This window comes from Ipomoea nil, unplaced genomic scaffold, assembly GCF_001879475.1.
Source record: "Ipomoea nil cultivar Tokyo-kokei standard unplaced genomic scaffold, Asagao_1.1 scaffold0579, whole genome shotgun sequence".
NCBI classification, from domain to species: domain Eukaryota; kingdom Viridiplantae; phylum Streptophyta; class Magnoliopsida; order Solanales; family Convolvulaceae; genus Ipomoea; species Ipomoea nil.
Window position 1 is genome coordinate 714,025 of NW_017617007.1, and position 72,089 is coordinate 786,113.

The 72,089-nt window shown below is 37.9% G+C and overlaps 4 protein-coding genes and 1 long non-coding RNA gene across 5 annotated transcripts in view; 2 read left to right on the plus strand and 3 right to left on the minus strand.

Annotated features, from left to right (window-relative positions):
* LOC109174259 overlaps positions 1-2,251 on the minus strand; it is a 4,025-nt gene extending 1,774 nt beyond the window's left edge. Inside the window, exons 1-3 of the mRNA XM_019323502.1 lie at positions 2,196-2,251; positions 1,383-1,524; positions 1-220 (exon numbers count right to left, since the gene is read on the minus strand). The exon at positions 1-220 is cut by the window's left edge and continues 311 nt beyond it. Coding sequence (XP_019179047.1) covers positions 1-220; positions 1,383-1,524; positions 2,196-2,251 — 418 coding nt within the window. The remainder of the gene's footprint in view (positions 221-1,382; positions 1,525-2,195) is intronic.
* A 21,459-nt stretch (positions 2,252-23,710) lies between these two features.
* Positions 23,711-24,334, plus strand: LOC109174260. The gene has a single exon (XM_019323503.1). It carries the CDS (start codon positions 23,711-23,713, stop codon positions 24,332-24,334), a length of 624 nt encoding a protein of 207 aa, XP_019179048.1.
* Positions 24,335-36,795: 12,461 nt separating this feature from the next.
* Positions 36,796-39,168, plus strand: LOC109174231. Its single transcript, XR_002053036.1, has 5 exons — positions 36,796-37,198; positions 37,281-37,427; positions 38,360-38,411; positions 38,496-38,691; positions 38,871-39,168. It is a non-coding gene; the product is annotated as an uncharacterized LOC109174231 (long non-coding RNA).
* A 3,898-nt stretch (positions 39,169-43,066) lies between these two features.
* On the minus strand, positions 43,067-43,768 carry LOC109174261 (miraculin-like). Its single transcript, XM_019323504.1, has one exon. It carries the CDS (start codon positions 43,766-43,768, stop codon positions 43,067-43,069), a length of 702 nt encoding a protein of 233 aa, XP_019179049.1.
* A 2,489-nt stretch (positions 43,769-46,257) lies between these two features.
* On the minus strand, positions 46,258-55,950 carry LOC109174230. Its single transcript, XM_019323479.1, has 2 exons — positions 55,905-55,950; positions 46,258-47,007 (listed from the first exon to the last, which is right to left on the minus strand). Exons 1-2 carry the CDS (start codon positions 55,926-55,928, stop codon positions 46,693-46,695), a joined length of 339 nt encoding a protein of 112 aa, XP_019179024.1. The 5' UTR covers positions 55,929-55,950; the 3' UTR covers positions 46,258-46,692.
* Positions 55,951-72,089: the final 16,139 nt, after the last annotated feature.

Consider the following 72,089-nt stretch of genomic DNA (forward strand, 5'->3'; position numbering starts at 1 on the left):
GTTCAGGCTTCGTAGAGGGGATGCAGGGGGAATCATCAGACACAGAGGATTTCATAGATATTAACGCATTCACATTATCAGAAATAGTAGGCACAGCAGACGGAATAGCATCAGAGACTAAATCATTAGGCTTATCAGGAGAGATTTCAATAGGGGAATCAAAAGTATTTGACCTGTTACGGAGAATCTCAAGCCGATGTCTGGTTTCATCCTCGGCAACCTGTAGGTATAGGGGTTGGCAGCTGCTCAACAACGGGAGATCTCTTCTGACTCAAGAGCCCTTTGTGTTTTTATAAGTAGTTGAGTTGTTTTGCCAAATAATAGCCAAAGGGGGAGTTTGTTAGTGTTTTATTTGCTCAAAAACCCCCCAACATATAATTGGCAATATTATTATGGCAAACTAAGATAGGGTTAGCTTGGTGTCGGTTTGTTCTACAGAAGACTGGTTGATCAGATTCAACAACAGAAGGACTGACACTGAAGATCCGTTTTACGAAGATGTTTAAAACATCTGAATATGTCATGTCTCCTCCTTGAGGTTAGGGGAGGGGCGGGGAGGGGAGGAGGGGGGGGGGGGGGGGGGAGACACTTTAGAATGGGAAAGCCAGACCGACAAGACCCTTAAAATTAAAGTAATTATTAGGTCGAGTAAAGGTACTTTGCCAATAGAAAATGAAGTTGGATGGATCGAGGGAATGTGTGAGATCCTTTGCATGTGATTTTGCACGGGAGGCTCTCAAATTCGTAGAAGGGTAAGCGTGAATTTGGTCCCCCACTACGTTATATTTATAGATGGCGAGGGGGAAAATTTTCAAAATTCAGAATGGATCCCTAAACGAGCAGTGATATGTTGACACGTGTCTGGCGACAGGGACACGAACAATGATCCACGCCTCGTCCAGTGAACCTGCACTGCACTCATCAATTCTAGCCCAGCAAAAGGGGCTTTGAGAGTTATTTTGGTCGGGAGTTTTAGTTTGAACCCTTCCTTGCCAGGTCGACGTTAGGGCATGAACTAGGGGACTACTTTATGGAAAATATTTCCCCAGTATTCCTACCTACGTGTATCGTATACTTGCTCTGTATTAGGTCAGACCACTAAGAGGTATTGCTCCGGACCATGACCAACTTAACGACTAACCAACCCGATTTAAGTGTGAAGCCCGAGTAAACACCTCTTCATTATTAGACTCCGTTCCACCTCGGGGGATCCCGACCTTCTTAGGTCGGGAAGTTCGCCTTGGGCTAGGCTACTTGAGAATTGATACTCTGGTTCCCGACTTTGCGCCAGTCACATCACTTAGTGGTTGGTTAGGAATATCGTAATACATAGACATCATAACGCTGCTCCCGTGCTAGTCGGCTGCATGTGCGACACGTACCAAGCATGCCGAGATCCGGCATGTGTCTCCTTCCTCCCATATAAATACCACATTTAATGCAAGGAGGGTGGACTTTTTGGACATCTTCACCCACCCTACCTTAGCTCGGAACTCTCTGATCTCAGATTGCGCTGCTATATGCCTATATATTTAAACCAACAAGCATACGGTAAAAGGACCTGAATACGGTCAAACCCATCGAGTTGTACATATTTGGGACATTGCAGCGTATTTATACTATCAATCACTAGGATTATGTGGTCTAATGGTACCCGGGTTAGACTTCCATTTGGAAGGTTGTGAGTTCAAGCCTTAGTGAAGGTGTTATTGGCTCTTTGTATTAAAAATTAAAAAAAAAAACACTATCGATCATTAATATAAGTAATTTTATAAATAATTATAGTCATATTTCGTAAATAAAAAGAAATTTTATTTATTATATATCTATATTACACGTAATTATGGGATACATCATACATGTGCTGTAGGCTTTCCATAACGGGGTGGCAAAGCCATTATTTAAACGTTAATTATTTTTTTTTTTTTTTCAAGCCATGAAATCTCTGTAATAGACTCTAACTATAAGAGACATCTTTAAGTACGTATTATATTTAAATTAATTCTCATTCACACTTAACTAATCTAATTAGGGATAAAGTGTTGACCAAATTAATTTTTCCATATGAGAAGGGATCCGAACTTGGGATAGCAAAGTCATTATTTAAACGTTCATTAATTAATAATGCATATTGCATGCAATGCGAAATTTTTGATAGATGGTTCAACATACGGCTTTGATCACTCAGCCTTTACCAATTCAAAAGCATATAGCGATTCGTCGTTGTAGTTGATTCCCAGCTGATATCCATCGCCAACCGTGCCAATTCGAAAGTAACCAATCTGCAGCCAAGGCAAAGGATTGGCCACCAGTTTATCCTTTTATATATTTTTTATATATTTTTAACTTATCAGGTAATTCAACAATTAAGTTTATCAAACACTTTAATTTTAATTAGTTATTAGCTTATTAAGTACTAACTTTTCAACTTTTATCGTTCAGCTAGGCGTGCCAAACAGGGTCACCCGTCCAATGACTGTTGTAAATGAAGCACGATTAACCACAAAGTTTTTTTAGCTATCTAGTTGTCATGCTGTACTTAAAATCAATTGGAGATAAATAAGTAGACATTAACCATTCAACAATATTCCTCAATGGTAAGCCACAGTGTCATGTCTCGAATCGAGAGGGCTGAACTCGACCGACCCGCCTGACACCAAACAAGCTTGTAGCTACTAACCCATCTAAAAGTACGCTATGGGTAAATTCTATCATGTGATCTTAGCCGGCAAACAATAAATCAAATGACTCAAACCAAGAAGGTCAATAAATAGCTCACACAAAAAGTCAAATTTGAAAATTGTGATTAGAAAGCCAATGGTTACAAAAAGAGAAATTTTTGATAGATGTAAACAAAAGGCTATAGAGTAAAAAGTGTTAATACCCAATTTAGTCATCGATTATAGTGTTTTTACTCAATTTAGTCCGAAACTACTTTCTATGCTTAATTAGGTCATCGACTTTGATAGTTTTGCACAATTGTAATTGAGTCCTCAGCTCGACTGTTAGAATCAAGGACTAAATCGAGAAAAATCACTATAGTCGATGACTAAATTATGTAAAATCACTATAGTCGAAGACTAATTAAGCTGAGTAAAACTATTATAGTCAATGACTAAATTGGATATATAGTAATAGATGTGAAATTACCAAGTTATTTTAACAAAAGACTTAATTGAATATATAAAATCATCAAATTCGATAACCTAATTAAATACAAAAAGTCATTTAGGACTAAATTGAAAAAAATCTACTATAATCAATAATCTAAATTGGGTATTAATTCGGAGTAAAAATGTCGGAATACTCTCATCATCATGTTGTTTATTGATTTGATAAAAAGAAAGTAAAATAAAAATAAAGAAGTAATCTGCCATCTGTCGCGTCGTCGCTAACTAAATTATTAAACTTTCTTTCTCTAAAGCAAATTCATAATTCTAATTTCAAAACATTTACCAAAACTCAACTTATTTTTAAAATTTTAAATTTGGAGTGTCATAGTGAAATTAAATGTAATTATATTTAGTCAAACTCAATTATATATTATTGATTGGCAGTTTGGCCAACTTTGGATATTCATTTTGGCATTTTTGGGAGACACAAATTCAATATAGTCCGCTGAATCAGGTGCACATAAATAATTTTAAGCAAATTCTTAAGATTTCGGCAACACACAAATTCAAATTATTCTTTAAAAAGGTTTTCAAAACTGTTTAAAAATTTATTCAAACTCCTCTCATTTTGTAAACTTTTACTTTACCTAGGGATAGACACTCGAAAGAGAAATGACAATTTTCGTCCATTCCAACTCACATCTAGAGATGGCAATGGGTCGAGTGTAGGTCGGGAGGGCTACATCCATCACCCGACCCACCTTATATTTTCTCCACCCACCCCACCTCTAACTCGCATAGGGTGAACTTTTTCAAAACCCACCCCCACAGGGTGCGGGTGCCCACTACGGGTACCGACCACTTATCATCTTATTATTTTTTTCAAAAAATAATATTTAAATTACTTACACATAATAAAATAATAAAATTCATTAGTGATAATAAAACATAAAATAATAGAAATGTTTAAATATAATAATTAAATTGTTAATTTTTAAAAATAAACTTAGTAGTTTAGATATAAAAGTAGTAAAAGATACACGAAGTTATATAAACTTTTATAAATAACTACAATTTTTTTCTTCAATTTACCTACTTCAAAATTATTATATTTATCAATTTATGTATTTATTTTTATTATAATAAGTTACCCGTTAAAGATAATTTATTTACAATTTTAATATAATAATTATTAATATTTATAACTGATTGCAGCAAAAATGAGTGATGGTGAGTGTACGGGTGTCAAATGTCGTCCTTAGGGAATTGGGATTTATGGCACGTAATACGCAATCACAAGCAACTAGGGACTAGTATAAGGAAATCAACACGAAACTAAGGAAATAACAACAACTTTCAAGGTTACAGTAACTAAAGAAAGTAACACAAACACATATGAACAAAAGGTAAACACAAAATAAAGAAATAGGACTCAAGCTAGGGAACATTAACATCTAGATGCTTCAACAACCTATGGGATTAGGGGAAAACAAAGAACCAAGAGTCAACCGCGAATGCACGTAGGTATCCTAGTCTATTAATTAACCACTCTCGTAATCAATAAACAAGAATTAGAACAAGGAATTGTCCCACTCTCATGGTGAATCAATTCCAAGTCTATCAAGCACATAAAGCATCTAAAACCCCCAATTTCTCCCATTTTCATAGGAAAAATTGGGTTTATGCAAGGGTGGCTAAAATCCTTAACCCCAATTCTCATTGTAGCCAAGAATTCTCCAAAAACATGCTAATGAATGTGTACATCAAACATTAACAACATACAAACACAAATCCTTCAAAAACTGAAGAACCCTAGGTTAGAGTTTTTCCCCTTTCTGCAATAATCACAATCTAAGCATCAAGATAGGTAATACAACCCTAACTCAAGTCCATAAACTAACTATTCAGGATTAAATAGCATAAAGAACACAAAAGCACAAGTAATAAACATAAATCTAGCAAAATAAAGAGATAAGGGAAAGGAAACTTCCCTAAAGAAATTGGATGGTAGAATATTGAAATGTCGGAATCCAAGCTTCAAATTCAAGATTACAAGCTTCAAAACTCAAAAGTGTAAAGAAACCTAAATCTAAGCCTAATCTAACACTAAAATATGGAAGGAAGTGAAAGAAAATGTCTAGGGTTGGAACAAGGTCCAAAACCGTGTAGAAATGAGGAAAATCGCCCTTAAATAGTGAACAGAGCACAATGGTACTGCCTCAGGGATATGATGGCCGTACGCCAGGGGATACATGCCAGGGGGTACGATTTTTTGTGACAATCCAGTGAGGACTGGATTAGGGAGAAGAGGTGCGTACTGGCCATGGGAAGGGGGTACACAAGGCAGTACGAGAGTATTGGAAATTCCTAAAATGCATTCCAAACTCTTTGATTGATCTCTTTGGTCTAAAAATTGCTAGGATCTTTCCAAAAAATCATTGAATTCCACACTTGTTGTGAATGATTGCACCTTGAAATAAAACCAACATAAATTAGTCACAATTCACACAAGTTTTTAGACAATTCACAATTAAAATGGATTCAAAATGGGTAAACATATAAACAAAAATGCACTTATCAATAACAATTTGGAATTTTAAATAAATTTAATATAAACAATAATATTTATTATTATTATTATTATTATTATTATTATTATTATCATTAAAATATTAATATTTTACAAGAAATAACTTTGTAATAGATTTTATGTAAAGAAAATGACCAATTTTTTTTTTTTTTTTTTTTTTTTTTACTTTAAGCAAAAAAAAAAAAAAAAAAAAAAAAAAATAATTTCTAACTTTTATCCAAACACTAGAAAATTTAAAATATAATATATTTTCTATAAAATATTTTTCATGTTTCCAAACCGAGCATAATTCTAATTGCTTTCCATTTTTTTAATGCTACGACTCTATTACATTGTACTAGAGCATAGATCTACAGGATAAAGAATCAACAACGCCTCGACTAAAGTTCGATCTCATGACCTCTCATATGGGAAAAATCAGTACATGCCATCTGAGCACAAATTGCTTAACCAATTGCTTTCCATTAATTTAACCCAATTTCTTTACCGAATTTTGCTACATAAATAATCATATCAATTGACATATCACATACATGTCAAAGATTAATAAACCTAAACAAGTGAAGAAAAATAAACATTACAAGAAGCAACTGATGACCAGATAAAGTTTTTACCACATATGCATACAAAATTGAACAAAATTTGGAGATACTAACATTTACAAATATAGGTAATTTTATAAATAATCATTTACTCATATTTAGGGATATCAATGGTCGGTGTGGATCAGGAAGGGCTACATCCATCACTCGACCGACCTTATATTTTCTCCACCCACCCCTATCCCGACCTGCATTATATTGGGTGGACATTTTCAAAATTCACCCCCGCTCCACAGCTCCACCGAGTGAGGATGCAACTACCGTACCTACCACTTATTATCTCATTAAAAAAATTTAAAACAATCTTTCAATTACTTAAATATAATAAAGTAATAAAATTTACTAATTATATTAAAGCATAAAATAATAGAAATATTCAAATAAAATAACTAAATTGTTAATTTTTTTTTTAAATACACTTATTAGTTTAGAGCAAAAAATGGTAAAAAGTTAGTAAAACTTCAATAAATTTTTATATTCCGTAATTAATTAACTACATATTATTACTAATTTCACACACACGCGCGCACATGCATACGCACGCATACACACACGGTGGGTCCTACTGGTGGGTTCTAGGCGGGATTTTAACATAAAATTTGAATCCAATCCAATCCATCACGGATTTAATTTTTAAAGACCCACCTCCGACTACCACCTACTATCACCAAAAAAAAACTTGAACTATGCGGGTAGATATTTGCGGGCGGATTAAAATTGTCGTACCTAGTCATATTTCGTAAATAAAAGAAACATTATTTATTTTATATTAATATTGCACGCAATTATGGGATACATCATACATGTGCCGTAGGCTTTCCATAACGGGGTAACAAAGCCATTATTTAAACGCTAATTATTAATACACACACATACATATTGCATGCAATGCAAGATTTTGATAGATGGTTCAACGTACGGCTTTGATCACTCAGCCTTTACCAATTCAAAAGCATATAGAGATTCGTCGTTGAAGTTGATTCCCAGCTGGTAACCATCGCCGACTCTGCCAATATGGCTGTAACCAATCCTGCACCCAAGGCAAAGGCTTGGCCACCAGTTGAAAAGGTACCCTCTTCCATTAAAATTCTTCTGAATCCTAAACCAGTTGGCAAGATCATCCTCCTTGCCTATAACGCCACCGGTCACTATTGTGGGTACCTCTGTAAATGGTTCATTAAGCTTCCAAACATTCTCCTTAGCGCAGGGATCCGATGGGTCCGGCGAGTCGAAGGCCACGTTCAGTGGGTACTGCGATATGATGACGTCGTCGGTGGCCTCGCCCTCGAGCTTTAGAGGGTAGAAAGTTAAAGGACGAGCCACGGCGGGGGGTTGGGAGCCGGCTAATGTCTCGTTTATTACGACGTCGGTGGGGCAGGATTGTTAGATATATTAAATATAATATATTTAATATAATATATATTAAATATAATATAATATATCTATAATATATATTAAATATAATATATCAATATATTATATTTATATATTGAGAGAGAAGAGAGAGGAATGAATAATGTTATTTGAAGGGATGATTAACAAATGAATACAAACCACATATTTATACTAAATGAAAGCTACTAATCAGGAAGCTAATGCTCCATGTACTAATGCTATAATTTAGGCCACTCTTCACATACAATGCATGACCCACACCCATTACTTTCATTATTTCCAACAAATTAACTAATTATTAATTACTTGCTTGGTTTAATAATTATAATAATAATATTATTATAACATTGCCTCCTTTAAACCAAGTTGGATATATTGGTCATTCCAATTTCCTTCTTCAATTTGAGAAATGTCTCTGTCTTCAGCGGCTTCGTAAAGATATCTGCAACTTGACATTCACTTGAACAATACTCAATGTTGATTTGCTTTTCAGCAACCAACTCTCTGATTTTGTGATACTTGATATCAATGTGTTTGCTGCGACCATGAAAGACTGGATTTTTGGACAACGATATTGCTGATTTGTTGTCACAAAAAATAGTTGTAGGTGCTTCTTGGTTGTGTTGTAGAAATTCCAAAATTCTCCTCAGCCAAACTGCTTGAGTAGCACAGTTTGCTGCTGCAATATATTCTGCTTCTGCGGTTGAAAGTGCTACAATCTGTTGCTTCTTTGAAGACCAAGAAAATATGGCCGAACCAAGATAGAAGGCATACCCTGACGTGCTTCTTCTAGTCTCAACATCTCTAGCCCAATCACTGTCTGTGTACCCAACAAGTTCCACAGTTTCATTAGTAGAGTAAAAAATTCCATCATTACTTGTACCTTTGACATATCTCAGAATTCGCTTTGCTGCAGCCCAATGTGATTCTTTTGGTTCCTCTATGAATCTGCTAAGAATTCCAACTCCAAAAGAAATATCTGGCCTTGTTGCCACCAGATACCTCAAACTCCCAATTAAGCTTTTATAAGATGTAACGTTCACATTCTTACCACACTCATCTTTGGACACCTTTAACTTTTCAGCTAACGGAGTCGAAACTGGTTTGGAGTTTTCCATTTTGAACTTTTTCAAAATATCAGCAGCATACTTCTTCTGTGAAATAAAGATTCCACCATCCATCTGAATAACCTCAAGGCCAAGAAAGTTCCACAGTTTCATTAGTAGAGTAAAAAATTCCATCATTACTTGTACCTTTGACATATCTCAGAATTCGCTTTGCTGCAGCCCAATGTGATTCTTTTGGTTCCTCCATGAATCTGCTAAGAATTCCAACTCCAAAAGAAATATCTGGCCTTGTTGCCACCAGATACCTCAAACTCCCAATTAAGCTTTTATAAGATGTAACGTTCACATTCTTACCACACTCATCTTTGGACACCTTTAACTTTTCAGCTAACGGAGTCGAAACTGGTTTGGAGTTTTCCATTTTGAACTTTTTCAAAATATCAGCAGCATACTTCTTCTGTGAAATAAAGATTCCACCATCCATCTGAATAACCTCAAGGCCAAGAAAGTTCCACAGTTTCATTAGTAGAGTAAAAAATTCCATCATTACTTGTACCTTTGACATATCTCAGAATTCGCTTTGCTGCAGCCCAATGTGATTCTTTTGGTTCCTCCATGAATCTGCTAAGAATTCCAACTCCAAAAGAAATATCTGGCCTTGTTGCCACCAGATACCTCAAACTCCCAATTAAGCTTTTATAAGATGTAACGTTCACATTCTTACCACACTCATCTTTGGACACCTTTAACTTTTCAGCTAACGGAGTCGAAACTGGTTTGGAGTTTTCCATTTTGAACTTTTTCAAAATATCAGCAGCATACTTCTTCTGTGAAATAAAGATTCCACCATCCATCTGAATAACCTCAAGGCCAAGAAAGTTCCACAGTTTCATTAGTAGAGTAAAAAATTCCATCATTACTTGTACCTTTGACATATCTCAGAATTCGCTTTGCTGCAGCCCAATGTGATTCTTTTGGTTCCTCCATGAATCTGCTAAGAATTCCAACTCCAAAAGAAATATCTGGCCTTGTTGCCACCAGATACCTCAAACTCCCAATTAAGCTTTTATAAGATGTAACGTTCACATTCTTACCACACTCATCTTTGGACACCTTTAACTTTTCAGCTAACGGAGTCGAAACTGGTTTGGAGTTTTCCATTTTGAACTTTTTCAAAATATCAGCAGCATACTTCTTCTGTGAAATAAAGATTCCACCATCCATCTGAATAACCTCAAGGCCAAGAAAGTTCCACAGTTTCATTAATAGAGTAAAAAATTCCATCATTACTTGTACCTTTGACATATCTCAGAATTCGCTTTGCTGCAGCCCAATGTGATTCTTTTGGTTCCTCCATGAATCTGCTAAGAATTCCAACTCCAAAAGAAATATCTGGCCTTGTTGCCACCAGATACCTCAAACTCCCAATTAAGCTTTTATAAGATGTAACGTTCACATTCTTACCACACTCATCTTTGGACACCTTTAACTTTTCAGCTAACGGAGTCGAAACTGGTTTGGAGTTTTCCATTTTGAACTTTTTCAAAATATCAGCAGCATACTTCTTCTGTGAAATAAAGATTCCACCATCCATCTGAATAACCTCAAGGCCAAGAAAGTTCCACAGTTTCATTAGTAGAGTAAAAAATTCCATCATTACTTGTACCTTTGACATATCTCAGAATTCGCTTTGCTGCAGCCCAATGTGATTCTTTTGGTTCCTCCATGAATCTGCTAAGAATTCCAACTCCAAAAGAAATATCTGGCCTTGTTGCCACCAGATACCTCAAACTCCCAATTAAGCTTTTATAAGATGTAACGTTCACATTCTTACCACACTCATCTTTGGACACCTTTAACTTTTCAGCTAACGGAGTCGAAACTGGTTTGGAGTTTTCCATTTTGAACTTTTTCAAAATATCAGCAGCATACTTCTTCTGTGAAATAAAGATTCCACCATCCATCTGAATAACCTCAAGGCCTAGAAAGTAAGACATAAGGCCCATATCGGTCATTTCAAACCTCTTAATGAGTGCCTCCCTGAATTCTGAGATTAGCTTCAAGTTGTTTCCAGTAAAAACCAGATCATCAACATACAGACAGATTAAAACAATATCACCAGAATCCGTGCATTTGACATACAAAGTGTGTTCATGAGGACATCTCACAAAACCACTTTCAACAAAATATGAGTCAATGCAACCATACCACGCCCTAGGCGCTTGCTTTAAGCCATACAAGGCTTTTCTCAACCTGTACACTTTATTTTCCTCCCCTTTCTTCAGAAATCCTGCAGGTTGCTCAACATATATTTCTTCTTCAAGAAAACCATTCAAAAAAGCAGACTTGACATCCATTTGATGCAATTTCCAATCATTTTGAGCAGCAAGAGAAATAACCATTCGAACTGTATCAAGTCTACTTACAGGAGCAAAAACCTCAAAATAATCAATACCTGGTTTCTGCTTGTAACCCTTTGCTACTAACTGTGCCTTAAAACGGTCAATTTCTCCATTTGACTTGTACTTCGTTCTGTAAACCCACTTCACTCCAATTGGCTTCTTTCCAGGAGGTAAATCTGTTAACTCCCAGGTACCATTCTTTTCAATGGCACGGATCTCCTCATCCATCGCCTTAAGCCAATGAGTTTCTGTAGCAGCCTCCTCAAAAGTTAAAGGATCACAATCTACAAAGAGAGCAAATTGAACAATTTCTTCATCAGACAGGTCATTATCATGACCCAAAACATAATCTTGCAAGCGAGCTGGTAAGTGGCGCTCGCGCTGAGATCGTCGAACTGACGACTCTGGCTGTGAAGGAGACTGGACATTATCTGGAATCGGTTGCTCTTCAACAATATTTTCAACAGCAGGAATAACAACTGAACTTTCATCTTTAGCTAACCAATCCCAGGCACCATATTCATCAAAAGTGACATCACGACTTATAACAACCTTTTTAGTTTCAGGATTGTATAGTTTATAAGCCTTTGAAGCGTCACTATAACCAATGAATATGCACTTCTCACCTTTATCATCCAACTTCTTTCTCAATGGATTCGGCACGTGGGCATATGCCAAACATCCAAAAACCTTGAGATATTTGATAGAGGGTTTTCTCCCACTCCAAGCTTCTTCGGGCGTCTTATCACGGACACTCTTAGTTGGACACCTATTCAACACATAGACAGCACAAGCAACAGCTTCTGCCCAAAAAGGCTTAGGCAGATCCTTAGATTTCAACATGCACCTCACCATATCCATGATTGACCTATTCTTCCTCTCAGCCACTCCGTTTTGTTGTGGAGTGTATCTAGCTGTCATTTGGTGCTGAATACCCTTTTCTTTCAGAAAATTATCACAAGCAATATATTCTGTACCTCTATCAGTTCTCAAGATTTTAACTTCATAACCACTTTGCTTTTCAACAAAAGCCTTAAATTGTTTGAAAACATCACATGCTTCAGACTTTTGCTTCAGAAAGTAAACCCATGTTTTCCTACTGAAATCATCAATGAAAGTAATAAAGTACTTACAACCTCCATATGAGGGAACCTCCAACGAACACAGGTCTGAGTGAACAATCTCCAACTGTTTTGTGGCTCTCCTTGACTTGCCCACGGGAAAGGGATCTCTATGCTTCTTCCCAATCACACAAATCTCACAGATACGATTAGGGACATTCACAACAGGTAAATCAGAAACAAGTTCCTTTCTCGCAAGATAGTTTAACCCAGAAAAATGAAAATGCCCAAACCGCATATGCCATAACCAATTATCATCACAAACTTCAGAATTAAAGCAAGCAAGGAGAGTATGCTTAATTTTCAAAGGAAATAGTCGATTTTGGGACATATTTACCTTTGCAATCAAAACTCCTTTAGCATCTGCAATGGTACAACACCCCTGAGCAATATGTATCTTATATCCTTTTTCTGACAACTGACCCATACTCAACAAATTTTGGTGTAGTTCAGGAACATAGAACACATCGGATATAAAATTGTGAGTACCATCCTTCAACTGAATAGAGATTTTACCTTTTCCCAAAATTGGCACCTTTGACTTATTGCCAAACGTTACTTCAGACCGGACTGATTCATCTAGTTCGGAAAACAATTCTTTCTTCCCACACATATGGTTACTACACCCAGTATCCAAGAACCATATGTTCTTATCTGCAGAAAAACTATCGCTGGCCAAAAGTAAAGTTTCAGAACTCTCACCAGACTTTTCAGTAGTATTTTCAGCAATGTTTGCTTGATTTCCACGATTGTTGTCCTCATTATACCAACAATCTGCAATCTTGTGCCCATACTTGCCACAATTGTAGCAATGAAATGGAAATTTACCTTGTTTGGTATTACCTCCACCTCTTCCTTGGTTGGAGTTACCACGTCCTCCTCCTTGGTTGAAGTTACCACGACCTCTTCCACTAGAACCTCCTCTTCCTCTTCCACGACCTCTACCAGATCCTCCACCTCTTTGATTAGTGCCAGTCACATTAAGGGTGACTTGACTCTTCAAAGCTTCTTCTGCTAGTGGTTCCGATTTTGACGCAATCCTGTCAATATGACTTTCTACCATACCTTTCAGCTCTGCAATTGATAAGAGCTCGGTTTTGTGTGACTCTGTTATTGAAGCCACCACATGGTCATACTTCATCGGCATAGTTCGAAGAACTTTTTCAACCACTGCACCATCTTCAATCGTATCTCCATATAGCCTCATCTTATTCACCATATCAATAAGACGAGTGAAATACGCATCTACTGTTTCTGTAGAGGTCATCTCACAATTATCGTACAACCTTCTCAACGACTGCAACTTAGACTTCTGCGCCCGATCGACTCCTTTGTGTGACACTTTTAAGATGTCCCAAGCTTGTTTTGCTGTTTGAGCACGAGCTAATTGCCCAAAAATGGAATAATGAACACCTTGGTGAATCTGACCCAAGGCCAATTTATCTCGCCGTATAGCGCCTGCTTCAGCTCCTTCGGGTAGATCGGGATCAACAAAGCTCCAAAGATTTTGAGCTTGCAAATGTGTGGACATCATAATTTGCCAATAATTGTAATCGAGGTTCCCGTCCAATTTGGGACCCGACCATACAATATTGAAATTTGTGGCCATAATTCACTATGAAAAATACCTCGGGGTTGAAAGGTTGACTGGCTCTGATACCAAATGTTAGATATATTAAATATAATATATTTAATATAATATATATTAAATATAATATAATATATCTATAATATATATTAAATATAATATATCAATATATTATATTTATATATTGAGAGAGAAGAGAGAGGAATGAATAATGTTATTTGAAGGGATTATTAACAAATGAATACAAACCACATATTTATACTAAATGAAAGCTACTAATCAGGAAGCTAATGCTCCATGTACTAATGCTATAATTTAGGCCACTCTTCACATACAATGCATGGCCCACACCCATTACTTTCATTATTTCCAACAAATTAACTAATTATTAATTACTTGCTTGGTTTAATAATTATAATAATAATATTATTATAACAAGGATGAGGGGTTTCCGGTATTGAGGTTAGCTACGCTTATGCCGCCTTCGACGCCGATGAGGGCTGGGATGGCGTAGTATTTGGCTCCGGCGACCACTGGGTTGCCGGCCGTGTCTAAGATGGCGTTGTCGGTTACGTCGGCCTTTGTGGGGAGGCGGATGAGTGGAGGAAGGCCGCCGGAGATGGCCAGCGGAAGGAAAGAAATGGCGGAGAGAACCAAAAGGAATATTGCGGTCTTCATTTTCAGACCAGAGCTAGATAGGTAAATGTGTGTTTTGTTTGGTGTTTAGGGAGGGGCAAAACCACTCAATTATATAGACTCAGATCAGATGAGATAACCCACTAGCAGACAAAATAGTAACATAAATGTGATGCCAAACAAAAAAAAAACACGTAGCATTTAAAGATTCTCACTGGACCACGGGTATTTAAAGACGGGAAAATGATGTATATGTACTTTTATGGAGTAAACTTTCATCACGTGTATAAATTTTATGGGATAAATAAAAGTGAAGAAAAAAACTCATAACTGAACAAAAAAAAAAAAAGAAAAAAAAAGAGGAAACATACCTTGGTGGTAAAAAGATGATGTCAAAAAGATGAAGAAGAAGCAACTGGTGTAAGCAAGAAGAAGCTGAGAGCAAATGAGGCGTGTTAGTAGAGAGAGGCCTAGTCTATTCTAGAGAAAGGAATGGAAAATGACTTCCTCTACTTCTTATTGACCAAAGCATTATTTTTCATTGACTAAATTATTATTTTTCATTGACTTTAAACTTTCCTCATTGCCAAACACCGGAAACCCGGAAAATGATTTTCAAAAATTATTTTCCCAGTTTCCAAACTCATGATCAATGAATTAAATTAAGATGTCAAAGGTTCGATGACCAATCCCTAAAGTTGTTAAGGAAGTGAAAAATAACTACATGTCCTGGATGAAGCAACTCGTCCCTTTTCAACACGGGCAGAATCTCTTGTGCTATGTCGACGGTTCCCTTCCTTGTCCACCGGCGACATTGGCTACTAGTGATACTCTGGCAGATTTGACTCCAGTGAATCCAACTTTAATTTTAGTGCGTGGGTTCAACATGATCATGCAATCCTATTCATGCTCATCTCTTCCTTGTCGGGGGAGGTGATGTACCTGGCGGTTGCCCAGAATTTATATATTATCTGTGGTTTTTGCCCAGAATTCCGTGCTATGGCGACGTCCCTGGCGGTTACCGGTGCTCCGGTGACTATTCCTCAACTGTCAGATTACCTCCATATATGCTCAACAGTTCATCTATTCGGATGACTCTGCAGTGGAAGTCGCGTCAGGTTCTTTGGCGCCAACGGCTATGGGTGGCCCGTCGCGGTGGAGACAGGCAGGGCTCTCGTGGTGGTGGCGGACGCTGGAATCAACATGGTGGCAGAAATGGACGTGGCCGTGGTGGTTCTCCTCGTTGTCAGATTTGTCGAAGCCACGGTCACACCGCCATCTCATGTTTCCGGCGGTACTCTGACACTCCTGCACCTCAGACAAACTTGGTAGTGAACGGTGTTGGTGTGTCTTCTTTGGCTGGTGCAATTTCTTCGCATGCCCGGTTTCTCGATACAAGTGCATCGGCTCATGCGACACCAGAAGAAAGTTTGCTTACGGCGTCGGAGGAGTATTTCGGGTCAGACTCGTTAAGAGTGGGCAATGGCACAGTTTGGTTATTTTTAGTGTAGGTCATATAACTCTACCCACTTCTTCTAAACTGTTAAAAATGTCTATCGTGTTACATGTTCTGGGATTATCTACTTTTCTTCTGTCTGTTCAGCGTTTTGTTGCAAACAATGATGTCTTTTTTTAATTTCACCCTTCGTATTTTCTTGTGAAGGATCACGTCACCAAGGGGCCGGTGCTGCTTAAAGGTCTTAGTACTGGTGGGTTATACTCATTGTCTCTTCTACATCATTCCATTGTTTTTCTTTCTGCTCAGGCGTCGTTGTTGTACGGGAAAGAGATGGTGAGTATACAGGTGTAAATTGTCGTTCCGCTAGGGATTGGGACTATGGCACGTACTTGAGTGACAACTAAAGTTCTATGCACCAAAGCATTGGAACCCACAAGAATCCAAGCAAATTCATAATCAAGGTTGAGTAAATGTCAACAATTAAAGGCTAAAAGTCTAGTTAAGAAAATGCAATTTAAACACGAGTAAACACAATAATAAAATATGGGCTCAAATTAGGGGATGTTGCCTTCTAGATGCTTTAACAACTTAGGAATTATGGGAGAACATCAACCAAATGAACATAAAGGCAATGCATATAGAAATCCTAGCTTAAAGCCACTTTCATGAGCTAAATGACAAGGATTAGAGCAAGGATTGCCCCACTCTCGTGGTGTATCAATTCCTAGCTCTTAAAGCACATAAACATTTAGGCCCCCAATTCTTTCCTATTTTCATAGAAAGAAAATGGGTTTATGAAAGGAGAGACTTAAGTTCTTCACCCAACTTTCATTGTGGAGAAGAACTATCCAAAAGCAAGTTAATAAGAGTTACGCACCAAATATTAACAAGATTCAACATAAATCCTTCACAAACAAATGAACCCTAGGTTAGATATCTTCCCCCTTATGCAATAATCACCTATTTAGCATCTAAGTTGGCAATAACTCCCTAATCCAAGCTCAAAAATGGACTACTCACACTTCATAAGCATAAATAACAAGAAAGCACAAGAAAATATCATAAACATTGCACAAAAGCTAAAAGAAGCGTAAGAAACTTCTCTATGGAAGATGAAGAATTTGTGGTTGAATCTCACTCCAATCCATGATTACAAGCTTTGTAGATGGGTTAGAGATGAAATACTAGACTAATCTAAGCTATGGAAATGAAAGGAGGTGAAGAGGAATCTAATTTCTAGAGAGAAGGTAGAGAGAATTCTAACCTAAAAAACCATAGAGTGAGAAAGTTGCAAGATGAAAATGGAAGAATGAAATTGGCCCCCAAAATTCTGCCCAAGAACTCTATTTAAGGGCTGAAAATCTCTCCCAAAAGCCCTTTATTTCTCATTCACGCCGCCCTCACTGCGTGACGGCTCGCGTGACTAGGAATCCTGACACTTTCTTTGGTGCTTTTGACTGTCTAGATGTCCGAATTAGCCTTTGTGGTCTTCATTAACGTTGTAGCTCTTTGAAATGAAGATCCAATTCCACTTGAATAAGCTCGTTTGGACATCCCTAGCTCCAGATATGTTCATATTACCAAACAGTGATCAGTTTTGGACTGTAAGTTTGAGACTTCAACTTCAAGGACGATTTTGACCCCTGTGGCTTCATTTTTAGGCTTTTATGCCTTTATAAGAATTGTATCTGATTGAGTTTTCTTTCCAATGACATAATAATCATTTCAATTGGACATTCTTAGGCCGAGATATGGTCCAATCACTAAGGTATCGACGTGCATGTCGGGAATCTCAATTCCATGATCTTTTGCTTTGGTTTGACCAAATGACAAAGACCAATAAAGCACCAACCTAGATTCCTTTGGAAGTGTTGCATTCATATCCATAGCTTCACATTTGACTCTTATTGACTCCCAATTTATCCAAAATGCCTCAAAAGCACACAATTGCCTTCAACTCTACAATTTATGCATCAAAAGTAGATATAAACAAGGGAATTAAAGCACTTCTTTGCATAAAATCAAAGTGTTTATCACTCAAAATATGTCTATACAAGGGGTAAAAATATGGACATAAATGCACTTATCAATCGTCTGCTGTGTGGCATCTTCAGCTAGGCCATCTGCACAATCGAGTCTTGCGTCAGGTCCTGCGTGATTGTCTGGTTAGCTCAAATAATGTAGGATCTTCTATGTTGTGTACGGCTTGTCAGTTAGGCAAGTTTTCTCGTTTTGCGTTAGATAGGGTTCAATCTAGTAGCACTTGTGTACTTGATCTTATTTACACGGATATTTGGGGTCTTGCCCCCATTTTATCTTCTACTGGAAACAGATATTTTGTGTTATTTGTAGACGACATTACACGTTATTCTTGGTTGTTTCCTATGCGTCTAAAGTCTGATATTTATAAAATCTTTGATTAATTTCATGCTATGGTTGAAAGGCTATTTTATTGTTCTATCAAATCCATACAGTCTGATTTAGGGGGTGAGTATAAAAAATTACACTCCACTTTTGCTTCTCTTGGTATTGTGCATAGGCGCTCTTGTGCTTATACGCATGAGCAGAATGGCTTGGTTGAGCGGCGTCATCGTCACATTATTGAGATGGGTCTCGCTCTCTTGGCTCATGGCTCAGTCCCGTCCAAATATTGGGACTTGGCTTTTGAAACGGTTGTGTATGTTATCAATCGCTTACCCTCGTCTGTTTTGTGTTTTTGATAGTCCACATGCTCGACTTTTTAAGTCACCGCCTTTTTATAGTTTCCTACGTGTATTCGGGTGTCTATGTTTCCCTTATCTTCGTCCCTATAATAAACACAAGATGGACTTTCAGTCTGCTCCATGTGTTTTCTTAGGTTATCCTGTGTCTTTTAGGGGGTGGTACCGCTGTATGGACTTAACTACTGGGAAAACCTTCATCTGTCGCCATGTTCGCTTCGATGAGGAGGTGATGTGTAGCAAAAATAAGATGTGAGCTCGGGTGTGTAATGTCGTCCTCAGGGGATTGGGGGTTATGGCACGCAATATGCAATTACAAGAAACTAGACACTAGTATAAGGAAATCAACAAGAAGCTAAGCAAATCATAACGAGATTGAGGCTACGGTAACTAAACAAAGTAACACAAACACATATTAACAAGATGTAAACACGAAATAAAGAAATAGGACTCAAGCTAGGGAGCATTATCTTCTAGATACATAGCACAATCTAAGGATTGGGGAAAATCACACAACCAAGGAATAGAGGAGATGCACATAGGAATCCTAGTCTATAAGTCACTTACGTGAACAAATTAACAAGGATTAGAACAAGGAATTGCCCCACTCTCGTGGTGAATCAACTCCAAGTTCTTCAAGAACACAAAGCATCAAAAGCCCCCAACTTCCCCCATTTTCATAGGAAAAATCGGGTTTATGCAAGGAGTGACTTGGAATCTTAACCCAACTCTCATTGAGGCCAAGAATCCTCCAAAACATGTCAATGAATGTTGTACACCAAGCATTAACAAAATACAAACACAAATCCTTCATAAACTCAAGAACCCTAGGTTAGAGTTCTTCCCCTTTTTGCAATAATCACAAATCAAGCATCAAGATAGAAAATACAACCCTAACTCAAGTGCATAAACTAATTACTCATGATTCAATATTATAAAGAACACAAAAACACAAGTGTAAAGCATAAACATTGCAAGATAAAGAGATAAAAGGAAGGAAAACTTCTCTAAAGAAATTGGATGGTGGAATCTTGAAATGTTGGAATCCAAGTTTCAAATCCAAGACTACAAGCTTCAAAAGTGTTAAGAAACATAAATCTAAGCCTAATCTAACCTAAAAATATAAAGGAGAGTGAAAGAGAGTGTCTAGGGTTCTAACAAGAGTCAAAACCAAGTAGAAATGACCAAAATTCGTGCATATATAAAATAGAGCGCAGGTGACACGGCCAGGGACATGGCCCTGTCCCTGGCCGTGTCCAAAAATAGCAGTGAACACTGGAATTGCACAGAAAATACACGGCCATAGACACGGCTGTGTAGTTGGATGTGTCTTTTGGCCTTCAAAACATCAGAATTTGGAACTATGATCTTCAAGAAAGTTGTAGCCCTTCGAGTCTTCTTTCTATTGGCGCAAGAATCACTTCGTTTGGATATTTCTAGGACGAGATATAGTCCAAAACCCAAAATAGTGGTCAGTTTTGAATTGTAAGTTTGGAACTTCAACTTCAATAATGATTTTGACCCCTGTGGCTTCCTTTTTAGGATTTGATGATTTTATAATAATTGTAACCCTTTGAGTCTTCTTTCCAATGGAACAAGAATCACTTAATTTGGATACTTCTAGACCGAGATATGGCCCGAAAACAGAACAGTGGACAATCCATGCGAGAATTTCAGCTTGTTGACACTTGTTCCACTTTTGCCTTGGTTTAATTTGTCCATATGATCAACAACATTGAAAGCATCACTCTTTGGCTCCTTTGGAAGTGTTGCATCCATCTCCTTAGCTTCACCATGGCTCCCCTTGACTCCAAATGCATCCAACATGATCTAAAATCCTTCATTTCTACTCAAAGATAATGAATTGTGCATAATGGATCAAATGAGCAAAATAAAGATCATTTTGAACAACATTGTGGCACTTCATAAGCAAAACGAGGCTAAATATGGGGTAGACATGGGGTATAAATATGAACAATTATGCACTTATCAGAAGGTTTTTCCTTTTGATTTTCCTTCTTCTATGCAGACTTCTGGTGCTACAGTACGTGTAGACGAGTTATCGTGGGGTGTCAGTTCTTTGGCTCTGGTGGTTACTCCTGAGCCGTCTGGTAGTCCCTCTATTTCTGGCTTGGTGGGTCCGGCTCCTGTCCCTCGTGTGGCGTCTACTGGGCTCCGGAAGGCTGCTTCGGTGCCTAAGCAGGGGTCTCATCCGATGCTACTCCGGCATATGGTGGGCGACTCCAGTCAGTTTCAGGCGTTGGTTTCTTCTGTTGACTCTGCTGATCCTACGTGTTACTCTTAGGAGATCCGGTATCCGAAGTGGCTTGAGGCTATGGATCAGAAATTCAATGCCTTGATGCATAATTATACATGGATGTTGGTGCCTAAGTAGCCGGGAATGAATGTGATAAGCTGTAAGTGGGTGTTTCGTACCAAATGCAGGTGGATGGTACTATTGAGTGGCATAAGGTGAATTTGGTTGCCAAGGGCTTCAATCAGGTTCATGGGGATGACTTTTTTGACACGTTCAGCCCAGTTCTTAACACTACCACTGTACGTCTTTTGCTTTCTTTAGCTTTGTCTCATGGTTGGACGTTACGGCAATTGGTCGTACACAATGTTTTCTTGAATGGTCATCTTTCTGAGACTGTATACATGCGTCAGCCTCCTGGGTATGCTGATCCTATTGTGCCTAGTTTTGTTTGTCATCTTCAGAGGTCTTTGTGAACACCCAAAATTTAATTTTATAAATCCAATTGCTAGAAATTACAAAATAGTCATTTTCACTCCATTAAAATTTTTAAAATAAATTGGTGTTTGAATAAATTATTTTGAGTTACATTTTAAGTTAATCCAACACCAAAACTTATTTTTATTCCAAAATCCTAAATTTTCGGGTACTTCGTGTACCAAGTTTTAAACTGAGAAACCAATCTGAGTGAAACTGGGAGAAATCTGAACCAAGTGTTTGTTTGGGAATCATTTTTGGAAAAATACATTTTGGACCCCAAACTATTTAAAATCACATTTCTAGTCTATGGTCCATGTTGCAAGGTGGACATAAAGCCTTTCTCCTCTTGTCTGATATTTCTAAGACAACCACCAAATTACCATCTTGCCCTCCACCAATCATTGAGTATCATCCTAGGGTTTTGCACCCTATAAAACCCACCTTATTCCTTCATTGATTCCCTGATCTCTTTCTTTGCCTCACCAAGGTTTTGTGCCAAGTAGAAAGAAGAACAACAGTAAGTTTCATCTCCTTCTTCATTCAATTCTAGCCTTCCATTTCCCTTCTAGCTTTCATCCATTCTCTAAGGTTCTAGTCTTAAGCTTTGAATGGTTTGTTTGGGGAGTTTAGGTGGTGAAGGAGGTGCTATCTAAGTTGGGAGGAAGAAGAGATCCAAGCAAGAAGAAGAGGTCTACAAAGGTATAACCCCATGGACTCCCTCTTCAAATTTTATCTCTATGAAGCCTTGTTTATTATGTAGAAATGAGTAGAAATGCTAGATATTGATGTGTTTGAGCCAGGAAGTGATCTATTACTTGTCTATTATGTGTTGATAATGTTTTGGATGAGTTGGAGTTGGCTGAGATTGAAGTGCAGATAAAGAGAGTACATCTGGTGCACAGACAGTGTGCACCAGATGAAGTAACGGCCCTAGCCAACGGCCCATCAAGGGGGTCGTTGGCTAGAGCTGTGGCCGGTCGGGCCTAAGGCATGGCCCCAGGAGAGGGCCGTTGCCTAGGCCCGGCAATGTAGCGGCCTGAGGGGGCGGACTTTGCAGAGCCCCGCCCCATAGGCCCTGAGTGTCTTATGTGTAGTGGCCGGGCCCTTGTGGCTCAGCTACGTGTCATTTCAGACCAGGTGTCACGAGCCCTTGTGGCTCGGTACCTCGAGGCTGTTTTGACGCACGTTTTGGTTTTGATTTCGTTGAATTTGGATTAGAGACGAGCATGTTATGGTGGATTTTGTGATGAAAATGCTTCACAGTGGTATAATTTGTGTTCACTGCCTTTGAGTATTGTTGTATAATATCTTCCTGATGCTATTTATGAAATGAATAGAGAAGCATGATCACTTTGTGAATAAGAATTATTAGAAAAGCATGAGTAGAATGTGTTGTATGTTCAATGAAATTTGAAGCCTATCTTGATGGTAGAAATATATAGAGTTGTTATATTGCAAACCGAGCATGATATTGTGTTCTTGAGAGTTCTATGTGATATATATATATATATATATATATATATATATATATATATATATATATATATATATATGTATATATATATACATATATATATATATATATATATATATATATATATATATGGATTTAGAGCATGTTGTATAGTATTCTTGCATTCTAAGTATATCATGTTTTAAAAGTGCATAAATGGCCAACGTGAGCCCAAGTACTATTTTCAAAAACTCATGAGCATGTGGTATATCATTACTTTGTTGCGTTGTGAAATTGTTGAGTTGCATATATATATATATATATATATATATATATATATATATATATATATATATATATATATATATATATATATATATATATATATATATATATATATATATATATATATATATATCAGTGAGGTTTTGGAGGACCCCGTTTGGACTATGTCATCTCGGATGATTATTATGGACATTGCGGTCCCAGTATATGTAACGCGGTGTATTCCCACGTTACGAGGTTGGAAACTGTCCGCCAGGCTTGGTATCCTGGTCAGGGGGTGTGCACGCTAATAGTTCGATACCTAATTCCACAGAGTTTGAGCATAGAACCAAGAGAGTGGTTCGGTGGACGAGCAGCGTATTAGGTCGGCTAGACGCCGTGCCCGGATAGGTTCATTCACACTATGGTGAAGTTCCTACCTCGTCCATCTATAAAGAAAGTGAGTCATTGCGACTCTAAGAAAAGAAAGAAAGAAGTGAGTCATTGCAACTCAAAGAAAAGAAAGAAAGAAAGCAAGTCATTATGGAAACAATGGTGGCGGAGATATGTCTAGGAGGATCACGGGACGCAATCCACCGAGTTACTTAGGCCAGGAGGATCCAGAGGTTCTCGAGAGTTGGATCCGTACGTTTGATAAGTTGTTCGATGTGGTAGGATGCCCGATGGACGAGCGAGTGGACGCTGCTGTGTACTACCTTCATGGAGAGGCCGACCATTGGTGGGTGATGGAGGGACCGACTGCTCAGGCGAGAGAGGGGTTTGACTGGGAGATGCTCAAGATGGTACTGAGGGAGAGATTCTATCAGGAGCATGTTAAAGCTGCCAAGTATGAGGAGTTCTTGCATCTTGAGCAAGGAATCTCGACTGTCCAGGAGTATCATGCCCGCTTTGTGGCGCTATCTCAGTTCGCTCCTACCTTGGCACCCGATGAGGCTAGTAGAGCTCGTAAGCTTATCCGAGGACTATACTATGATGCCCAGAAGTCATTCTCCGCGACGAGGTTTGCTACGTTGACCGAAGCCTACGACGCAGCTGCTGGTTACTTTAGGATTCAACAGTTGCATCGAGATGCCATGCAGGGATTGAAGAAAAAGAATGAGGGTGTGGATTCACAGTCAAACAAGGGGCACAGGTTCAATTTGACTGAGGGTGTGGATGCTATATTGTAAATTTAATTTAATATAAATAATAATAATATTTATTATTATTATTATTATTATTATTATTATTATTATTATTATCATTAAAATATTAATATTTTACAAGAAATAACTTTGTAATAGATTTATGTAAAGAAAATGAACAAAAAATTATCTTTTTTTTTTTTTTTACTTTAAGCAAAAAAAAAAAAAAAAAAAAAAAAAAAAAAAAAAACATTTCTAACTTTCACCAAACACTAGAAAATTAAAATATTTTCTGAAATATAATATATTTTCTATAAAAAAAAAATTCATATTTCCATACGGAGCATAATTCTATCTTATGATAATTTTATCTTTGTTAAGAGAAAATTCAGAATATGCAAGTGAGAAAGGATCATCTCTTCTTCATTCAACTATATTGTAGGAATATATATACATCCAAGGTAATGTAACGGAAGCAATAATGGAAATAATTACATAACCGTTACAATACTATATAATAATGTCCATAGTAAGTATAATATTTATAACACTCCCCCTAGGACATTATTTGATCACGATCTTGTCTCGTCAAAAACTTGGTAGGAAAACCCCGTGGGAAAAACCTAGACAAGAAAAGAGTACAATAGAAATTATATTCACACCTCATTAAAAACTTCACTAGGAAAACCACGTGGGAAAAACCTAGTTGAAGAAAAGAGTACATGATATATGTAAAACATATATTGTATTGGGTGCCTCATTAAAAACCTTAACTTGAGAAAACCCTGTGGGAAAAACTTAGTTAAGGGAAAAAGAGTACAACCAAAAAGCCTTCAGGGCACAATCTGCAGAATCTTTAGGATTTTTAGAGTTTGTCCATTTAAGCAATTATTTTCCAACATTTCCCCATTTACATTATTATATCATAGTCATACCTCGTTAAAAACCACACTAGAAAACCCAATGGAAGAAAACTAGCGAGGAAAAGAGTACATGATATTTATGTATTTATGTATTTATGTGTTGCAAATAATGCGCAACTGTTAGTCTTTTATGACTTAATTTCAGGATTTTACATCCAATCTTCCGGATTGATTCGAGTAAATGTACTTCAACTAAGGCTGAGATATGGTCCAAAAACCAAACAGTGGTCTGTTTTGGATTCTAAGTTTGGAACTTCAACTTCAAGGACACTTTTGAAACCTGTGGCTTCATTTTTAGGCTTTGATGACTGTATAAGAATTGTAGCCCTTTGAGTCTTCTTTCCAATGACACAAGAATCACTTCATTTCAACACTCCTAGGCTGAGATATAGTCAAAATACCGAACAGTGGTTGAAATGGGTGAAAATTGCAATGCATTGATCTTTTGCTCCTCTTTTGTTTGGTTTTCCCAAATGACCAACACCATTGAAAACACCACTCTTAGGCTCCCTTGGAAGTGTTTTAGCCATCCTCTTAGATTTCCTTGGCCCCCCTTGACTCCAAATGCATCCAACATGATCTAAAATCCTTCATTTCTACTCAAAGATAATGAATTGTGCATAATGGATCAAATGAGCAAAATAAAGATCATTTTGAACAACATTGTGACACTTCATAAGCAAAACAAGGCTAAATATGGGGTAGACATGGGGTATAAATATGAAGAAATATGCACTTATCAACTCCCCCACACTTAAACCTTCGCTTGTCCTCAAGCAAAAACAAGAAATAAATAACCAACCTAGCAATGAAATTGATCATTCTCCCACTTTGCACAACCTATCAAACCACAAACAAACTTGCTACAACACAACTTGTTTCAAGAATCATTTTAGCCTTCCACACAAGTTCAATTCTTAAGCCAATAACCAAGCACCAAAATTATTAAAGTATGTGAGGATCAAGTGTGTACAAATGCTAAGTTCAGATTATGCAAAACTTGGCTTTGAATGAGATTCCATAGGCTTGCCCTTCATACTCCCACTTGTTCAACTCTAAGATTGCATACTAAGACCAAGTAGGTCTTTATTAGGCTTGTAATGGGGCTAATGGTGAATGGCTAACAAAGAAGAGGTATATGAATAAAACAAAGGAGAGAACTTCACATTTATTCACAATTGTAGCTAGAAGAGATATAACTTCTATGGACAAAGGAGCAATTTACAATTGACACAAAGCAACACTCTAAAGAGGTGGGGCTTGAGTACAACTTTCAACACAAACTAGAATCAATCTTCAAACTTTTATTCTTCTTCATTTTCTTTTCATTTTTCTCATTTTATCTCTTTTTCATGACTTTTTTCTTTCAATTTTCTCAACATTCTCTTTTTTTCATTTTTTTTTTTCAAATCAACCAACAAACTTATTCAATTAATCAAAACCCCCACACTTAGACAAAATTATCATGAGGATTGCTAACAAAACAAGCTCCAATAAAGATCTCTTCCAAGAAAAAGAATAAATGCTCTATTCTCTCAAGGGTGGAGGGAAACATTTTGGCTAGGGGTTAAGGGTTAAATGGTGAGTGTTAACACAAGGAAAAACAATCACAATGTAGGGACAAGTGTTTAGCACTTATTAAACAAACAAATGGCTCAACGAGGACAACTAGGGATAAAAACATATGTAAGGATAGGTTTAAAGGCTTGGGCTAAACAAAAATGGCCTAAATCATTTTTAAACATGCAAATCTTAGACTTCACTTAGGGAGTAATGAGGCAAGTTCTAGCAAAACAAGTTAACAACCATGACCGGAATCTCATATAAGCCTTCACTAGCAAAGCATAACACACAAGATCATGAATTGATTCAATTATTAAGTGGTTAACAAGGTTATTGGCAAGAGAATAGATCAATCATGAGTTACCCATTGGCTCATCAATCACAAGTTGAATTGCAACAAGTTCCACCAAAACAAACCACCAACCAACAAAGAGGGAGTAATCACAACTTCAAGCAAGGAAAGACAATTTACGAAATATTATCCAAGCAAAGTTTCAAAAATTTTCAAAAAATTTCCAATTTTTGTCCTCCCCCACACTTAGAAAATACATCGTCCTCGATGTGAAAGACAACAAAGAACAAGGGGGGAAAGATAGCACAAGGAGCACAATCTCTACTATCTACACAAAGTAAAGCATTATACACAATTAAAGAAAGTAGATCGAGAAGGTAGATGAGACTCCCCTAATGAATCTCTTGTGTCAAAGAATCATCATGAAGCCTTCTTGGAATTGAGCATACTCCTTAGTGTCATTCCTAGAGTCAAGATCATATATACATGAAAGCACAAGTGAAAGCATGATATATCAAAAATAAAAGTGTAAAGAAAAATAAAGAAGAAAGTAAAGTACAATAAAATGAAAGATAACATGGGGTGCCTCTCATGAAGTGCTAAGTTTAACGTCGCTAACTCGACTCAACCTCTCAAGGAACTATCCATGAATGATTGGATGAAGATGAGTTCCTTTTCTCCATCCACTTTCTCTTCAATAAATATCCTTAAATGTCGGGCGTTAAGGAACTCCTTTAAGCTCAAAAGTAGCATATTCTCATGAAAGAAATTGCAATGACCCACTTCTAAGAATATGCTCTCTTCTTCAATTTTCGTCCCTTTTTCTTCAACCTTTTCTTCCAAATAGCACTTCAAGTGGTGGCCATCAATATGTTCCCTTAAGTCGTTGTAGTATAGTGGTGAGTATTCCCGCCTGTCATGCGGGTGACCCGGGTTTGTTCCCCGGCAACGGCGCCAATTTTTAATTGTAGCAAAAATATAAGATGTGAGCTCGGGTGTGTTATGTCGTCCTCAGGGGATTGGGGGATATGGCACGCAATACGCAATCACAAGAAACAGAAGCTAAGAAAACTACAAGTTTAAGGAAATGATAAGACTAACACATATACACAAAGATAAACACAAAATAAAGAAATAGGACTCAAGCTAGGGGGAGCATTATCACATGCTTTAACAACCTAAGGGATTAGGGAGCATTATCAGATGCTTTAACAACCTAAGGGATTAGGGAGCAACCTAAGGGATTAGGGAGCATTATCATCTAGATGCTTTAACAACCTAAGGGATTAGGGAGAACAAGTAAGCAAGGAATAAAGAGGGAATGCACGTAGGTATCCTAGTCTACGAACAACCAGGATTAGAACAAGGAATTTCCCTACTTTCGTGGTGAATCAATTCCAAGTCCATCAAGCACACAAAGCATCTAAAGCCCCCAATTTCCCCTATTTTCGTAGGAAGAAATCGAATCTGTGCAAGGGGTGGCTTGGATTCATCACCCAACTCCCGTTGAGGCAAGAAATCCTCCAAAAACAAGCTACTGAATGTGTACATCAAACATTAACAAGATATAAATACAAAACCTTCACAAACACATGAACCCTAGGTTGGATCTCTTCCCTTTTTTTGCAATAATCACAAATCAAGCATCAAGATAGAAAATACAACCCTAACTCAAGTCCATAAACTAACTACTCATGAATAAATAGCATAAAGAACACAAAAACATAAGTGTAAAGCATAAACATTGCAAGATAAAGAGATAAAAGGGAGAAGAAGCTTCTCTATTGAAAATGGACGGTGGAATCTTGAAATGTTGGAATCCAAGCATCAAATCCAAGATTACAAGCTTCAAAAGTGTTAAGAAACCTAAATCTAACACTACAATATGAAAGGAAGTAAAAGAGAGAAGTTAGGACTCAACCATAGGTCAAAACCAAGTAGAAATGACAAAAAATCGGAGTTTATAAAATTGCAGAGCACAGTGACACGGCCAGGGACATGGCCATGTCCCTGGCCGTGTCCAAAACGGCAGTAGTTACTGGAATGCACAGAAACACTACTACAGAAAAAGGATTTAACGTCGCTATTATAACGTCGGTTTTTCGAAAAACCGACGTTAAATATTTAAATTTAATTTTTATTTTTTTAAAAATACATATGGCGTCGGCTTTTTGGTAAATCCGACGCTGTATCTGTAATAAAAAAAAATAAATAAATATATTATACGGCGTCGACTATTTATAAAGCCGACGCCGTATATCCTATTAAAAAAAAAATTAAAAATAAATATAGTATACGGCGTCGGCTAGTATAAAGCCAACGCCGTATACTCGAATTAAAAAAAAAATAATAAAATATATATAGTATACGACGTCGGCTACGTATATAGCCGACGTCGTATACTCGTATTAAAAAAAATAAAAAAAATATATAGTATACGGCGTCGGCTACGTATATTGCCGACGCCGTATACTCGTAGTAAAAAAAATAAAAAAAATATATAATATACAGCGTCGGCTATGTATATTGCCGACGCTGTATACTCGTATTTAAACAAATAAAAAAAATATATAGTATACGGCGTCGGCTACGTATATTGCCGACGCCGTATAGTATAAAATAATTACAGATCAGATCGAATTGAAGCTCATTTCAACGTAAACCAAAACCCTCCACCATCTTCTCATCATCTCATCGCCGAAACGCCACCAAAACCCTCCACCACCGCCACCGTTTTGATAAGATCTGTTCTCTCCTCGCCGTTCGCCGTTCGCCGCTCGCCTTCGGCGTTCGCCGCTCGACGTTCGCCGCTCGCCGCTTGCCGCTGCCGATCGTTGCCTCGCCGCTTGCCGCTCGCCCGCGCTGCCACGCCGCCGGACGCCGGACGCCGGACGTCGATCGAGCATATACGGCAGGTACGTATATATATATTATTATATTATATGTTAAAATGGTTTTATATATATATATATATATATATATATATATATATATATATATATATATATATATATATATATTTAATTATTCTTTTGTATTTTTTGAATTTTGAATTTTATAAATTATTATTGTGTATATTTCGAAATTTTAGGAATAATTGTGTATATATTTTTGATTTTATAAGTTATTGGCTAAATTATGAATTGTTGTGTGTATATTTCGAAATTTTATGAATTATTGAGAATTTTATGTTTAACTATATACCAGGACTACGTGGTCTAATGGTATCCGGGTTGGACTTCCAATTGGAAGATTATGAGTTCAAGCCTCAGTGGAGGCGTTATTGGTTCTCTGTGTTTCAGTAGGTTGAGAAAGTATATGAATAGATACTACAATGTAATAGAGCCAGTAACTTTCAAAAAATATACCATTTCAAGAAATATTATTGATACATACCGGAAGTGCACTAATGTACCATGTTTATTAGTAAGTGCACTCTCATATTTGTGTCGGTGCACTCTCTATTGCACTAATGTACCATGTTTATTAGAAGTGACATTAATAGTTGAGGTATTATGGAGGGACATAAATTATAATTTTCTCAATATATTTTTAGTCAAAACGAGTGTTTGATTTCTTCTTTGACTTGAATGCGTACTCTTGTTGATTTAATTATTCCTTTTAAATTCATGATATGGTTATTCAATTCATGAATAGTATCTAATGAATGTAAAGAAGTATTATTGTTATGTTTGGCAATAAATTTCTAAATGATACATACTGTAATATATTGTATTTGATACACTATAAAATATTGGGTATCACATACCATTGAATGGTTGCCATATAGAGGTTGTGATTACTTAGGCTAAAATTAGCCTATAATTTATATTGCTACTTCGAAAATATTTGATTGGTTTATTTTTTGTTAGTCGTCAATCCGGTTTGACTAAGTTCAGTCCTTGTTGCGCTCCTCCTCCACTGTTCTCCGCCAGTCTCGGGTACGCAATTTGTCTATTGTGTTTAGCAAGATTCAATTCACATTGTGTTTGACATGTTCTTTGGTTAGTTAGGATGTATAAGAAAGCATCTAGAATTGACAAATGATTATTATTATTTTACCTAAATTGGCTTGTACGTGATGAATAAATGCTCCTTGTTTGCGTCCATTAAATGCTACTTGTTTGCATTATGTAAATGCTAAAATTATTGTAGTTGTTGTAGCAGTTATTATTATCGAAATTTGTTAAAATAGTGTTAACAAATGTTTAATTAGAGTTATTATTATCTAGATTGGCTTGTACGTGATGGATAAAAGTTGGATGATAGCTAATCAACTTAGTACGGAATACGAAGATGGAGTTAGAAAATTTTTAGACTTTGCAAAGAGTAACCTTCCGAATAGTAATAACAGGTGGTTGTGTCCTTGTAAGAAATGTTGTAATCAGAAAAAATTAGGTGAAGAGGACATATATGATGATCTAATCGTTAATGGGATTAATCCATATTATACACAATGGATTTGGCACGGTGAACGCGATGTGTCTACAACATCTAATGTGTATGTTGACAATGAAGATAATGAGTCTGAAGATCGGTTGGATGAAATGTTTCGCGATGTTGGAGAAGAGTTTACCAATCGGTCAAATGAGTTAGATGAATTATTGAATGATTCAAAACAACCGTTATGGCCGGGGTGTAGTAAATATTCCCGATTATCTGCTATATTAAAATTATTCAACTTGAAAGCTGGGAATGGGTGGAGCGACAAGAGCTTTACTGCCTTACTTGAAATAGTAAAGGACATGCTTCCAGATGGTAATGAACTTCCCAATAGTACGTATGATGCCAAAAAGATTTTGTGTCCAATGGGTATGGGATATACAAAGATACATGCTTGCCCTAACGATTGCATATTGTTTAGGAATGATTACAAAGACTTGCATGCATGTCCAATATGTGGGGCATCTCGTTATAAAACAAGCGAGAATGTTGCTGGTAAAGTACGTTTGAAAAGGCCACCAGTTAAAGTTTTGTGGTATCTCCCAATTCTCCAAGATTTAAGCGCCTGTTTGCAAATCCAAGTGATGCGAAGAACTTAACATGGCATGCAGATCAAAGGATTTCTGATGGCAAGCTTCGACACCCGGCTGATTCTTCTCAATGGATAACATTTGATAATGCATTTCCTGAATTTGGTCACGAGGCGAGAAATCTTAGACTTAGACTTTGTACTGATGGTATTAACCCCCACGGGAATCTAGGTAGCAAGCATAGCTCGTGGCCAGTTATGTTGATAATTTATAATCTACCCCCTTGGTTGTGTATGAAACGAAAATACATATTATTATGTTTGATGATTTCTGGGCCAAAACAACCAGGTCATGATATAGATGTTTATTTGGCGCCTTTAATTGATGACTTGAAGCAATTATGGGATGAAGGTGTGTTAGTGTTTGACGCATACCGAAAGGAGACTTTTAAGTTGCATGCAATGCTTTTTTGCACAATCAATGACTTTCCAGCGTATGGAAATCTGTCTGGATATAGTGTCAAAGGTCATAAGGCATGCCCCATATGTGAAGATAATACATGTTATCATCAACTTGTTCATGGTAGAAAGACGGTATATATGGGGCATCGGAGATTTCTTGATAAATTTCACCCTTATCAAAAATTAAAAATGGCATTCAATAGGGTGCAAGACTATACAGATGCTCCACAACCATTGACTGGGAATCAAGTATATGAACGAGTTGAATGCCTTCAAGTTACTTTTGGTAAGACTCAGAAGCTTAAATCTCAAAGAGGAAAGAGATCAAAATCTACAAATGAGAAGAGTCCGTGGAAAAAGAAATCTATATTCTTTGATCTTCCATATTGGAAGACACTAGATGTGAGACATAGTATTGATGTGATGCATGTGGAGAAAAATGTATGTGATAGTCTGGTTGGAACTCTTTTAGACATAAAAGGTAAGTCTAAAGATGGACTCAATGCTAGATTGGATTTGGTTGAAATGTGTATACGACCTACATTAGCACCACGTTCCGAGGGTAAGAAAACATATTTGCCTCCCGCTGCTCATACTTTATCAAGAAAGGAGAAAATAAGTTTTTGTGAGTGTTTACGTGGAGTAAAGGTACCACAGTGGTATTCATCAAATATCAGTAGACTTGTTAATATGCAAGATTTAAAGTTGGTGGGGTTGAAGTCTCATGATTGTCATGTCTTAATGCAACAACTATTGCTAGTGGCTGTTAGAGACATATTGCCTAAAAAGTTGAGATACACCATCATAAGACTTTGTTTCTTTTTCAATGCAATTTGTGGAAAAGTTATTGATCAAGACAAATTAGATGAATTGCAAAATGAAATTATTGTTACACTGTGTCAGCTAGAGATGCACTTTCCACCTTCATTTTTTGATATCATGGTTCATTTGCTTGTGCATTTGGTTAGAGAGATCAAACATTGCGGTCCAGCTTATTTGAGGTGGATGTACCCATTTGAAAGGTACATGAAAGTATTAAAAGGTTATGTTAGGAACCGATATAGGCCGGAAGCATCTATTGTTGAAAGCTATGTTGCTGAGGAGGTTACTGAGTTCTGTACTGAATATTTGGCAGGAGTTGAGTCTATTGGAGTTTCTAAGAATCGGCATGAAGGAAGAATTACTGGAAAGGGTACTCGAGGAGTCAAAGTGAATGTTATGCCTCGTGAAGATGTTGAGCAGGCACACTTGTACATCTTGCATAATACAAGTGAAGTCGAACCGTATTTAGATGAACACAAGGCGTTGATTAGGGAGCAAAATCCAAGAAGGACAGACATGTGGATTGTGGGCGAACATAATCGAACTTTTATTAGTTGGTTCAAAAATAAAGTTCTTAAAGAGAATAATGTTTCTGAAACTGTTTCATGGTTAGCACATGGTCCTGGTTTGGATGTTTTATGTCACAATGGATATGACATTAATGGGTTTTCTTTTTATACAAAAGCTCAAGATGAAAATAGCACTATGCAAAACAGTGGAGTTACTTTGGTTGCAAATTCAATGCATTTCAGTAGTTCGAAAGATCCAAATCCCGTGTTTGCAGAGTTGTCATATTATGGTGTGATTGAAGAAATATGGGAAGTTGATTATGTTTCTTTTAGGGTCCCGGTGTTTCGATGTAGATGGGTAGATAATAAACATGGTGTAAAAGTTGATGAGTTAGGATTTACCCTTGTAGATTTTAATCGGGAAGGACACAAAAATGAGCAGTTTATAATGGCATCCCAAGCAAAACAAGTCTTTTATATTAGTGATCCTTGTGACAAAAAATGGTCCATTGTTCTTCATGGAAAGAGACAAATTGTTATAGATGAGAATGAAGATGTTAGTTTTGATATTGAGGAAATACCACCATTTTCGTCAAGTTTATTGCCTCCCGTTATTGATAATGAGATAGATGAAGTGCATGCATCACGAGATGATCATCGTGAAGGGATATGGGAGAATTGATTTATTATATATGTAATGCTTTAATTAGGTATTTATTTTGTTTTTATATTTTCTTATTCTAATATTTCTATATATATTCTAAAAAATTTTCTTTCTAAACAGGCGTATGGATTCCACAGATGATGGTGGTACTACAGAAGGTACTCATAATACTCAAAGTAGTACTCAAACTACAAAGAAGAGGGGTGCCACTCGTATGAAAAAAATCATTAGGCAACGTAATGCTTTTGGGAAACTACAAGTTGAGCTTGATGGATTCGAGCCTGTCTACGGGAAAGCTGGCAATGAATTTAAAAGTTATGTTGGATTAGTGGCACGAATCAATACTCCTATAACAATAAAAGAATGGTCGGATGTCCCAGAAGATACTAAAGCTACTATTTGGAAAGAAATCCTGGTAAGATAGATTTAGATTTATTTAAAAAGTTAATATAATTACATTTCTTACTAATAAATAATCTTGTTTTGTAGAGTACTTTTGATATTCCCGACACCATTGGTATGAAGAGACATTGGTTAAGCTATGTGGGTGATAGGTGGAAAGATTTTAAAACAAAATTGGTGAACAAGTATATATATGGTAGTTATGCAGGTCAGAACCCTTGTACTTATAATTACATTTATTACTAATAAATAATCTTGTTTTCTTACTAGTATATATACGGTTGCTATGCAGGTCAGAACCCTTGTCAAACATACGACTTCATTGAATAAGAGACATGGAATGAGTTTTATCAGTCGCATACGGGTGAATCATATGAGGTATCATTATTATTCTATCAATATTTTGAACAAGGGATATGAAATTTATCATATGATTAATATTTGGTATGTACGTAGGCAACAAGGAAAAAATATCAAGACATACAAGCTAAGAATATTCATCCACATCTTTTAGCTCGAGGTGGTTATAAAAGGTTGGAGAAGATGATGATGGACGAGAAGTTGAAAGAACAACAAGCATTAGCTGATGCAGATCCGTCGTATACAATGACTCCTCCAAGTCCCATACGTAGAGCCGAAAAATGGAAGAAAGCAAGAATGGACAAGTCAGGAAATTATCGTACTGATTCAACTAGAGTGGTGGCGGAAAAAATTGTAAGTACATATCTTGTCATTTACTACAGTAATAGTAATTATTATTATTGAATAATTTTTATATATGTTAGGATGCTCTTGAGTTGCAAATTTCTCAAGGAGAATTTATTGAGGATGGAAGAAAGGATTCATTGACTGTTGCATTGGGTACCGATGAGCATTGTGGACGTGTTAGAGCCATGGGAAGAGGACATGGCATCAAAAGTGTTTTTGGCCATGCAAAACGTCGCCAAAATACTCCTGAAGATGTTCAACAACTGGTTGATGCTGCTGTTGGTGCTGCCGTTGGTGCTGCTGTTGCAGAAGCGTTAGAAAAACAAAAGCAGGAAAATATTTCTGAACGGGAGGAATTTGGTCAACGTATAACAGAGCAATTTGGGGGAAAAATAGCTAGTATGATGTTGCAATTTAGTGCTATGCAGACTCCTTTACAGCCAAAGCAGGTGACACCCGTATGTGTGGATGCTGTGCCACCACCTCCCAGTGACAAAGCTAGTTCCCCAGACCCTTTTAGTAATTTACCGGCTGTAAGTATTCGTTTATAGTTATCTTATTATTATTTATCAATAAAATTTTATATGATTTTTAATTAAAAATTATTGTAGTTAGGGGCACGATGTCAATTGTTTTTAGAAGATCCAATTAGACGTCCAGTGGCATATGGGACAGCTTACAGTGGTAGACAAGTTCATGGGGTTGTACTGGATGTAAACAATGTGAAAGTGAGTATAACTGATGTTGGTGATCCAACTGCACATGTACCATTCCCCACCGGTGAGGTTAAGCTTGTAAGTGATGCATGCCAACACTTTATCATTTGGCCAAAGAAGCTGGTAGAGTTATGTACTGAAGCAAATGTGGATGTATACTGATAATATTTCTATTTTAAAATATTAAATAATTTACTTTTTAAAACTATAATTCTTACTTGTATTATAATTCACAGTTAAAAGTAGGACTAGGCACATTTCGGGTCAAACCCGAAATTTCGCGGGTTCGACCCGGAAAAATATATTTCGGATCGGATTCGACCCGCTTCGGGCCCAACCCGAGTAAAGCTTCACAGATTTGTTATTTCTCGGTTCGGATTTCGGATGTACAAATTTATGTTCGGATTCGACCCGAAACCCGAAATATGTGGGTAGTATATAAACAATAGGAAGGCACTAGGGTTACAGACTCCTCTCTCATCCGCCTCCTCGCTACTTCCCGTCTATCTTGTTTCTCTGAATCTCTGCCCCTTTCTCTCTCAAGATTTACCCTCTCTTCTCTGATCTTTCTGTCTCTCAAATCTCACTCATATGAGTATCTCATCCCTCACTCTCTCTATCTCTCACCTTCTCCGGTCTCCGCTTTCAAAGCCTTAGAGGCTCAGACTCCGCTTCTCACCTTACACACCCTCTCTGCCTCTCCCTTGGACTGCGACTCCTACTCCTACTCCGGACCTCTCGAGTCTAGCATTCGGGGCTAAGCACAACGTAGATCTGGGATTCTGGGGAGATGGGCTTAGACTCCTCCACTTCTCCGGTGAACGGCGGTCCGCTACGGTCAAAGGCCAAAGCTGTTAACACTCTAAAGCCTAACAGGTAGTTTATTAGTTTTGTTTTTATTTTTTTTTTCTAGAAAATATATGTTTTAACCATGCTTGGAAAATTTTCTCTGTCTCAGGCTCTCAGTCTCTCACTATTGAGTCTCGCCAAATACTCCCAGTAAATCTGGCTCTCAACAGATCCGGGAATATCTCCATTGAGGCTTCGAGTTTGTAGGCTTCTCCAGTGACCGTCTCTGTCCATGAAAATATAATAGGAGAAAAAGGTACTTTACTGTTTAGTTTGTTTTTTTTTTTTTCATTCTTTTCTCAAAGAAGTAAAATTATAGGACTTTACAAGGTTTTCGAAAAATTTTCCTTTTGTATTTATTTATTTAAGATTCAGTTTCAAAATTTGTAGTTGATCATTTATATTTTTTGCAACAAAAAACTCTATTATAGTGTTTTTAATGTTCTTCTAACTATTTTATTTATAAATTTTTATTTTTATTAGTTTTCACTGTTTTTCATTTTTTATTTATAAATTTTTATTAGGTTTGTTTTTGTTTTTTTTTTTTTTTTCCTTTTTTCCCATAAAATTGAAACTAACTGTAATTTGTGTTGAGGACTTAAAAGATGAAGTGTTTCTAATTTTTAAAGTAACTATATGGCTCAGTGACTACTGTAGTAGTTTTACATTGGATAGTTTTGTTAAGTGTGTGTATATATGTGTGTGTATGTGAAAATGTGATTATATGTGAATAATAGTATTAAAGTCTTAAATTTTGCACAAAGAAAAAGAAGCCTTATATTTTTTTGAATTTTATGAATTAATGAATCTACTGTTAAGTGTTAAAGTCTTAATTCTTGAATTTATGACTTTAATTTTATGAATTTATTTATGAATATACTGTTAAGTGTTAAAGTCTCAATTCTTGAATTTATGATTTTTTTTTTTAATTTACTGACTTTAATGAGTGATTATATGCCTTGTGAGTTTTTGAGTTTACATCTTTTGGAGTTTCTATTATGTCTTTTTCAATAATGATTTTTTTCTTTTTTCATTTTATGCATGCTAGGATACTTTTATTAGTTTCTCACTTTCTCCTTAGAATCTTAGAATGCATATTTGAAATGGATGGTAATTTGATATGCCCAGGTCTTGTCTTTTTGATAGTCTAATGTTTTTGTTTACTAACTGAATTCTGCATTCTCAAAGGGCAATAACTGACATTCATCCAATTGGAAATTCTCCTGTCATTGTTGAGAAGGTAGGCATAATACTCCATAAATTTTCATTTACCAATTAGTATTTCCTCTTCTTCTTTAACATGTGGTCTTTATATGTTTGTTAGGGACTTCTGAAAAAGATAGCTCGTACATGGACTAAGGAGGGAGGACCCTGGAGCTGATAAAGCTTTTGGCTGGGTACTTGAGATGTAATCTACCTCTGGTCATCATACCAAAATTATTTCATTCCCCCTTGTGGATTGGGAACAAAAACTAACTTTAAACCTCCATATATCTTATTATTATCTTCTTTATATGCAGGTATGCATATAAAAGGATCAATAATGACTTAACTTCAATGCATTATATTTAAAACTTTCAACTTGTGTGCTTTTAATTTGTATCAACTATCAAGTATCAGCATAATTAGCATTATTGGAATTCATATATGAACTTTCACAATATAGTAATATACTATCTTTATTGTTGTTTGTTTGTAGGGGTTCTAATTAGCAGCCAAATGAGAAGCAGTTTACTGGCAGACAGATTATTGGATCAACATTTGCTTAGGGGAGCAAAACTAAATCCAATACAGAATACTTAGCTGTTTTCTCAATCTTTTTTCACTATTCTTTGTTTAGTTTGTATTTTTTTATGATTGTAAATTTGTAATTAACTAGGTAAGGTTTTTTGCCCATTTGGGTTGTAAATTTGTAGGTATTTTGCCCATTTGGTTTGTCATTTAGAGTATTGTATTTATTGTTCTGCATATATTTATTATTTTAGATTGGTTTTCAATTTTTTGCTTTGTTTCCAGAATTTTCAAAAGATTTAAAATTTCAAGATTTTTGGAACGATGTTATAATTTCGGGTTTGTCAGACCCGACCCGATGTGAACCCTACCCGAAACACTCGAACCCGAAAATACCCGATGATTTTCGGTTCGGTTTTCGGACTTTAAAAAGCAAGACCCGAATTATTTCGGGTGACCATGATTGGCACGGGTCGAACCCGAACCCGACCCATGCCCACCCCTAGTTAAAATACAATACCATGGACAATAGTATTGCTCTAGATTCTTTGACTGCTGAGTGCAAAAAGGCTTTTACAATAGCTCGCCGTTTCGAACAAAATCTTGTGATCCATGTGGCTCGTGGTATTATGGGCGAGATTGAGTATGACTTGCACCTTGAAAGTGTGGAGATATTGCGTTTCTTAAGTATGGACACCATCGATGTTTCTCTAGTTCAGTTCTTTATAAGGTAATAATAAGTTCTTTATGATTGTTTATGCATAATAGTTTTATATTTACATTATTGATTATTTATGTATAATTGGTTCTATTTGTGAATAGGGGTATTTACATCAATTTTGAGTTGGCATCAAAAGACACTTATGGTTTCCTAGATCCATATTGGATTCAACCAAAAATGAATAATATAGAAGAAAGGAAATCATATATAAATGCCACCATGCAGTATGGGAAGAAAAATGTGTATTTAGCCCCATACGTTCTCAAGTAAGTTTTAATTACGTTTTAAATTAAAGTGCTTACATATAATATATTTTTATATTATATTATATTTACTTATTTACGTATAACTAATAAATTACTTATTTGTAGTGAGCATTGGATGCTGATGGCGATTTTTCCTAAATTAAATGAAATTTTTTGGTTTGATTCACTTGGTCATGGGCCGCGTGAAGACATTAAACATATAATGGAAACGTATGTAAATTTATATAATGAATTAATAGTTATTATTAAACAAGTGATGCCAAATATTTATATATATTTTATGTCTTATATGAATAGGTGTATGACTGCAACAAGCATGATGAGTGGAAAGAAACAATCTCGTTCATCGAAATGGACGACATGTTTGGTAAGTACTTCTTTCACTTTGTAAAACATGCAAACTTATTGTTTTTTATTTCTATTTTAAAATAATTTTATTGTAATTCAAATGTAGTGTGCTATACAAAAAGGAAGCACCGAATGTGGTTATTATGTGATGAAATTCATGTGGGAAATTATTTCCAACAACCTAAGCAAAGGAATGGATAAGGCAAGTAATCTAATAATACATATTTCTTTTTCAAATGTTGTTTAAAATATTTAGTTATTTATTATTTTTATTTTTTTTTGAACTTTGTAGATTTTGGAAAGACAAGGACGATTGCCCTACAACAAACAAGAGATTGATGACGTTAGAAACAAATGGTCTAAGTTTCTTATTGATGAATGAGTTAATAAAACGTTGTTAATTTGATACTAGTTTATGTTTAAAACTACTTTGTGTTTATTGATTTGATGTTAATTAGTAGTTTTGTTGTATTGTGTTATTTATATTAATTTTAGTTTTAGTATGTAGTTTTGTTGCATTGTGCTTAATTAGTTTCATGTTTAGTATATAGTTTGAATTAGTTGATGTTGATGCTGAATGTAACTAGCTGCACAGGTTCTGATTGCACATGCAGCGCAGGTTGGGCTAGAGCATAAAACCTTTTCTATATATAAAAAAAAAATAGATACGGCGTCGGCTAATTGGCAATTAGCCGACGTCGTATAATTTAAAAAAAGAAATTAAATACATACGACGTCGGCTATTACCAATAGCCGACGCCGTATATATATTAATAAATAAAAAATAATGATACGACGTCGGCTAATTGCCAATTAGCCGACGTCGTATCATTTAAAAAAAAATATTAAATACATACGGCGTCGGCTATTTGGAGGAGCCGACGCCGTATGTATATATATTATTTAATATAATTATACGACGTCGGCTAATAGCCAATTAGCCGACGTCGTATCATTTAAAAAAAAAAATTAAAAACATACGACGTCGGTTAAATAACCGACGTCGTTTATTTTCTTACAACGTCGATTTAGTCGACGTCGTAAGATAGCCGAGGTTAAATGGGGTCATTTAGCCGAGGTTAAAGCTATATTCTGTAGTAGTGAAAATACACAGCCACAGACACGACCGTGCACTTGGCCGTGTCTTTTGGCCTTCAAAACGTCAGAATTTGGAACTATGGTCTTCATGAAAGTTGTAGCCCTTCGAGTCTTCTTTCCAATGGCGCAAGAATTATTTCATTTGGACATTCCTAAGCTGAGATATGGTCCAAAAACCAAACAGTGGTGTGTTTTAGATTGTAAGTTTAATTTGGAACTTCAACTTCAAGGACAATTTTGAACCCTGTGACTTCATTTTTAGGCTTTGATGATTTTATAAGAATTGTATCCCTTTGAGTCTTCTTTCCAATGACACAAGAATCACTTCATTTCAACACTCCTAGGCTGAGATATAATCAAAATATAGAACAGTGGTCGAAATGGGCGAAAATTGCAATGCATTGATCTTTTGCTCCTCTTTTGTTTTGGTTTGCCCAAATGACCAACACCATTGAAAACACCACTCTTAGGCTCCCTTGGAAGTGTTTTAGCCATCCTCTTAGCTTTCCTTGGCTCCCCTTGACTCCAAATGCATCCAACATGATCTAAAATCCTTCATTTCTACTCAAAATAATGAATTGTGCATAATGGATCAAATGAGCAAAATAAAGATCATTTTGAACAACATTGTGACACTTCATAAGCAAAACAAGGCTAAATATGGGGTAGACATGGGGTATAAATATGAACAAATATGCACTTATCAAGTATTATGGAGAGGGAACAAGGGGAGATCTCGCGCGCGCCGCCGCCGCCGGCTCGGCTCGGTTTGCATGTGCGGTGTGGTCAAAATTTTGTTTGCGCCTTATATTTTTAAGCCTTATTTTTGTGGGTCTTTTGACCACCTTGTCCGCACACTACTCACATCAAAAGAACGTGTTGTAGTGATCCCTCTTGCTCTCCTGGTTTGTCGCACTTCTGTATGGCTGGAAAGGAAAAGGCGGTTGTAGCTCTCAGTATGTAACACGCCTTTTCCACCTCTTTCATATACGCTTTGATCATTCCTCTTGCCTGAGCTGTAGAAGCAGGTTCCATCCTGCATATCTGTGTACCTTGTCGAAAACAAACGATTCCCTGGTCGCAAATGTTTTTAAGAGAGTGTTTATATAACACGACGCAGATACTACCCTACCAAATACATATCCTTCATCCAGCTACATAAGCGGCAGCATACCTGAGTCTGCGACATTCGAAACACAAATATCCAACACATATTATTACTTATTTTACTCTCTCTCTCTCTCTCTCTCTATATATATATATATATATATATATATATATATATATATATATATATATATATATATATATATATATATATATATATATATATATATATATATATATATATATATATACATGGTGGGTCGCGCGCGGGTAAGGTTCTATGAGGGTTTTGAACAAAAAATTCTAATCCAATCCGACTCATCATCACGGATTTAATTTTTTAAGACCTACCCACCTTCTCCGACCACCGCTTACTATCACCAAAAAACTCGAACCATGCAGGTGAATATCTACGGGGCGAATTAAAATTCCCATCCCTAGTCATATTCCATAAATAAAAGTAACTTCAATTATTTTATTTATATTTATATTGCACGCAATTATGGGATACATAGTCATACATGTGCCGTAGGCTTTCCATAAGGGGGTACCAAATCCATTATTTAAACGCTAATTATTAATACACACATATATATTGCATGCAATATAATGCAAGATTTTTTATCACCCAGCCTTTACGAATTCAAAAGCATATAGCGATTCGTCCCTGTAGTTGATTCCCAGCTGATATCCACCGCCGACTGTGCCAATATGCCAGTAACCAATCCTGCAGTAAAGGCAAAGGCTTGGCCACCAGTTGAAAAGGTACCCTTTTCCATTAAAATTTTTCTGAATCCTAAACCAGTTGCCAAGATCACCTTTCACCACGCCTATAACGCCTCCGGTCACTATTGCCGTCTCATCATTAAGCTTCCAAACGTTCTCCTTAGCGCAGGGATCTGATGGGTCCGGCGAGTCGAAGGCCACGTTCAGTGGGTACTGCGATATGATGACGTCGTCGTCGGTGGCGGCGGCGGAGCGTGAAGCCTCGGCCTCGCGCTTTAGAGGGTAGAAAGTTAAAGGAAGACCCACGGCGGGAGGTTGGTGGCCGGCTAATGTGACGTTTATTACTACGTCGGTGGGGCAGGCGGAGGGGTTTCCTGTGTCCGGGTTAGCCACGCTTATGCCGCCTTCCACGCCGATGAGGGCTGGGATGGCGTAGTATTTGGCTCCGGCGACTACTGGGTTGCCGGCCGTGTCTAAGATGGCGTTGTCGGGTACGTCGGCCTTTGTGGGGAGGCGGATGAGTGGAGGAAGGCCGCCGGAGATGGCCAGCGGAAGGAAAGAAATGGCGGAGAGAACCAAAAGGATTATTGCTGTCTTCATCTTCAGAGCAGAGATAGATAGATAAATGTGTGTTTGGTTTGGTGCTTAGGGAGGGGCAAAACCACTCAATTATATAGACTCAGATCAGATGAGATAACCCACTAGCAGACAAAATAGTAACATAAATGTGATGTCAAAAAAAAAAAACGTGTGCCATTTAATAAAGATTCCCACTGGACCACAGGTATTTAAAGACGATAGACACGTGTCAATGGTAATAAATTTTAAAAGAAAAAATTGTGATAAATTTTAAAAGGGTATTATGGTAATAACATTAAGTTTTAATTTTAAATTAAGATGTCAGGTTTGATGTCTAATCCCTAAAGTTGTTAATTGAAAATTAACAAATTAGAAGTGTCATGACATAAAGAAAGGTTGAGTTCGGAGGAGTGAAATCCAATTATGACGCGGTTCGTTAGGCATATAACAGCAAAGTGACATTCATGATATGAACATTAAAAATCATGTGCGTGACATCCACCATGATTTCTAACCTAAAATCCTATTAATATAGGCAGTTATAAGACAATTTTCTATGGTCTTTTGTCATACATTAAGACATAATTTTGAAGGTTATTTAGTCCACTTAACTTTTACCGGCAAATTATGTTGTGCATCCGTATGCACCATGCATGGTACATACGGATGTAAAAACGACGTCATTTTATTAAAAACGCGCGTCTTACTTTAAAAAATTTCATAATCAATGAACTAAAATTCCAGAATCGATGAACTAAAATTTCAGAATCGATGAACTAAAATTTCAGAATCGATGAACTAAAATTTCATAATCGATGAACTAAAATTCCAGAATCGATGAACTACAATTCCAGAATCAATGAACTAAAATTTCAGAATCTTTGAACTAAAATTCCAGAATGAATGAACAACATAATGCTGTTGAGGGGAATCGAACCTGATTTTTTTTTTTTTAAGTGAGATGCGCGTTTTTAATAAAACGACGTTGTTTTTGCATCCGTATGCACCATGAATGGTGCATACGGATGCACATCATAACTATCCTTTAACCTACCTAAAATAAGTGCAAATTAGGTTAGAATGCTGTTGTATTCATTTTGAGACCAGAGATAAATGTGCATTTGATTTGGTGCCTATGGAGTTGCAAGCACACTCAAAAAAATTACCTGCTATCACCCTACACACTCTTACATACAAACTGGTTCAATTGCACAAATATAATTTAAAAAGTTATTAACTAAATTGCATAAAAATGAGAAGTTAAGGTGTCTAATTGGAACTTTTTTTAGTTGAAGAATTTAATTAACACCTTAACCTATATTTGAAGGATCAATTATGTGTAAAGTGACAATTTTAATGCTTTACAGGATTTTGTTAATATTAACAATTTATTTAAAATTTCTAAATTATTAAAGGACATATTGAATTTTACATAAAATTTTCTCAAATTACTTACACGGAATATTCACTTATACGCTACTCTTATTAATCTCCTATATATCTTACCTCCAAAGTAGCCAATATACTCATGAAGATTCAATGCATCTTCCAACATTTGTTATTAGTTAGTCAGACGCTTCAAGAAGGAGACAAGAAAAACATAGCAACAACATTCTATTTTTATGAAGCAAATTAATTGAAAGAATGTGTTATGTATGTAGATAAACTTGTTTTTATGGCTATTAAACAATGTAACTCATGCAATCATTTTAATTTGTGGTTTTTTTTTTTTTTTTTTTTTTTTTTTTTTTTTTTTTTGTGTGTGTGTACTAAATTAAACCATTTGTAAATTATGTCGTAATTTTGTGTAATTCATGGATGTTTTTAGTTGTTTTGGTGTCTGCTAAAATAAGTGCAACTTATACTATTATTTTAATATATACATACATACATATATACATAAATACAAGCTATGAATCCTATGATAACTTTTCCATATAAGAGAAAGAAGAATTAATCCCAACTTTACATCTGTAAATATAATATTCAATGGAACTTACCATATTAAAAAAAAAAAAAAAAAAAAAAAAAAGAAGAAAAAGAAGAATATTCGATGACAGTTTCATAATTATCATCAACTCCATTTTCAATAGTAATGGACTTTCAGTTTCAAAATGTCCTCATTATTTTCTTTGAATCTAAATTATCCTTTATCTACATTTGTCTCAACATATGCAGGCATATGTGATGAATATATATCATATCCAGTGTTGCAAAAATCGCCCCGCAAGGAAGGCTGGAATCGGCCACCTCCGCGGTTAAAAACTTTGCGAATGCATAACTTTTGACTCGGTTGTTCGTTTTGGACCATTTTTTTTCAAATCGCGTATTATTTCGAGATCTACCCACTCCAAACCGCCCAATTTCTAAAAAAAATATACTTCTTTTACTCTTATTTTAATTTTTTAGGTATTTAGATGGTTTTAACAATATTTTAAACTACTTTATAGCCACTTAAATACATCATACATGTGCCGTAGGCTTTCCATAACGGGGTAGCAAAGCCATTATTTAAACGCTAATTATTAATACACACACATACATATTGCATGCAATGCAAGATTTTTGATAGATGGTTCAACGTACGGCTTTGATCAGTCAGCCTTTACCAATTCAAAAGCATATAGAGATTGGTCGTTGAAGTTGATTCCTAGCTGGTAACCATCGCTGACTCTGCCAATATGGCTGTAACCAATCCTGTAGAAAAGGCAAAGGCTTGGCCACCAGTTGAAAAGGTACTCTCTTCGATTAAAGTTGTTCTGAATCCCAAACCAGTTGCCCAGATCATCCTCCTTGCCTATAACGCCACCGGTCACTATTGTGGGTACTGCTGTAAATGGTTCATTAAGCTTCCAAACATTCTCCTTAGCGCAGGGATCCGATGGATCTGGCGAGTCGAAGGCCACGTTCAGTGGGTACTGCAATATGATGGCGTCGTCGGTGGCCTAGCCCTCGAGCTTTAGAGGGTAGAAAGTTAAAGGAAGAGCCACGGCGGGGGGATGGGTGCCGGCTAATGTCTCGTTTATTACGACGTCGGTGGGGCAAGATGAGGGGTTTCCGGTAGTGTTGAGGTTAGCTACGCTTATGCTGCCTTCGACGCCGATGAGGGCTAGGATGGCGTAGTATTTGGCTCCGGCGACCACTGGGTTGCCGGCCGTGTCTAAGATGGCGTTGGTTACGTCGGCCTTTGTGGGGAGGCGGATGAGCGGGGGAAGACCGCCGGAGATGGCCAACGGAAGGAAAGAAATGGCGGAGAGAGCCTGTAAAGAAATGTATGAACTGTCTATTATTCTCTGTTGTTCATTATAGAAGATGTATACCCCTATATATACAAACTATAGGGTACAGAGAAAGGAAATAGAATCAATAAGAATAATAATAATGAAACCAAGATTACAAGAGAAAATATTTGCTAAAAGAAATATATGTGATTTATGTGATTTATGTGATTTCTGTGATTTCTTTCCTTAACACCCCCCTCAAGTTGGAGCATGTAACAGAGAGATGCCCAACTTGGGAATAAGAGACTCCATGCGTGTCTTGCCCAACGCCTTTGTATGAATATCAGCCAACTGTTGTATCGTAGACACATGCTCCGTTTGTATCACACCTTGTAATAGCTCATCACGAAAAAAGTGACAATCAACCTCGATGTGCTTTGTTCGTTCATGGAAGACTGGATTCGCTGCAATGTGAAGAGCAGCGGTACGTACTGTCACAACAAATCTGCATAGGAGTCGTATGGTGTATCCCAAGAGAACGAAGAAGACCTTTTAACCACTTCAATTCACATGTCACTGCGGCCAAAGCTCGGTATTCAGCTTCGGCTGAGGAGCGTGCAACTGTGGTTCGTTTCTTTGTTTTCCAAGAGATGGGAGAGTCGCCTAGCTGAACGAACCATCCGGTCAACGATCGTTGAGTCAAAGGGCAAGCTGCCCAATTGGAATTGCACCAGCCAGTTAATTGCAGAGTATTTTTAGCGGATATAAAAATACCATGACCGGGACTTCCTTTTAGATAGCGCACTACTCCAAGCGCTGCTTTCCAATGATCATCACGGGGATCCTTCATGAATTGAGCCAGAGTATGGACAACATAGGCTAACTCTGGCCGGGTGATTGACAAATAAACTAGACACCCCACTAGGCGACGGTATGGTTCGGGATCATCGAGAAGTGGGGCTTCAGATAAAGCAAGACGATGATTGGGTTCCATTGGAGTACCCAGTGGTCGAGCACCTAGTAGACCTGTCTCAGAAATGATATCAAGGGCGTATTTTCTTTGACACAAGAAAATACCAGAAGAATTCCGAACTACCTCTATACCAAGAAAATATTTTAAAGTACCAAGATCCTTCATATGAAAACAAGAGGCCAAGTGGATTTAAACTTGGCAATCATAATTGTGTTATCTCCATAAATAACAAGATCATCAACATACACCAAAACATGTACCACACCATGATCACTGCGCAACGAGAACAACGAATAATCAGATGTGGACTGTGTGAAGCCATACCTTTTCAGAGCACCTGACAATTTTGCAAACCAGCACCGTGGGGCTTGTCTTAACCCATAAAGAGACTTCTTGTGTAACACCCCGAAATTTTAAAACTTTTAAGACTTATATAATAAGAGTAAATTCTCATTAAATCCCAAAACATAACATAAGAGTATGGGGTGCTATGCCACACCTGAGCTAGAGAACTCAGGTGCACAGGCTAACTAACTAAAATCCTCATTAATGTCAGTACATAAGCATGGCACGCAGGCCGAGAGGGAAACTATCTATTCTACGCTCCAAGTCTCTAGCGCGCTCCAGTGCCTACTCATCTGTGCCTGAAAGCCAAATATATCTGTTCAGCGAGAGATGCTGGTAACCCACTCCAACGCGTTGAAATACATTATAGATAGATATATATATAGATATACGAAAATCATTTCGAAGCAGGAAGATATATACTTAAGAGACACTAGTTTTAAAACCGGGAATAGACTCAGCAAATAGGGATGAGCACACCAAATAACAATAAGCATATAAGTAGAGATAACATCACAAGGAATACACATCTCAGGTCACTGATCACTTTCCAATTCCAAACACATCATCATCCAATCACCATTCATGTCACATCATCATTGCATCACCATGCATATCACATCATCATTGAATCACCATTCATATCACATCATCATTGATGGCGCCACGGGACCAATCGCATGCCCCGAACATGAGGGTCAATGCATATAGCATTAACATGGCCCCGCAACACCCTACCTCAGTACCGCGGTACGAGGGGAGTTGATCGCAACCAACCCTTTGAGAACCGTTGACGAACTCAATGTCGGACCACGATCCTACACACCGCTGACGCACCCAGTCGGTGGACCGCGATCCCCTTTTCAAGGGGGGACTTACGACCCTACGCACCGCCGATGGGTACGCCGGTGGACCATAGCGGATCAAGCCCGACACACCGCGGAGCTATACTCAGTTGGTGGGCGAAGATCCTCGGAGACTATGGCCCTACACACCGTCGTCCCATCGCTCGGTGGGTCGCAGTCAGCCGTAGCCATACACACTGCCCTGATTACTCGGATCGGTGGACTACAGCCTTCCTCGGCTTATTGGCCATACACACCGTCCTGGCGCGTTCAGGTCCGGTGGGTCATAGCACCGAGGCCCATGTGGACCGCAGCCCAAGAAGTGAATCACTGACCGCAGCCAGGAGAATGAACCGCAGCTCATAAGTAACCAACAGTGGACCACATGCAATTCCTAAGATTCATCTATCCTACGAACGATACCCAAAACATCAAACTAGACTCAGGCACGACACACGGGGTCCGTTGGGACGCCACGGGGAATGGGGGACATCAAACGGGGAGGCCAGGGACCCGGGAGGGGTCCCGAACCAGCGGGTAGCCGGTGGGTGAGGGATCACCCGCCGGCTGCCCGCCGGTGATCACTGCCCGGCAGCGGGTTACCGGCGGGCGGACGCCTGCCCGGCGCCTGCCCGCTGCCCGGCGGTGATCTTCGAGCAGCGGGTAGGTGGCGGGTACTGTAACACCCCGTGTTACGACCCCTAAAACCAATTAATCATTTAACCAATTATTCAAAGAAAGAATTAAATTACAATAATTAATTAGGAAAAGGCCCACCATAGTCCGTGGGCCCTCATCTCTAAACCCAACCCCTAGTCCTAAAAGGAATAGAGTTAGCAAGCCTATAGTATTTGGGCCCTAATTAGGACTCTTAGATATATAAATAGGGGACATAGGAGGCACCTAGAACCCCCACCACAATAAGCTCTCACCACACAAGGAATTCCAAGAATTCCCCTAGGAGAAATCAAGAAAGAAGAAAGGTTTAGAGAAAGACCCTTCATAGCCAAGGAAATCAATTAAGGCTAAGAGGTAACCCATGTCTCAACAAAACCTATTTTCTTAGCTATGATCTTCCTCTAGGCATCCCTCTACATTTTTGTGTATTGATGATTCGGTTATGATATTAATGGTGTGATCTTGATAATTGATGTTATGATTTCTTGGGTAATCTTGATAATCTTGATGATGGAAAGAGATTCTTGATGATTGTGTGATATTCTTGATAAACCTAGATTCCTAATGATTGTGTGATATTCTTGATAAATCACATTGTTGCTTAAAAGATGAATTGCGTTCTTGATGATTTAAATATAATTAGAGCCCTAGGATGTATCGTGAGACTCGTGCGGTGTTATTCTTGATATATTGGGTGGGAATTTGCATGTTTGGGTGTCAATTATGTTTAGAAAGCATGATAGGATATGTGCCGTATGTTTCTTGCTTTTGATCCGTTAATTGTCTACGTGTTGTCATCGATTGCGTTTAAAGGTGTCTAAGCATGGTTTCGGGTTCCACAAAGGTTCCCGGGGCGTTATTTGTGAAAAAGAGTCAGTGGGGGTAGGGGACCCGCCACCTACCCGCGGCCAGGTTTGGCGTCGCCGGCAGCGGGCAGTCGGCGGGCAGGCGACTGCCCGCCGGGCACCCGCTGCCCGGAAATTCGTCGCCGGCGGGTGACCTTTCACCCACCGGCTACCTGCTGGAAATTGTCCCACTTCGGGATCTCGGCTTCCCCGTTTGATGTTCCCCCGACCCCCGTGGTGTCCCAACGGACTCCGTCTATCGTGCCTATGTCTAGTTTGATGTTCGGGTACCATTCGTAGGTTGAATAAGTCTTATATATTACATGCTAGTTGAATTGGTATCCCGTTGACCTAGGTGTAAGAAGTATGAACCCCTTAGGATTATTCTTAGTATGTGGATGATCACGCATAGGTTTCGTTATACGATTTCTCCCCATTCCCAATGTGTCAAAGTGGGTTGCATGTGTTTGCTATGTGTTATGTGTGCATGATACCCCAATTTGGTTGCGATCAAATTGGTTATTCCTGAGCTGCGGTTCAGAAGCTGGCTGCGGTCGGATTTACACTCTCGGGCTGCGGTCCACCGTTTGGTTGCGATCAAACGTTTTACATGAGCTGCGGTTCATATTCCTGGCTGCGGTCAGATGACTACTCTTGGGCTGTGGTCCACTGTTTGGTTGCGATCAAACATTATGATGAGCTGCGGTTCATCGGTCGGTTGCGATCGACCCCTCCGTGTTGCGATACGGGGCAGGGTGTTGCGGGGCCGTGTCAGAGCTATATGTGCTGACCCTCATGTATGGGCATGCGATTGGTCCTGTGGCGCCATCAAAGTGTGCTATGTGATGAGATATGGATGGTTTGATGTTATAAATGTTATGAAATCATGACCATAGGATACATGCTAGCAAATCGTATATGCTTGGTTATGACTGTCGACTGTGCTTATCCCTATCTGTCGAGTCTATTCCCTGTTTGAAAAGCTAGAGTTTCTTAGGATATATCTTCATGCTTCGAAATGGTTTTTCTTATATCTATATATATGCCTATATGTATTGTATTTCAACGCGTTGGAGTGGGTTACCAGCATCTCTCGCTGAACAGATATATTTGGCTTTCAGGCACAGATGATTAGACACTGGAGCGCGCTAGAGATTCGGAGCATAGAGTAGATAGTTTCCCTTTCGGCCTACGTGCCATGTTTATGTATTGATACTATTTGAGGATTCTAGAAGTAAGCTCGTGCACCTGAGTTCTCTAGCTCAGGTGTGGCATAGCACCCCGTACTCTTGTATTATGTTTTGGGATTTAATGAGAATTCACCTTTATTATATAAGTTTCGAAATTTTAAAAATTTCGGGGTGTTACAGGTACCCCTACCCCCACCTACCCCCCACTGACTCATTCATCAATATTTCATCCCAGGATCCTTTGTAGAACCCGAAACCATGCATAGACACTTTTAAACGCAATTAACGACAATCAATTAACGGATCAAAAGCAAGAATCACATATAACTCATCCTATCACGATTTCTAAATATAAACAACACCCGAACATGTGAATTTCCCCCCAAATATAAATCAAGAACATTATAACACAAATTCCCAATTCATCCTAGGGCTCTAATCCCTCCCAAATCATCAAAATCCCAATTTTATCTTTAACATCAAGAAATATCGAGATTTGTCAAGAATCATTATATCAACATTAAGAATCTCTTTTCATCATCAAGATCATCAAGAATATCAAGAATACACACAAATCAACTTATCAATCATCAAGAATATATCACAATTAACATGGAGGAATTACTCAAGACACACATATATAGAAGGAGCCCAATGAAGGAGATTATAGCGAAGAAAATAGGTTTTAATTTGTTGAGACATGGGTTACCTCTTAGCCTTAATTAATTTCCTTGGCTATGAAGGGTCTTTCTTTAAGATTTCTCCTTTCTTGATTTCTCCTAAGGGGATTCTTGGAACTTCTTGTGTGGTGAGAGATTATTTGTGGTGTTAGATCTAGGTGTCTCCTATGTCCCTATTTATATACCTAAGAGTCCTAATTAGGGTCTAGGTGGTATGGGCTCGTTAATTCTAATTCCTATGGGACTAGGGGTTTGGTTTTAGGACTCAGGGCCCATGATCCATAGTGGACCCCTCTTTAGTCATTTAATGGATTTTAATTCCCTTTTTGGGGTGGGGGATAATTAGATTAGTTCTAATTTAGGGGTCGTAACACGGTAGTAGTACCGCCCACGGGCAGGTCGTTAGTCTGGGTGGCTGGTACGGCGGGTGTCCTGGCACTGGGGACAGGCCGAACACTATCCACGCATTCCTCCTCCTCTTCGGGGATGAGGTTGTCCTGGCTAGGAGGTGGCGACTCCGAGTTTGCTTCTGTTTCGTGCCAAAAGGGGAACACATTCTCCGAGAAAATAACATCTCGTGAAACAATAATTTTCTCTGTGTCTGGACAATAAACACGCCACCCTTTCTGGCTAGGAGGATAGCCAAGAAATATACCAGGAATACTCTGTTCAGCAAATTTGTCTCCATGTCGCTTCTGATTATGCACAAAACATCTACAACCAAAAACACGAATGTGAGATAAAGGTGGAGCCCGTCCATAAATTTTATCAAACGGAGCAACCCCCCCCCCCCCCCCCCCCCCCCCCCTAGCAAAGAAGAAGGAGTCCGGTTGATGAGATATGTCGTTGTTTAAACACACTCGCCCCAGAACTTTATAGGTAGAGAAGCCTGAAATCAGAGTGCCCGCGCCACATTAAGGATTGTGACGATGTTTTCGTTCAACCCTTCCATTTTGTTGAGGCGTGGAAACACAAGATGTTTCATATATGATGCCATGTGTACGGAAGTATTCTTTCAACCCTTCAAACTCTGTCCCATTATCACTCCGAACACACTTGACATATTTTTCAAATTGACGGGTCACCATAGCACAAAATTGTTGGAAAATAGGGACCACATCGCGTTTTGACTACAACAAATATACCCAAACTCCGCGAGAATGATCATCGACGATTGTCAAAAAAAATGTAGACCCATTCAGACTTGGTGTTTTATACGGCCCCCATAAATCACAATGCACCATGTCAAAAATGCCACTAGAATTATGAATGCTAATAGGAAAGCTGGCACGTGTAGGGGTGAGCATCGGTCGGTTTTGGTCGGTTTTCGGTTAATAACCGAAATAACCGAAAAATTCATGACCTTCGCATAACCGACGGACATTTCATAACCGAACCGACCGAAAACCGAAAATTTCGGTCGGTTTCGGTCGGTTATTTTTAACCGAACTTAATTACCTAACATGCTGAAATTTCTTTAAAAATTTAGTCTAAACTCAAAATTTTAAACACTAAAAACACATTACTAGTTAAAATAGTCGATCATATAAGAATTTCAAAATCATATGCCCAAAGTTGCAATGTCCACACTCCAAAGTCCAAACACAATCTTAAAATTTAAAGTACAAAATAAAAGATAAATTGTAAATTTTAAACAGAATATAATTAACAAATTAAATTTGCATACTGCATACATATATGTTTTGTAGTAATTAAACAGAATATAATATGTTATATATGTTTTAAACAAAATATAATATGTTTTTTTTGGAAACAAATATAATATGTTTAGCTACATGCATACGGCATACTCATATGTTTTGTAATTTTATATTTTATACTTTAAATTTATAGCGTAAATTAGTTTTGGGCTAGTAGATGACATAAAAGTAATGGGCTAAGTCAAAATGTGTGGGCTTCTTCTTCGGTTTTTCGGTCGGTTAATTTGTTTTTGGTCCATAACTGATAACCAACCGAAAAACCGAAATGACCGAAATTTTTTTAAGGTAATAACCGATAACCGAAATTTTCGGTCGGTTCGGTTATCGGTCATCGATTTTTTGGTCGGTCTTCATTTTTTGCTCACCCCTAGGCACGTGATTGTTTAGCGCGTACACAAATCTCACAACAATTATTAGCTAAACAACTGTTCTTAATATAGCCTGCTAAAGGGACAAAAGACAAAACACGAGATGAGGGGTGTCCAAGACCTTTATGCCATAAATCAAAACTATACTCCTTAACTGCATTAAACGCTTTTTGTTTTCCATTTTGTTTGAAGTAGTAAAGCCCTTCTCTATATTCACCCACACTAATCGCTGTCTTTAGGTCGTGTAATACAGAAGATTGATCTGTAAAACGTGCTTCACATTTCGAGTCCTTCGTTAGTTGGGAAACATATATCAAATTGCAACTTAAAACAGGAACAAATAAAACATTCATCAAAATCAAATTGTGCGTCAAACAGACCGTTCCTGATATCACTGATATAACCTGGCTTCCATATGGCAAACCAATGGTACAAGGGCCTGTTTGCTGAATATTACTCAATAAATTAATATTCCTTGTCATGTGATTTGATGCCCCTGTATCAATAATCCAGCGAGGTAAAGGAATACCTGACAACGATTCGGTCAAAGTTGACCCTGTTGGAGACAAAGACAAGGCATGACGAACTGCATTCCATTGCTCGGGAGCAAGATTGTCGAAGTTCGGAAAAGCAGTGAATGACGCGTCGGTGGTTGCAGCATGTGCTGTCACCTGTCCGCCGGGATGCTGTCCGGATATACCGCGACCGTCATTCCTGCTGGCTCTCCCACCGCCGCGGTTGCTGCCACGGCCTCCTCCACGGCCACCACGTCCCCCGTTTCGACCACTAGGCCATCCTTCCGGATAGCCTATCAGCTTAAAACATGTGTCAATAGTATGGCCGGGCTTCTTGCAGTCGGTGCATGTAATCTCCTTGATAGTTGCAAACACCGCAGCATCACTAGTGCTTCCTTTAGTACCACGGACCGTGACACGAGCCGTCTCTTCCTCGTCGTCGTTGTTGCTAGCGTCCCTCTTATCAACGTCGACGACCTCCGTGTCTGTCATGGCGGCATCGGCACACGGCAGGAACAATGTAAGGGGAGGGCGTCGGTCAAGAACCTGGGAATGATACTATGTAAAGAAATGTATGAACTGTCTATTATTCTATGTTGTTCATTACAGAAGATGTACACCCCTATATATACAAACTATAAGGTATAGAGAAAGGAAATAGAATCAATAAGAATAATAATAATGAAACCAAGATTACAAGAGAAAATATTTTCTAGAAGAAATATGTGATTTAAGTGATTTTTTGTGATTTCGGTGATTTCTTTCCTTAACAGAACCAAAAGGAATATTGTTGTCTTCATTTTCAGACCATAGATAGGTAAATGTGTGTTTTGTTTGGTGTTTAGGGAGGGGAAAAACCACTCAATTATATAGACTCAGATCAGATGAGATAATTCACTAGCAGACAAAATAGTAACATATAAATGTGATGCCAAACAAAAAAAAAAACGTGTAGCATTTAAAGATTCCCACTGGACCATGGGTATATAAAGACAGGAAAATGATATATATGTTCTCTTATGGAGTAAACTTTCATCACGTGTATAAATTTTATTGGATAAATAAAAGTGAAGAAAAAAATTCATAACTGAAAAAAAAAAGGAGGAAACATACCTTGGTGGTAAAAAGATGATGTCAAGAAGATGAAGAAGAAGCAACTGGTGTAGCAAGAAGAAGCTGAGAGCAAATGAGGCGTGTTAGTAGAGAGAGGCCTGGTCTATTCTAGAGAAAAGAATGGAAAATGACTTCCTCTATTTTCCATTGACCAAAGCATTATTTTCCATTGACTAAAGTATTATTTGTCATTGACTTTAAACTTTCCTCATTGCCAAACACCGGAAACCCGGAAAATGATTTCCAAAAATCATTTCCCGAGTTTCCAAACACATGATCAATGAATTGAATTAAGATGTCAAAGGTTTGATTACCAATCCCTAAAGTTGTTAAGGAAGTGAAAAATAACTACATGTCCTGGAGGAAGCAACTCGTCCCTTTTCAACACGGGCAGAATCTCTTGTGCTATGTCGACGGTTCCCTTCCTTGTCCACCGGCGACATTGGCTACTAGTGATACTCCGGCAGATTCGACTCCAGTGAATCCAACTTTTAGTGCGTGGGTTCAACATGATCATGCGATCCTATTGATGCTCATCTCTTCCTTGTCGGAGGAGGTGATGTACCTGGCGGTTGGGCGCTCCACTTCCCGGTAGGTTTGGCAAGCCATCGAAGTAGCGTTCGGTTCTTCTACAAAGGCGAGGACTCTCAACCTGCTTGTTTAGTTTCAGGCTTTACGCCAAGGCGACGACACCCCAACGGAGTATCTCGGACGTGCCCGACTCTTGGTTGAAGATTTAGCACTCGTCGGTCGTCCCATATCATTAGACGAGCAGAATCTATATGTTATCCGTGGGTTTTGCCCAAAATTCCGTGCTATGACGATGTCCCTGGCCGTTACCGGTGCTCCGGTGACTATTCCTCAACTATCAGATTACCTTCATGCTCAACAGTTCATCTATTCGGATGGCTCTGCAGTGGAAGTCGCGTCAGGTTCTTTGGTGCCAACGGCTATGGGTGGCCCGTCGCGGCAGTCGCGGTGGAGACAGGCAGCGGTCTCGTGGTGGTGGCGGACGCTAGAATCAACGTGGTGCCAGAAATGGACGTGGTCGTGGTGGCTCTCCTCGTTGTAAGATTTGTCGAAGCCACGGTCACACCACCATCTCATGTTTCCGGCGGTACTCGAACACTCCTGCACCTCAGGCAAACTTGGTAGTGAACAGTGTTGGTGTGTCTTCTTTGGCTGGTGCAATTTCTTCGCATGCCCGGTTTCCCGATACAAGTGCTTCGGCTCATGCGACACCGGAAGAAAGTTTGCTTACGGCGTCGGAGGAGTATTTCGGGTCAAACTCGTTAAGAGTGGGCAATGGCACACGTTTGGTTATTTCTAGTGTAGGTCATACAACTCTACCCACTTCTTCTAAACTGTTAAAAATGTCTAACGTGTTACATGTTCCGGGATTATCTACTTTTCTTATGTCTGTTCAGCGTTTTGTTGCAAAGAATGATGTCTTTTTTGAATTTCACCCTTCGTATTTTCTTGTGAAGAATCGCGTCACCAAGGGGGGTGCTGCTTAAAGGTCTTAGTACTGGTGGGTTATACTCGTTGTCTCTTCTACGTCATTCCATTGTTTTTCTTTCTCTCAAGCGTCGTTGTTGTACGGGAAAGAGATGGTGAGTATACGGGTGTAAATTGTCATTCCGCTAGGGATTGGGACTATGTCACGTACTTAAGTGACAACTAAAGTTCTATGCATCAAAGCATTGGAACCCACAAGAATCCAAGCAAATTCATAATCAAGGTTTAGTAAATGTCAACAATTAAAGGCTAAAAGTTTAGTTAAGAAAATGCAATTTAAACACGAGTAAACACAATAATAAAATATGGGCTCAAATTAGGGGATGTTGCCTTCTAGATGCTTTAACAACTTAGGGATTAGGGGAGAACATCAACCAAAGGAACATAAAGGCAATGCATATAGAAATCCTAGCTTAAAGCCACTTTCATGAGCTAAATGACAAGGATTAGAGCAAGGATTGCCCTACTCTCGTGGTGTATCAATTCCTAGCTCTTAAAACACATAAGCATTTAGGCCCCCAATTCTTTCCTATTTTCATAGAAAGAAAATGGGTTTATGAAAGGAGAGACTTAAGTTCTTCACCCAACTTTCATTGTGGAGAATAACTATCCAAAAGCAAGTTAATAAGAGTTACGCACCAAATATTAACAAGATTCACCTTAAATCCTTCACAAACAAATGAACCCTAGGTTAGATATCTTCCCCCTTATGCAATAATCACCTATTTAGCATCTAGGTTGGCAATAACTCCCTAATCAAAGCTCAAAAATGGACTACTCACACTTCATAAGCATAAATAACAAGAAAGCACAAGAAAATATCATAAACATTGCACAAAAGCTAAATAAGAGTAAGAAACTTCTCTATTGAAGATGAAGAATTTGTGGTTGAATCCCACTCCAATACATGATTAAAAGCTTTGTAGATGAGTTAGAGATGAAATACTAGACTAATATAAGCTATGGAAATGAGAGGAGGTGAAGAGGAATCTAATTTCTAGAGAGAAGGCAGAGAGAATTCTAACCTAAAAAACCCTAGAGTGAGAAAGTTGCAAGATGAAAATGGAAGAATGAAATTGGCCCCCAAAATTCTGCCCAAGAACTCTATTTAAGGCCTGAAAATCTCGCCCAAAAGCCCTTTATTTCCCATTCACGCCGCCCTCACTGCGTGACGGCTCACGTGACTGGGAATCCTGACACTTTCTTTGCTGCTTTTGAATGTCTAGATGTCCAAATTAGCCTTTGTGGTCTTCATTAACGTTGTAGCTCTATGAAATTCAGATCCAACACCACTTGAATTAGATCGTTTGGATATCCCTAGCTCCAGATATGTTTATATTACCAAAAAGTGATCAGTTTTGGACTATGAGCTTGAGACTTCAACTTCAAGGACGATTTTGACCCCTGTGGCTTCCTTTGTAGGCTTTTATGCCTTTATAAGAATTGTATCTGATTGAGTTTTCTTTCCAATTACATAAGAATCACTTCAATTGGACATTCTTAGGCCGAGATATGGTCCAATCACTAAGGTATCGACGTGCATGTCAGGAATCTCAATTCCATGATCTTTTGCTTTGGTTTACCTAAATGACAAAGACCATTAAAATCACCAACCTAGATTCCTTTGGAAGTGTTACATTCATCTCCATAGCTTCAAATTTGGCTCTTATTGACTCCCAATTTATCCAAAATGCCTCAATAGCACACAATTGCCTTCAACTCTACAACTTATGCATCAAAAGATATAAACAAGGGAATTAAAGCACTTCTTTGCGTAAAATCAAAGTGTTTATCACTCAAAATATGTCTATACAAGGGTTAAAAATATGGACATAAATGCACTTATCAGTCGTCTGCTATGTGGCATCTTCAGCTAGGCCATCTGCACAATCGAATCTTGCGTCAAGTCCTGCGTAACTGTCTGGTTAGCTCAAATAATGTAGGATCTTCTATGTTGTGTACGACTTGTCAGTTAGGCAAGTCTTATCGTTTTGCATTAGATAGGGTTCAATCTAGTAGCACTTGTGTACTTGATCTTATTTACACGGATATTTGGGGTCCTGCCCCTATTTTATCTTCTACTGGAAACAGATATTTGTGTTATTTGTAGATGACATTACACGTTATTCTTGGTTGTTTCCTATGCATCTAAAGTCTGATATTTATAAAATCTTTGATCAATTCCATGTTATGGTTGAAAGGCTATTTTCTTGTTCTATCAAATCCATACAGTCTGATTTAGGGGGTGAGTATCAAAAATTACACTCCACTTTTGCTTCTCTTGGTATTGTACATAGGCACTCTTGTGCTTATACGCATGAGCAGAACGGCCGGGTTGAGCGGCGTCATCGTCACATTGTTGAGATAGGTTTCGCTCTCTTGGCTCATGGCTCAGTCCCGTCTAAATATTGGGACTTGGCTTTGAAACGGTTGTGTATGTTATCAATCGCTTACCCTCGTCTGTTTTGTGTTTTTGATAGTCCACATGCTCGGCTTTTTAAGTCTCCGCCTTCTTATAGTTTCCTACGTGTATTCGGGTGTCTATGTTTCCCTTATCTTCGTCCCTATAATAAACACAATATGGACTTTCGGTCTGCTCCGTGTGTTTTCTTAGGTTATCCTGTGTTTTTTAGGGGGTACCGATGTATGGACCTAACTACTGGGAAAACCTTCATCTGTCGCCATGTTCTCTTCGATGAGGAGGTTTTTCCTTTTGATTTTCCTTCTTCTATGCAGACTTCTGGTGCTACAGTGCGTGTAGACGAGTTATCTTGGGGTGTTAGTTCTTTGGCTCTGGTGGTTACTCCTGAGCCGTCTGGTGGTCCCTCTATTTCTGGCTTGGTGGGTCCGGCTCCTGTCCCTCGTGTACCGTCTATGGGCTCCGGAAGGCTGCTTTGGTGCCTAAGCAAGGGTCTCATCCGATGCTACTCCGGCATATGGTGGGCGACTCCACTCAGTTTCAGGCGTTGGTGACTTCTGTTGACTCTGCTGATCCTACGTGTTACTCTTAGGAGATCTGGCATCCGGAGTGGCTTGAGGCTATGGATTAGGAATTCAATGCCTTGATGCATAGTTATACATGGATGTTGGTGCCTAAGCAGCCGGGAATGAATGTGATAGGCTGTAAGTGGGTGTTTCGTACCAAACGCAGGTGGATGGTACTATTGAGTGGCATAAGGTGCGTTTGGTTGCCAAGGGCTTCAATAAGGTTCCTGGGGAGGACTTTTTTGACACGTTCAGCCCAGTTCTTAAGCCTACCACTGTACGTCTTTTGCTTTCTTTAGATTTGTCTTGTGGTTGGACGTTACGTCAATTGGACGTACAAAATGTTTTCTTGAATGGTCATCTTTCTGAGACGGTATACATGCGTCAGCCTCATGGGTATGCTGATCCTACTGTGCCTGGTTTTGTTTGTCATCTTCAAAGGTCTTTGTGACAACCCAAAAGTTAATTTTATAAATCCAATTTTTAGAAATTACAAAATAGCCATTTTCACTCCATTAATTTTTTTTTTTTAAATAAATTGGTGTTTGAATAAATTATTTTGAGTTATATTTTAAGTTAATCCAACACCAAAACTTATTTTTATTCCAAAATCCTAAATTTTCAGGTACTTCGCGTACCAAGTTTTAAACTGAGAAACCAATCTGAGTGAAACCGGGAGAACTCTGAACCAAGTGTTTGTTTGGAAATCATTTTTCGAAAAATACATTTTGGACCCCAAACTATTTAAAATCACATTTCTAGTCTATGGTCCATGTTGCAAGGTGGACCAAAAGCCTTTCTCCTCTTGTCTAATATTTCTAAGACAACCACAAAATTACCATCTTGCCCTCCATCAATCATTGAGTATCATCCTAGGGTTTTGCATCCTATAAAACCCACCTTATTCCTTCATTGATTCCCTGATCTCTTTCTTTGCCTCACCAAGGTTTTGTCTGCCAAGTAGAAAGAAGAACAACAGTAAGTTTCATCTCCTTCTTCAATCAATCCTAGCCTTCCATTTTCCTTCTAGCTTTCATCCATTCTCTGAGGTTCTAGTCTTAAGCTCTGAATGGTTTGTTTGGGGAGTTTAGGTGGTGAAGGAGGTCCTAGCTAAGTTGGGAGGAAGAAGATATCCAAGCAAGAAGAAGAGGTCTACAAAGATATAACCCCATGGACTCCCTCTTAATTTTGGCTCTGTGAAGCCTTGTTTATTAGGTAGAAATGAGTAGAAATGCTAGATTTTGATATGTTTGAGCTAGGAAGTGATCTATTACTTGTCTATGATGTTTTGATAATGTTTTGGATGAGTTGGAGTTGGCTGAGATTGAATTGCAGATAAAGGGAGTTCATCTGGTGCACAGACAGTGTGCACCAGATGAAGTAACGGCCCTAGCCAACGGCCCATCAAGGGGGTCGTTGGCTAGATCCGTGGCCGGCCGGGCCTAGGACACGGCCCTAGGAAAGGGCCGTTGCTTAGGCCAGGCAATGTAGCGGCCTGAGGGGGCGGGCTATGCAGAGCCCCGCCCCATAGTCCCTGAGTGTCTTCTGTGCAGTGGCCGGGACCTCGGGGCCGTCTTGATGCACGTTTTGGTTTTGATTTCGTTGAATTTGGATTAGAAACGAGCATGTTATGGTGGATTTTGTGATAAAATGCTTCACAGTGGTATAATTTGTGTTCACTGCCTTTTAGTATTGTTGTATAATATCTTCCTGATGCTATTTATGAAATGAATATAGAAGCATGATCACTTTGTGAATAAGAATTATTAGAAAAGCATGAGTAGAATGTGTTGTATGTTCAATAAAATTTGAAGCCTATCTTGATGGTAGAAATATATAGAGTTGTTATATTGCAAACCGAGCATGATATTGTGTTCTTGAGAGTTCTATGTGATATATATATGGATTTGGAGCATGTTGTACATTATTCTTGCATTCCAAGTATATCATGTTTCAAAAGTGCATAAATGTCCAACGTGAGCCCAAGTACTATTTTCAAAAACTCATGAGCATGTGTTATATCATTACTTTGTTGCGTTGTGAAATTGTTGAGTTGTGGCATGCATAAGTTTGGTGCATGATATATATATATATATATATATATATATATATATATATATATATATATATATATATATATATATATATATTATCTATACCAGTGAGGTTTTGGAGGTCCCTGTTTGGACTATGTCCTCTCGGATGATTATGATGGACATTGCGGTCCCATTATATGTAACGCGGTGTATTCCCACGTTACGAGGTTGGAAACTGCCTGCCAGGCTTGGAATCCTGGTCAGGGGGTGTGCACGCTAATAGTTCGATACCTAATTCCACAGAGTTTGAGCATAGAACAAGGAGAGTGGTTCGATGGACGAGCAAAGTATTAGGTTGGCTAGACGCCGTGCTTGGATAGGTTCATTCACACTATGGTGAAGTTCCTACCTCGTCCATTTATAAAGAAAGTGAGTCATTGCGACTCTAAGAAAAGAAAGAAAGAAGTGAGTCATTGTGACTCAAAGAAAAGAAAGAAAGAAAGCAAGTCGTTATGACTCAAAGAGACCTCCACAGAAAAGTATTCTATTTTTACAAATGAGTGTATGAGTATACGTATAGTATTGCACGAGATTGCATTTGAGTATAGTATTGCACGAGATTGCATTTGAGTATAGTATTGCACGCGATTGTAATTGAGTATAGTATTGCACGGGATTGCATAATGAGAATGATTAGTCGAGTTTGTTTATGAGTATGATTGCCTAGTTGCATTTTGAAGTCTTATATATCCAGTTTGCATGACGAGAACTTGAAAGCATGAAGATAGTTTTCGTATTGATTACTAGTATGAAATTGCTTGTAAGCATGAGTTCATTTTGATAAGTTTGTTGTGATATTTATGTGTTGGAATATTTATGTTGTTGAGTCATTTGTATTGAAGCATGCCTGTTGATATTATAGGTTGCAAGCATATAGAAAGTCTGTGATGTATCTACAGTTGTCTATGTGATGAGATTTTTGATTGTGAATGTGAACAAATGTTTTTCAAAGTATATTCTATAGTACTTTACAGGGTTGAGTGTGGTTATACTTAGCTTCATGCTAACGGGTGTTTTCCTATTTGTCTATGTGTTGTTTGTAAAACCCCTTTCAGGTGGGCCCAGCGTTTGAGAGATGATCGAGTTAGACAAGTCTAGTAGATCTAGTAGTCTGAACTCTCATTATTATCATGATGTTTAGTTTTATGGATTTGTAGACTTTGATGTTTTTGTTCGATGTTAGACTTCGGGATGTTTTCCCCTTATGACTTTTGATTAAGTAATATGAATGTTAGTTACTTTTATTATTCTAGTTCCATCCTTAGCCTGTGCAATCACCATGGGGTGGTGGTTGTGGCGGTGACATTCCCACTAGTTTACTTATTAAGTTGTTATTGCGCTGCTTAGTTCATGTTAATTGTAGTTTTAGAATTGTAATTAAGATTAAGAAAAGTGGGGTGTTACAAGTTGTCATCAGAGCGGTACGAACCGCGGGAGACTTAGGAAGTTTGACTCTTATGATTGAGTATAGAAACTCTAAGTGAAAAACCTAAGAAGGACCGACTAGGAAATGACCTCTAAGTTGAGATCCTAAGTAGGATAAGTTAAGAAGATGAACTTAAAGGAAATCCTAGGAAGGATAAGATTAGGGAAAGAACCCTAAGTTGTGAATTAAGATGAGAAAGCCTCAAGTTTAATGGTTAAGTGTGAGATCCGGTGTTAAGAAAAGTGATTGTGGTAAAAATGAGATGTGGTGAGTGTACGGGTGTGAAATGTCGTCCTCAGGGGATTGGGGGTTATGGCACGCAATATGCAATCGCAAGAAACTAGGCACTAGCATAAGGAAATCAACAAGAAGCTAAGCAAACTATAACAAAGATGAGATAACGGTAACTAAACAAAATACCAAAAACACATACGATCAAGAGATAAATACAAAATAAAGAAATAGGACTTAAGCTAGGGAGCATTATCATCTAGATGCTTTAACAACTATGAGATTAGGGAGAACAAGTAACCAAGGAGTCAATCGGGAATGCACAAAGGTATCCTAGTCTACAAACCATTCTCGTGATTAATAAACAAGGATTAGAACAAGGAATTGCCCCACTTTCGTGGTGAATCAATTCCAAGTCCATCAAGCACACAAAGCATCTAAAGCCCCCAATTTCCCCTATTTTCGTAGGAAGAAATCGGGTCTATGCAAGGGGTGGCTTGGATTCATCACCCAACTCTCGTTGAGGCAATGAATCCTCCAAAAACAAGCTAATGAATGTGTACATCAAACATTAACAAGATATAAATACAAAACCTTCACAAACACATGAACCCTAGGTTGGAATTCTTCCCCTTTTTTGCAATAATCACAAATCAAGCATCAAGATAGATAATACAACCCTAACTCAAGTCCATAAACTAACTACTCATGATTAAATAGCATAAAGAACACAAAAGCATAAGTAACAGACATAAATCTTGCAAAAGAAAGAGATAAAAGGAAGGAAAACTTCTCTATTGAAAATGGATGGTGGAATCTTGAAATGTTGGAATCCAAGCTTCAAACCCAAGATTACAAGCTTCAAAAGTGTTAAGAAACATAAATCTAAGCCTAATCTAACCTAAAAATATGAAGGGAAGTAAATGAGAGTGTCTAGGGTTCTAACAAAAGTCAAAACCAAGTAGAAATGACTAAAATCGCGCCTATATAGTGGACAGAGCACAATGGGATGCCCTCAGGGATGGGCGTACGCCAGGGGGTACAATTTTTGGTGCATTTCCAGTGAAAACTGCATCAGGGAGAAGAGATGCGTACTGGCATGCGTACGGGCGTATGACAAGGCGTACGAGGCTCCTGGAAACAGAATTCTGTGCACTTGTCTTGACTTCTAGACTATTTTCCTCCTCTAAAACCATTTTATTGGTACTTATGGTCTTCAACAAAGTTGTAGCCCTTTAAGTTGGCTTTATAATGGTGCAAGAATCACTTCATTTGGACATTCCTAGGACTAGGTATGGTCAAAAAACCGAAAAGTGTCCGAAATGAGCGAAAATTACAATGTCTTGATCTTTTGCTCCTCTTTTGTTTTGATTTGCCCAAATTACTAAGACCATTGAATACACCACTCTTAGGCTCCCTTGGAAGTGTTTTGCCCTTCAACTTAGCTTCTCCTTGGCTCCCATGAACTCTAAATTTATCCATAATGCTCCACTTGACTCCAATATCCACCAAAATGCATGATATATTACTCATCTTTGCTTCCAATGCTTTCCAAACCAAACTCCTTGCAAAATAACACAATTTAGTCATAATCTCATGAAATTTAGAATCATCTATATGCAAAATGGCTTAGTGAAAGGGAGGAAAATATAGACAAATAAGCACTTATCAACTCCCCCACACTTAAACATTTGCTTATCCTCAAGCAAAGACAAGAAATAAATCACCATCCTTGCAATGAAATTGATTACACTCCCACTTTGCACAACCTATCAAACCACAATCCAACTTGTTACAACACAACTTGTTTCAAGAATCATTTTAACCTTTCACACAAGTTCAATTCTCAAGCCAATAACCAAGAACCAAAATTATTAAAGTACGTGAGGATCAAGTGTGCACAAATACTAAGTTGAGATTATGCAAAACTTGGCTTTGAATGAGATTCCATAGGCTTTCCCTTCATACTCTCACTAGTTCAACTCTAAGAATGCATGCTAAGATCAAATAGGTCTTTATTAGGCTTGTAATGGGGCTAATGGTGAATGGCTAACAACAATGAAGGGGTATGGAAAATAAACAAAGGAGAGAATTTCACATTTATTCACAATTGAGAGCTAGAAGAGATATAACTTCTATGGACAAATGAGCAATTTACAATCGACACAAAGCAACACTCTAAAGAGGTGGGGGGTTGAGTACAACTTTCAACACAAACTAGAATCAATCTTCAAATTTTTATTCTTCTTCCTTTTCTTTTCATTTTTCTCTTTTCATCTTTTTTTCATGACTTTTTTTCTCAATTTTCTCAACATTCTCTTTTTTTTTTCATTTCTTTTCAAATCAACCAACAAACTTATTCAATGAATCAAGACCTCCACACTTAGACAAAATTATCAAGAGGATTGCTTACAAAACAAGTTCCAATAAAGATTTCTTCAATGAAAAAGAATAAATGTTCTATTCTCTCAAGGGTGGAGGAAAATATTTTTGGCTAAGGGTTGAAGGTTAAATGATGAGGGTTAACACAAGGAAAAACAAACACAAAGAAGGGACAAGTGCTTAGCACTTATTAAACAAACAAAAGGCTCAACGAGGACAACTAGGGGTAATAACATATGTAAGGGGTAGGCTTGAAAGGCTCGGGCTAAACAAACATGGCCTAAATCATTTCAAAACATGCAAATCATAGATTTCACTTGGAGAGTAATGAGGCAAGTTCTAGCAAAACAACCATGACCGGAATCTCACATAAGCCTTCACTAGCAATGCATAACACACAAGATCAAGAATTGATTCAATTATTAAGTGGTTAACAAGGTTATTGGCAAGAGAATAGATCAATCATGTATTACCCCTTGGCTCATCAATCACAAGTTGAATTGCAACAAGTTCCACCAAAACAAACCACAAACCAACAAAGAGGGAGTAATCACAACTTCAAGCAAGGAAAGGCAAATTACCAAACATTATGCACAATGAGTCATCCAAGCAAAGTTTCAAAAATTTCAATTTTTTTTTTAGAAAACACCCAAATTATCCTCTCCCCCACACGTAAAGGCTACATCGTCCTCGATGTGAAAGAAAACAAAACACAAGGGGGGAAAGGGTGGCACAATTGTTAAAAACTGATTTAAGAACAAGGAAGTCTTTCAGGTATTTTCTCAAACACTTAGTGAGAAGTAATAATATTGTAATTGAGGAAGATAATCTGTATATATTATTCACTGACCAGAGCCTTTAAATAGGCTAGAATACAATAACAGAAACAACCTGCATATCTTGCTAGAAAATAGGATCAAAATAGAATCACTAAAGAATAGGAACTAATTTATGACTAGTTCAGAATATTGAAAAACTATATAGAAATAGGGAAATATTCTAACATGTCCTCTCCTAAACTGAACTCTCAAATGTTCAGTTTAATCTTCAGTAAACTTCAGGTCACAAACTCCTAGCAGCATTCTTTGTTTCTCAAATGTTGTTGACTTCAGTGCTTTGGTAAAAATATCAGCAACTTGATCTTCACTTCTGCAATACACGAGTTCAATAGCTCCTTCCTTAACAAGGTCCCTTATAAAGTGTCTCCTGACATCAATATGTTTGCATCTTCCATGTAGAACAGGATTTTTGGCCAGCTTTATAGTTGAACTATTATCACAAATTATAGTAATAGGTCCTTCTTCTTTGAACTGACATTCTTCAAGAATTCTTCCCAACCATAGTGCTTGACACACACAACCTGTAGCTGCAACAAACTCGGCCTCAGTTGTAGATAAAGTGACAATAGGTTGTTTCTTAGAAGACCATGAAATAGCTGTATTTCCCAAAAGAAATACATAGCCTGATGTGCTCTTTCTGTCCTCAATATCACCTGCATAATCACTATCCGTGAACCCCAGAAAATCCGTTTTCTCTCCTCTCTTGTAGAATAATCCATATTCTTTTGTTCCTTGGAGATATCTAAGAATTCTTTTTGCTGCCGTAAGATGAACCTCCTTTGGATGCTCCATAAATCTGCTGATAACACTAACTGCATGCATGATATCAGGACGTGTTGCGGTTAAGTACATCAAACTACCCACAACTTGCTTATAAATGGTGCTATCAACAAATTTGCCTTCCGGATTCTTCACTAGCTTCATATCGGTTTCCATAGGAGTTTTAGTAGGATTGCGATTTTCCATTTTAAACTTCTTCAAAATGTCTTGAACATACTTCTTTTGAGACATAAAAATACCTGCAACAGATTGTACTACTTCTATGCCAAGATAATAGTGCATCAATCCAAGATCAGACATGTCAAATTCAACCATCATATTTTCCTTGAATTTCTTAAACATAGCCTGATCATTCCCAGTGTAGATTAAGTCATCTACATACAAGCAGATAATCAGAATTTTTTCTCCTTTAGACTTTGTGAACAATGTGTGCTCATAAGGACATTTTTTAAAACCTTCTTTCAGAAAATAAGATTCAATCCTACTATACCAAGCCCTCGGGGCTTGTTTTAGCCCATACAACGCCCTATTTAACTTGTAAACTTTAAGTTCATTACCAGGAATAATATAACCAGAAGGTTGATCAATATATACCTCTTCATCCAAGTTTCCATGCAGAAAGGCAGACTTTACATCAAGTTGGAAGATAGGCTTTGAGTTTTGTGCTGCCAACGAGATCATCAATCTGACAGTATCATGCCTTGCTACTGGAGCAAACACTTCTTGATAATCAACACCAAACTCCTGCTTGTATCCCTTCGAAACTAAGCGTGCCTTGTACTTGTCAACTTCTCCATTTTCTCTTAGTTTGGTTTTGTACACCCATTTCACACCTGTGGTCTTCTTTCCTTTTGGGAGCTCAACCAACTCCCAAGTATTATTTCTTTCAATGGCAGCAATCTCTTCATCCATTGCTTTTCTCCATTTTGCATCTGCAACAGCATCATTAAACATTACAGGATCACAATCTGAAAATAAAGCAAAATATGTAAGCTCATCATCAGATTGATCAACCCCAGGGACTTCATAATCTATCATCCAGGCAGGTCTCTTTCTATTACGTTAAGGGCGACCATCATTTGTTTCATGTGTAGAGGATGTGATATTTTCTGATTCAGTTATGCCTTGATTTGGTACTGGTTGCACCGTTTCAGCTTCTTCTTTTTCCTCCTCTTCACCCAAGTCTACTGGAACTTGTTGTTGACCACGTTTGCCTTCATTCCAGTTCCAGAACTTCCCTTCATCAAAGATCACATCTCGACTTATCACAATTTTCTTGGTGTGTGGGTTGTAAAGCTTGAAGGCTTTTGTGTGACTACTAACACCAAGAAATATGCACTTTTCTCCTTTGTCATCTAACTTTTTCCTTTTCTCATCTGGAAATAATTTTGGAAACAATTCTTTGCAAAGAAACCTCCAAGCAGATTTGGGACTCAATGAAAACAAAGTATCAAGGTTCAACAAAGGCGAAAAGACAACAACTTCAAAGTCTTCGTTCTGAATTTGAAACACTCAGAATGAAAGAAGGAGAGTCCGCTTCAGATTACATGGGAAGAGTAATGACGGTAGTCAGTCAATTGAGGATCAATTGTGATAAAACTTCAGATGTCACTGTTGTTGAGAAAATTTTGCGCTCTATGACATCAAAATATGATTTTGTTGTCTGTGCAATAGAGGAGGCAAATGACCTTGATAAGATGACTCTAGATGAACTAGAAAGTTCATTACGGGTTCATGAGAAGAAGTTTATCAAACATGCAAATGAAGGTGAACAAGCATTGAAAGCCACAACTGATGGAGCCTCAAATCGAGGTCGAGGTCATGGTCGTGGTCGAGGTCGAGGTAGGGGAAATTCTCCCTATCAGAATCAAGAATGGCAGAATTCTAACACTCAAGGAAGAGGACGAGGTCGTGGGAGGTCTCAATCAACCAATCATAGAGACAAATCTAATATAGAATGTTATAGGTGCCATAAGTTCGGGCATTACAAATATGAATGTCGAACTTATATGCCCAATAACAAAGGAGAAAATTCAAATTTTGCTGAGATGGAACAAGAGGAAGAGATTGCTCTATTGTTAATGACAGATATGAAGGATGACACTACCAAGAAGTATTTATGGCATCTTGATACCGGTTACAGCAATCACATGTGTGGAGAAAAGTCACTTTTCTCAACTTTGGATGAGACCTATCGTGATGCTGTGAAGTTTGGAAATAATTCTCATGTGGCCGTGATGGGTAAATGTGTGGAGAAAAGTCACTTTTCTCAACTTTGGATGAGACCTATCGTGATGCTGTGAAGTTTGGAAATAATTCTCATGTGGCCGTGATGGGTAAAGGACAGATACACATCTCTGCTGGAGGTAATTTTAAAATTTCAGATGTCCTTTATGTTCCTGAATTGAAGACTAATCTGTTGAGCATGGGGCAATTACAAGAAAGAGGTTATGAAATCATTATCAAGGATGGAGCATGCAGAATTCAAAGCAAAAACTTGGAGGTGATTGCAGAAGCAAAAATGACTCCAAACAGGTTGTTCCCTTTAAATCTCAAAGGTATGAACACTCATTGTTTCTCAGCAATAGTAAACGATGTGGCTTGGCTTTGGCATTTTCGTTATGGTCATCTGAATTTTGGTGGGTTAAAGACACTTCAAAAGAAGAATATGGTAAAAGGTCTTCCAAATTTTGACAGTCCTTCTAATATTTGTGAAGACTGTGTTATTAGCAAACAACACAGAGTTCCTTTTCAAAAAGGTGTTTCTCAAAGAGCCAAAAAGCCTCTTGATATTGTTCATTCTGACATCTGTGGGCCAATAAACCCAACATCCAATGGAGGGAAAAGGTACTTCATAACATTTATTGATGATTACAGTAGAAAAACTTGGGTTTATTTCTTGCAAGTTAAATCTGAAGCTTTTGCAGCATTTAAGAGCTTTAAAGCGCTTGTAGAGAAAGAGAGTGGTAATGTAATTAAAGTGTTGCGTACGGACCGTGGAGGAGAGTACTGCTCACATGAATTTGAAAATTTTTGTGAGTCGCATGGCATTAAAAAACAGTTAACAGCAGCTTATACACCTCAACAGAATGGGGTTAGTGAGAGGAAGAATCGTACTATCCTAAACATGGTGAGAAGTCTTTTTACAAGGAGTGGTGCTCCTAAAAGCTTTTGGCCTGAAGCAGTTAATTAGAGTATACACATTTTGAATAGATGCCCAACGTTTGCTGTTCAAAATGTGACACCAGAACATGCGTGGAATGAAAGAAGGCCATCAGTTAATCACTTTAGAATATTTGGATGCATTGCATTTGCACATGTTCCAGATGAGAAAAGGAAAAAGTTAGATGACAAAGGAGAAAAGTGCATATTTCTTGGTGTTAGTAGTCACACAAAAGCCTTCAAGCTTTACAACCCACACACCAAGAAATATGCACTTTTCTCCTTTGTCATCTAACTTTTCCTTTTCTCATCTGGAATATGTGCAAATGCAATGCATCCAAATATTCTAAAGTGATCAACTGATGGCCTTCTTTCATTCCACGCATGTTCTGGTGTAACACCCCGAAATTTTTAGACTTTTGAAGCTTA

What these genes read in the sequence shown, in the direction of transcription:
- LOC109174260 (XM_019323503.1), top strand. Translation starts at nt 23,711, where the DNA reads ATGTCTAGGAGGATCACGGGACGCAATCCACCGAGTTACTTAGGCCAG.
- LOC109174261 (XM_019323504.1), bottom strand. Translation starts at nt 43,768, where the DNA reads ATGAAGACAGCAATAATCCTTTTGGTTCTCTCCGCCATTTCTTTCCTT.
- LOC109174230 (XM_019323479.1), bottom strand. Translation starts at nt 55,928, where the DNA reads ATGAAGACAACAATATTCCTTTTG. An exon ending in AGACAACAATATTCCTTTTG is followed by an intron (nt 47,008 to 55,904) that starts GTTCTGTTAAGG and finishes ATTTCTTTACAG; the next exon opens with GCTCTCTCCGCCATTTCTTT.